This window comes from Chaetodon auriga, chromosome 9, assembly GCF_051107435.1.
Source record: "Chaetodon auriga isolate fChaAug3 chromosome 9, fChaAug3.hap1, whole genome shotgun sequence".
NCBI classification, from domain to species: Eukaryota; Metazoa; Chordata; class Actinopteri; order Chaetodontiformes; family Chaetodontidae; genus Chaetodon; species Chaetodon auriga.
The window spans coordinates 6,814,525-6,865,598 of NC_135082.1; the positions used below are offsets into that span (position 1 = coordinate 6,814,525).

The window sequence follows — 51,074 nt, forward strand, 5'->3', positions numbered from 1 at the left end:
CACTGACGTTAGACTTTAAACTTAATGGACATTAATGCAACACTTAACTCAACTGGACTTTGGACCCCTGGAACACTCACATCACACAGTATATGATAACAGTGACTGCGCCTCCAGGAGGCGCAGAGAGTAGAGCTGATGGCAAACTTCATTCATAAAGCTAAAGATGTTTCGTTTTCTGAAAAGCGGAGCCAATCCGTGTAGGGTCCCTGGAGGCGTTCTTTTTTCAACCTTAATAGCGGGTTTAAAAGCTGTAGGACAAAATCATGAAGAAAATGTCTAACGTTTTTCAGTCATTTATGTTTTTGCGGTAAGACGACACCAAAAAAACAGTACCATGTCTTTGAATGGAGCTCTGTCGGTACTTTTTGTATGACTTTCTTGCGCTACCTTTGTTTTTTGTCTAGCATGCGGTATGACGACGACTACACAAAATATTAATTGGTTTAAAATGAGTAAATTAACAACTAACTTGATAGACTTTTTCCCACCTGTTCGGTGCAGATCTCCCCGGCTTCTCGTTTGTGACCACGCGCACCAATCGTGAAATTAAAAAAAAAAGTACAACTTCCGGATGAAGGTTTCAAAATAAAGTCCGATATGTTTACAGAACTTTCATAGGAATAAAAGATGCTGGAGCTAAATAGTAAAATAAGAGTAAACGCATAAGATATTTCACTGGGAAGTAAACTAAAATACAATCATACTCTTTACAGGTTGTCTTTTGGCGGTGAACGATTTTAGGATATTTTTTAATACTTATTTTGAAAGGAGAATTCCTACAATCCGGTCGGAACAAAGCACAGCCCAGAGAACGAAGGCGGTGATAGGTTGGTGCTGTGAATCGAACGTTGATTGCCTCATTATGGACAACATTTGACTATCAAAACTTTACACCATCACTTTACGTGTTACTGCGCGACAGAAAGCAACTTGCAGCATTAATCTGGAGTGTGCAGGCGTGTGTGCACTCCTGTATACAAGAACATGAATGCTTGTCGGACATATAGCTTCAAATTTACATTATAAAGTGACTTGTACTTAGTAATGAAGTAATAATTTGCATTAACTGAACTTATTTTTACAAGCATTTATGTTTCTTCAATGTCAAGCTCTACAGCTACATGCTGCTGTAACTCTGGATTTATCTAAATGGCATATTAATGCGACATTGAACTCCTCAAATGGTTGAAAACAATCACATAAATACTATTAAAAATATAATTTTGACATGATAAATGAATAATTCACATGCAGATAAACCACTACTCACTGTGTAAGGATGTATTCATTTCCATTATATCTACATTTTAATGAGGTCTTGCAACAGTACAATGGATTAAGACTGATAAAAATCTAAAAATGTAGTTGAAAATAAAATTTCAATCTTTATTGCAGTAGTTATTTCAACTCTTAAACACATAAGAGTTGTGCAGGTTGGTGTGTTTATCTCCCTCTGTTGGTCACACAGACAGACCAGTGTTTATTTTCTCAAACATTTTAGTGTGTGTCCAGTTCAAATGTTCTTAACTACATCACAATCAATACAAATGTTACAAAATTATGCATAAATTAAAAAAGAAAAACAAACAATTAATAAATAACACATTTGTGGCAACTTTTCACAGACCAGCCCTTTTGGAAGACTGCAGACCAAATGATTGAAAAATTAAAAGATGCAGTTGTAAAAAAAAAAAAAAAAAAAAAAGTAATAAATTCAGAATGCTTCTGTATGAGCACAAGAATACTCTAAAACCACAGACAGAACTAAAACGTCATAGTAAAGCTGGTATGCTGTTTATCTACAGTGGAATGATCAGATGTGCAGGTAAATATTGCAGTACGTCACAGTGTTTCTACACATTTTAAAATACAAAAATGAAACCATGAAGAAATATGTTTCCATATGTTTCAACTATTTCAAGCCTGCATCTAAAATGTTTATATTGCTCTGCAACTTTAAATACAGATCCATTTGTTCCTATCATGAACTATCATGACAGCAAGAAGACAATATTCTGAGCATCTAGAGAAATACATGTCTGCAATGCTGGTATGGATTCAAATTATTCAAAGTTATTATTATCCATATGAGAACTTTTCGTTGAGTGCATCGACAAAGAAACTATGGGACAGATGAATGGAAACGCTGCTTTAAAGCAGAAGATGATCTTTACAATACAACCACTGAAAGACTTGTAAAACCCAGGAGGTACTAATAACGCTATAGTTACTTTGTTGTTAGTAGTTCTGTGTCTTCTGCCCTTCAACACGCACTTTGTGACAAATGTTACACAAACTCTTGATGACGAGATTTCTCTCACCTACTATTCTCACATGTTTGTGAGTCCTTTGGTCTGGATTTATATGCTTGCATACAAAAACAAAAGGAGTTCTTCATAGTCTAATATCTCAGGGTCAGCAGGGGCAGAAGGAATTGTGAATCCCCCCCGTCAGGTCAGTGATGGCTCCCTCTCTGACCAGGCTTTGCAGGAGTTCAGTCTCGCTGCCCACATTGTGCGTGGTCTGCTGCAGCATGGCGCTCATGGGCAGGTGGTCATAGTAGTGCAGTGTCGCCCCCTGCTGGAAGAGGTTGTAGCCAAAGCCTGCCAGGCTGACCTCGTCGCACAGCAGACTGGCTAAGTTCAGTGCCGAGACACCAATGGTTGGCACATTCTGCAGAAGACACAGACAAACAAAGCTGTTAAAATGATTATGGAGAAAAACACTGATGTCATCATTTTTATATTGCGTCTGAAATCCTATGTCTAGTTTCTTGTGTTTTACATTGCTGTATTTGAAAAGTGAGCAAGTAAACTAATTTTGTACTTATAATTAAAAACAACCCAAATAACACACTTTTATATTCCAGTTTTACATTTTTCTATACCTAAATAGACAATTTACCATACATCACTGAAACACATGTCTTGTATATAGCCATTGTACTGTATGTTGGTCATTGTTGGTCTATTTAGAAAACATATTAGAAAATAGCGATGATAACAATGTTCAATGGCTGGGGTTGCTGGTTTATACCAAACCCAAAGAGACAATAATTCAGTATAAGAGACACAAGAATGATCTAAATGTCATTAGTCTTGTTTTTAATGGCTGCCCTGAGCTTTGCCATTACGTCTTCAATTGGATTACAGATGATGTCACGCAGGGAAGAGACCATTACTGGCATGAGTTTAGAATTATCATGGGGACAACAAATGGTTACACTGGTTTGATGACTGTGAGTACTGTATTACCTCCAGTCACCCACAAGGGGGAGCCTCTCCCACACAACACACTGTGGGCACAGCCACATGGGAAGGGAGACTCGTCAGAGGGAAGGCTGAGTGAAGTTTTGAGTGCAATGCGCTCCCTGAGAGAGATGATCTGCTCTAAACTGTGTTTAACTTTGGTTTGTAATGTGGATCGAATAGGTTCGTCGTTTAGTAGTCATGATGTCTCTGAGACGATTTCATTTGATTCATGTAATTTTGGTAACAAATTTTACTTAAAAAATTAAGTTTAAATTATGACTTTTTAAAATATCCAACTCTAAACAAGTTGTAAATAGACATAAAACAAGGTGATCCTGTCAAAGATGTGACATTTTCCATTAAGAAGGCAAGTTTATGGGTCCATTCATTCATCCAGAAAAACATGGAGGTGAAAAGAGCAGTACCAGGGCCACTGTGAAGGTCTAAGAAAGTTCTATAGAAGTGTCCATAAAACAGAATTACCTGCACTACTAGTATTAGTCTGCTGTGGCTATAAGAAGAGACAGTAAGTACTGGAGGTGTCTACTACCTGGTCTCTGCCCCACAGGCGTCTTCTTGGTGAAGGGTATTTCAGCAGGTCCAATGCAGTCTCTCTAATGACATGCGGGTTTAACAGTCTGTATCTGTGAGGTTCAAGAGGGAGCTGATCCGGAACCCTCTGCCAGAAGAAAAGCCAGTCCCACAGGGGCTGCAACACAAAGCACACGAGTCCCAACTCTGATCTCAAACAGTACCTGGTTCTTTTTTTTTTTTTTTAATATGAACATAGTAATTCATTCTCAGGACTATAGATCAGCTTTGGAATCTTGGTCACACAAAGACTATATTAAGATTAAAAACAACAGGAGAAACATATAACATATTCCTGTAGCTACACAGCATGGCAGTGAGACAAGTCTAACCCTTGTAACCACATCCACTTACAGCTTTGTTTTCACAGTTTCTCTGTCAAGATACACTTTGCTGATATGCAAACGGCAAAAAGTTCCCAGGAGATGAAACATATCTGGCATCGTTTTATTACATATGCCTATCTAGCTCATGGGCGCGCCGCCTTTGTTTCATTGGCTGCTGCCTTTATTGAAACTTCAGACAATAAACTGTAAAATCTGTAAAATAAACCGTTGAATCTCGCATTTGGGACGACCTTTAGCAAATCAGTGCAACACAGACACAGACACACACACACACACACCCACACCCCTACTCACCACAGTGAGCTTGCTGATCATAGCAGAGGTCCAGCTGATGTCCACACCTTTATACACCACAGCCACAAACAGAGCGTGTGGGTCTGTGTCGACCCAGTGGAGCGGTGTGCCCTCTGGGTAACTCATCCTGATGCTGGTTCGATTTCCAACGTCAGCGCTGAACTCTCCCAGAGGACCGCTGTTCAGCCTGAAGGAGGGAGACGCAGAGGGTCAGCCATTCATTGATTTCTAACGGCAGTCACATGTCTGTGTGATTTATACACAATGGGAAGCGATTGTGGAGATAATTATTACCAGAAAATGTGGAGTCAAACTGAAACTCAAATATGGATTCTGAGCAAACACTTTTAGGTCAAGTAGATTTTTGAGTCATCGACACTGATCTGGTCTCTATTCTGCTCCACTACTGCTCACGACCATCGTGTGAAAACTGGATTAATGCATTCATGTCATCACATGACTGTTTCTAACCTGATAATGGTGTCAAAGCGGTCGATCAGTGGGCCCAGCTCGAGGCCTCTGAGAATGCCGCCATTTCCAATGACCACACAGCGTCGACATTTATCTGACGTGTTTCCTGGCTGGTGCGTGGAGTCAGAGTCTGGCAGCTTTAAAGGAAGATTTACACCAAGAATCATTAGGATTTTGTTCCCACAGAGCAAAGCAGATTCACAATCTCTGTTTCACTGGGCTTTCAGTTCCCTTAACGATACTATCTTAAACTACAGGCACCTGCTCCCTCAAACGTTCACAACTGCTTTGCCTAAACTTGTCAAGCTGTGAAACATGCAGACCAGGACAACCAGGATGAAGGCAGCAGACTGAATTTTTGGTTTGTGCATAAATTCCCTCACCGTTCCATCAAGACCTTCTTCAAAAATACGAGCAGGGATGTATAAGGGTCACATGCACAGGGTTGAAATGTTTCAGCTGGCTGCACTGCGTGATGGTGAGGTCAGAGCATGGACTTGGCCTTCAGGTGTGCAGTGTTATCAATTATTATTCAAAGTTTGCACGGTTAACAAGGTCTATGTTGCATGTCACGCAATAATGGGGAGGATATTCTAAAAAGAGGTGAAGCCACTTGACTGTTCACATGAGTGTTCATATACATTATGCGTACATTATGACTGCACCAGCCTTGAGTGATTGTAGTAAAAACAGGGCAGTTACAGTTAAGTCTCACTAATGTGGCCATGTGAGTAGAGAGGTACCAGGTCTCTCACACTCTGACTATCACTGACTACTCTTACAGCTTCATCTCATTATCTATCTGCCCACTAACAGTTTGAATCACGACAACGGAAATCAGCAGCCCTCTGTGGTGAGCCACTTCTTCAGCTGCTGCCTTATGATTGTTCACAACAGACTACTATCAGACCTTTAACAGTGAGAAACTGAAGCTACCTTTAATCGACTCGTCAAAACTACATTGAAAATATCTTTCATTTGAGGTTAAGATTAGCCAGTCTATAGATGAATAGTGAACTGTGCCTTTCCTGGGGTCCATCTTCAAATAAAATACACATAAGTCAACATTGTACTTTCACTTCAGAGTAAAAATTAGGTAGAAATAAGTGAATGAAAAAGAGAAAAAAAAAGCTCATTATTATTCACCTTCTTCAGCAGGTCCTCTATTTTGCCCTGAAGCCCTTGGAGCCCAAACGGCGGTGGATACTGGAAGAGGTCACTGGTGAGCGGAACGTCTTTCCACAGGAAGGGCTGGGTCACATAACTGGAACCAGGAAGTCGAGCTAACAAGCTCTTCCTGGTTCTGCCAGGCCGACACTGACCCTCCAGGACTCTGTGCACATGTTTGTGCACTTGCTAAACAGATATTATGAAAGCAAACACAGAATAATCAACAATTTCTGAATAATCATCTTATTTGTTGGGTGGCAGTAAAGGACCCGGACAATGGATTCTATTGATACTTCAATTCTCTATTATTTCACTTTCTCTATTCTGTTCTGCTTCTGTGAATAAAGGCTTATCTTATCTTTACATTAATGTCACCCAGAACAATGCTCAGCACAGGTGAACAGGCCACGGCAACACTCTGTGGGAGGACTGTGACAGAGTTCAGAACCAGGGTGGGAATGGGGAACGTTTTAAGGTTGGTACTGGTTATTGCATATCGTATCGCGAAGAAGTAGGTTAGCAGTCACAAAATAGAGAAGTTCAAAGCAGCTCGAAAAGTCATGTCTTGGGGACCGTCAGTTTCTTCATGTCTGTGACACAGAAGCTTATCACAGAAAAGGAAAAGTGTGTTAGGAGTGTGTTATTCTTTTTCTTCTCGACATCAGTCTGCAGTGTTTTTCTGACCTGTTTCTCATATTACTGTTCCACTGAGGTAACAATCAGTCATATGCCAACAGGTAATTGCTTTTCTTTGTAAATTCATCAGACTACACATGAACACATGGAAGCCACTGTGTTTATTTTAGCAACTTCCCAGCAAGACTACCCACAGGCCACATTAACCAGCTCTGATTGGGCGATCCTGAGGCGTTCCCAGGCCAGTGTGGAGATATAACCTCTCCACCTAGTCCTGGGTGATCTCCATGGTCTCCTCCCAGCTGGACGTGCCTGGATCACCTCCCTGGGGAGGCGCCCCGGGGGCAACCTTACCAGGTGCCCGAACCACCTCAACTGGCTCCTTTCAACACAAAGGAGCAGCGGCTCTACTCCGAGTCCCTCACGGATGACTAAGCTTCTCACCCTGTCTCTAAGGATAGATGCCAGCCACCCTCCCGAGGAAACCCATTTTGGCCGCCTGTACCTGCGGTCTAGTTCTTTCGGTCATGATTTCTTCTTAAATTTAGTTCGTTAAAACTTTTTAAATTAGTTAATTAGTTTTTATGTTTCAATGCAAACAGCTGAACAAGACTTCTGACAAAAACATAGTAAAAACGTAAGTATCTAGATTAAGAAAATGAAGTAAACCTGACAGGTTCTGGCAAACATTATTCATTCACTTGAATTAATAAATAATTGACTTCCTCTTGCTAGATTACAATTCATATGCTCAGGTCATTTCATTTGCTTCCTAAAATCAATAACACGTATCCTGCTGACAGCCGACCGTGTGACCGTCTGGACCTCTAAAGACCAGCAGCATCAGATTGAAGCTGACTTGAGGAAACTGGATTACACTGACAGTCGTCACAGCTGTAACAACAACAATCTGTTACTCAGTCCAGCTGAAATCTGCTCGGAAGCCTCTTCCTCCTCCTCCTCCTCTCCTCCTGTCCCTCTGTGTCATGTTACTCTCTCCTTGTGTCCGTCCTTAAATATGTGTATGTGTGTGTGGACTGGGCGGTTCCTCTGCAATCATGGCTCAATCCTCTAATCACCAGCCACAGGAGAAAAACCTGGATCTCCTCACCAGTTGATAGTCTGGATTGTCTCCTCATGTTTCAACCTGCTGAGTCTGCCCAGCTCCAGTCCAGCACCTGACGACCTGCTGACCATGTCGCCTTAACTACCCTCATGGACGTCTGCTTCATTGCTCATCAACTGCACCTCAGTCAAAGGCAAACAGCAAGACAAAGAGTCTCCAGCCAGCTGCGACGTGAGGCTTCACGGAGGCACAGCGCTGCTTTCAGCTAAGTGCTAGCATCAACATGTTTAGGGTTAATGGTAAGGTGTAATGTTTAATGATTAATGTGAGTGTTCACATAGGCTTGGGCGGTATCCAGATTTTGATACCGTCAAACTTCCTCCACATTTTACTGTGGTATACAGTATTACCGTGTCTAATTAAAAATTACGACGTAAGCCTCAGGTGGCATTACCAAACTGTTGGCTTGTGCTAGAGTTGGGCGGTATCCAAATTTTGATACCGTCAAACCTTCCCCACATTTTCCCAGGGTATACGGTATAACTGTGACGAATTAGAAACCACTTTGCAGGGCAGCATGACATGCGCGCAGTTCAGACAGTCAATGCTCACACCTAACTTGTAGCATACAAGAATGACGGGGAGAAACTCAGCTAAAAGCCTCTACCAAGCATTGCCACCCAAACGAAACATAATTCATACCCCGAGAAATTATACAGGCATGTAACAAAAACACGAAAATATCGCACGTCAAAGGTACTGCCTCTGCTGAATTCACCACTCCACGCAAACCACACAAGCCTGGTACTATATGAAAGCAGAGAGTCTGCTGGTCACGAAGATGTCTGCCTCCTCACTATGCGATGAAAAGTCGGCGAGCTAGCAGCCAAAGAGTAGCAGAAAAAACTTTGCTAAATCATAAAGTATGTCTTACCTTTGCTGTTTTGTGGTCAAAAGTTATATTCCACCTCAAAAAAACGCTGCTAATGTCTCCTCCTATGACTCTGTGTTAGTTTGACACCAATCACGAAGGTCCTGGTTGTTTACATAAAGAAGAGGGGGTTTCTGGAGTGGAGGGAGCGCTCTTCACGCGATAACCTATCTCTGGGGTTACTTCCTTCTGGATCGTCATTGGTGTTTCTATGGTGAATTTGGGTGGGTCGCTGAGCTATTGACCGGTGTAACCACGCAGTTAGTTTCACCGCTCCGTCTCATGAATAGGCAGAGCGCTCACAGAGGACTCTGCTGAGCAGCCCGAAGTGGTATTTCACTGTTTTATTTGCATTGTCGTCCTTTTATGAGAACTAAGAACAATCGCAAGCAGAAAAAAGGCTGCAAAAGTGTTTTCAACAGAGGAGTTTTGACGTATGCTTGAACGAGATAATGGTACTCTGCCCAGATGTGCCTAAATGAGCGCCTGGGCATACCTGTGTTAAAACATCTGCCAAAACTGCTCAGGTTCATTTTTTTAGCATGTACTTTTGCACAGTCACCTTTTTCTCAAGTAAAAATTCAACCAGATACATTGAACGGAGTGGACTTCATTTTTGTTATGACGATGCTACAATTACGTTAGTCCTCTATAGACCTATAGCATGTTTTTTAATGACGGTAATAAAACTGATACCGTTGCTATTTTTAGATACCGCGGGATACCTTATTATCGGATTACCGCCCAACCCTATGTTCACATACTAAGACCTGGCCATAAACCAGTACTGGACAAATTAAAATGGGTGTGCTTTTCATGCATCCTGAGGACACCATGGATGTCTGGGCCAAACCACCTCGTGCTTCACTTCTGAGTGCTGATACCTCTCACTGCACGGCCTGCTCCACCTTCCTCTCACCTTTTTATGTGCTGCGTCGACGTGCCAGTTCAGAGGTTTTGTTGTCTTTGTGTCAGTCAGCAGTGGAGAGATGATGACCAAAGCCAGAAAACCTAAAAACATACACAGCAACAACACACACCTGGACACACACACACACACGCAGAGAGAGCAGGAGGGAGGGATGAAGATTTCTGTTAGAGGATGAAAACACTGTGTTTGGATGACAAAAACTCCATCAGCATGTTGACTGAGATGGAGGAGACAAGCTGATAAAAACAAGTGAATGATGACTTCGCCGTGGTGTGTGTCAGTTTGGATGCTTTGCACAGGATTCAGAAAGCAGCATGATGTCAGTCACATGGGAAAATCAACCTGTCCAAACATGACCAATTAAAGCTTTAGATCTGTGAATTACAAGATGACGCGTTTTGGTAAAATGGGAGTCAACTTCACGAGTAATCCCATGACTGTCATTTCTATTCTCTGCTGTCTGCTCTGGTGTCTGGTTCCTGGTTGGTTGCAGCCACCTGAGCAGTGCACCACGTGTATGGACTGTGGGCTGATCTAGTAAAGTGCAGCCACCAAAATCCAAATGCCAACAATGGAGTCTAAGAAATCTGGGAAAAGGATGACCAGAACAGATCAAAACCACTGCACTGCCAATGCCAGTTTCATTGATCCCTGAGACAACACTGACCTGGCATGAAGCTGGTTCAATGTCAAAAAAAAAGCAGTGTCGCTGTGGTGAACTATTCTTGCCGTGTTGCTGTAGCTGAGCTTGCTGCGTTTCACTGAGGCTAGCCTAGGTTACTCCTTCCAAAGCTCATGCAGGCATTCTCTCTTAAGATATGTTCCCTTGCATTGTTAATAGAGTAAAAAGAGGTAGAATCATGTTTTGAGTGGAGTATCTCCTTTATTTTTGTGATACTGTGATATACTACCGTCACTGTAAAAATACAAAAAACAGTGTGATATAAGTTTTAGGTCCTATCGCCCACCCCTGCATGTAATACTCTGTTAATATGCTTCGCTGATTTTTGCATCATATTTACTAGGGATAAGCAAGTACACCACTATCTGTATCTGTATCTGTTCAACCATCTAAGTTATCTGTACGGGGCCTAAACCGGAAGTTGCCGTGATAGGAAATCGGAAATGGGTGGGGCTTAAATCGGTACATTATTTAAAGTCTGAAATTGATATACAATAAAAATATTAATATAGGCTACTTTGTGTGTTCAGCTATATGTGTGTAAGTGTGTAAGTGGTCTGTAAGACTGTTTATTTTTTAATGATCTGTGTGAACTTGGTGATTCATGCAAACATCCAGTGATGGCAAACAGGGAAATAATATGTCAGCCTTGTTCACTGTATTCTTCTCAAAAGCACCGCGTTCAGTACGAGCAAAGTTTTCCAACTGACTTTATACCACCAGCCAAACTAAGAGCAAGCAGACGGTAAAAAAAAAAAAAACGACCGGAGTGAAGGCAGTGACCAACGCGACACGAGCCGTTTTCAGCTCTGTCTTGTCAAATGCACCGCGTACGTTATGAAACAAGTCGTGAGAACAGAGCAAAGCGTGAAGACAGCCAATGAGGATTTTCCTTCAGCACGAGCACAGATATTGACGAGTTTTACTCGTATCATGCTCGTACTCGTCAAAAATGCTTTATCCGTACCGGATACTCATCTGAAACGAGTGTCCGGCTCAACCCTAATATTGACATACATCATATTTTATCAACATTTCAAAAGGTGTTTTTTTTTTTTTTTTTTTTTTTTTTAAATCATTTTTCTGACTGATCTTATGATCTCAGACTCCAGTGCCAATAGTTCAGTGGTTCAGATTAATTATAAAGAAATGGCTCAAGCCACACATGACATCTATAGATGATTGGTATGATAGGATTTAGGAAAGAATCACTTTCTCCATGAGGCTTCAGAAATGGAACTTTGAGGAAATTGAAGTCAAGTGGAAAATGCGTATTTCCCCCAAACACTTCGTTGTATTGTTTTGTGTGTGTGTGTGTGTGTGTGTGTGTGTGTATGTGTTCTAAGACGACACTAAAAAATGAAAAGCCGGATCACTTTGTTAAGGTACTTCACTTAAGATGACAGCGTGAATAGCAGCTGTGAGGTAAGACTAATAAAGACATAAAAGAAAAAGATTAACTTTTATCGACTTTATTTTAATATATTATATTTACAATGCCACAATAAAGTTGTATTTATCAAAGGTCAGAGTGGCCTTTAAATGACTCAGTTCCAAATTGCGGTGCATTAACTGCTGAATATGTTAAAACTTGTCTGAGAGGTCATTCAACTAAAAAATGCAGTCAGTCAGACAAACTGAGGGACTATAACATGAGTCCGATAGAACAACTATCATACTCGAGCCTACTTCACAGCAATGTTCTGTAAATACACAACAATTAGTTATTAAAAAAAAAAAAAGATACCGCACGCTGGAGGAAGTTTGCTTGAATGAAAGAGAGCAGGCAAGTCCTGGTTCCACAAAGATAAGACGTCGAATATGATAACAACGTCAACCTACCCGTCTATCTACTCCAGTGGACACCACGTGCTTTCTAGACGAAAACTAAAAGTTACAACGACCGGTTGTTGGGAAAAATATGGCGATAAGTAAAGCTTTCTAGAGCACACAGCATCATGACCCTCCAGAAACACAGCTCTTAATCTTCAAATAGCTTAGGATCAGGCTGGTTATTCAGCTCTCCACATCACCATTCACATACACATTATTTATTCATCCGCACTCGTCTTTCTCCAACCACAAATACTCTCACAAAAGCCTGGAGAGATGCGGCCTAAGTTCTAACTAAGCCGCCATACAGGCAATTACTGATTCTTCCATGCACCAACACGACATAGCAACATTTTAGGAAGTGACAGAGAAAGCCCTGTTCACAGCACACTCAATAGACAGATACAGGATAATGTTAAAGCCTGGGGGTCTGTGCTAATAGTCCTGGTTGCCTGTCCTCATTCTTTCCATTGTTGAGTGGGCACAGTCAGCACAGCATGAGGGCTACTCCATTCAGAATCAGCCGTTACCTGATATTCATTCTTGTGAAGTTTGACAAACAGGTTCCACAGAGCAAGATAGCTCGTCAGCATGGCCACAGGAAGAAACGGCAGCTTTTGCCAGTCAATAATCCTTCAGTTGTGATCTTTTTCGACAAATGTTAAAATTGCCTTTAAAAGACAAATGCACATAAATGCAAGTAAATGTAACTGACAACACCTGCTCTGACAACAACAAACAAAGTGGCTGGGGCTATAAATGATACGGGTGTTCTGCTTTAAGACCTTAATGACAGTGGAGAGCGAGTCAGTGGCGTCTATCTAACCGCCGCGGCTCAGAGAGAACAGTGCGAGTCTTTGTGCTGCGTTATGTGAACATCACCTGTTCGCTCTGCAGAGTTTAGGAAACCTCATGTTGTTCTCATTCACGCTGGAATCTGGGAACTCCTCCGGTTTCTCTGCTGATGCCTGAGGCCCTCTGGCTCTCAGGGGCCATGTCCTGGACACCATACAGTCTATTAGCCACATTAGTTCACAATGCAAGCTGGGAAAATAATACAACTATAACAGTGTCACTTATACAGCACCTTTCAAAGAGATCGCATTGTAAAACACTGTACTGTATTTGAAATGTAGCTTTGTTATAGCTAATAGCTGAACATTATCATAAGGGTATATGGGCAACTGAGAAAAAAGTATTTCAAACGATCACTTCAATAAATGTGGCAATATATTATTTGTATTCAAGTTAAAGTCCTGCATAAAAAAAATATACTTATGAAATAATATACACGTGTTGAAATTGTAAAATCTACTTACAAGTATCAAAAGTACTACTATTACTACTATTCCAATTATTATTACTAGTATTATTATTTTTATGGATGCATTACCATGCAAGCAGCCTTTTACTGTTCAGCTGGTCGAGCTGGAGCTCATTGTAGGTACTTTATCTGTGCTGGACAGTCTAATCTACAGCATTACTACTACATCAGTATGTAGAAGTGCTTCATTTGCGTTGTACGTTCAAATCTTAATGTAACAAAAAAAAAAAAAAACTACAGCTACAGTGGAGGAAAAAAAAAACTCTAAAATGTAGCTAGAGGGCTAAAAGTAAAAAGTAGCGTAAAAGCAAAATATTCAGCTGTAACAGTTAAGTGAGTAAATGTACCACGGCCTGGGGGTCAACAACGTCAGCTTTCGATAATATTTACGCCAATAACGTAATTATTTAGTAAATATAACTTACTCCCAGGACATCCGCCATCCAATGTCTTTTTATTCAAAAATATGTGTTTTGTTACCGAGTTAGTTATAAGACCAGATGCTATTACAGAACACTTTAGCGGATTCGCCACAAAAGTGCTCCATTAAAATAATGATCGATTTATTGATTACTGATGTCTCCAGACGGTTCCGTCCAGCGTACGGAGGTTTACAGGCGTTACAGGCGACGCATTGTATGATATGAAAAAGTCACATTGATTTAACTCGTGTCTGGTGCCTGCCGAATAAAACACTGCGTTTCTGGTGCGTTTGGACTTCGGTCGATTAGCAAGGAGTCATTTTTGTGCCATATTTTGAATATAACGGCCTGTGAACGCCACAGACCTGAACTGAGAGAACATTACCGAACCAGACCGCCCCGAAGACGGCCAAACGGCGGCCTTTGTAGCTGCGAAGACACTTAACGATGAAATGCAGCTCGGGTACTTTTGCCATCATGCCACTTAACAAGCGGGACCGTTAGCCGTTCCTTTGCTTTACACCGAACGGTAACGTTATGCTATGTTAAACACAAAGCGCGTTTACGCGGTTTAGCGCTAAAATCTATCCTTCAAACCACAATGTCTTCATGATGTCATGATTTCTTCACTTACCCCTTCGTTGATTCCGTGGCTTCGCCATAACTTATCACACCGACAGTATAACTAACCAGCGCTTTATAGTGTTACCGCAGATCTTCACCCAAGCCTTACGTCTTCAGCCTCCTCAGGTGGCCAGCCAATCAGTGACCGCAGCACCAGCCATCACTTCCGCTCTGAGCTGCACATTCTCGACTGCCATCGCCCTCGTGAGCGGATCGTGACACCAGTGGGGTCACTGAAGGTTTCAGTGAAGGGACGATAAAAGAAAAGACATAACACCGTTTGAAAGAAACAATACAGGTCTAACACCGCTAAAAATAAATAAATAAAAAATAACAAAAAAAATAAGACGCTTTTTTTTTTTTTTTTTTACACAATGTTTACTTGATTTCTGTTATTAAATATAAAGAGAAAAATAGCTGTATAGATCAGCGTGTGTAGATAGCGTGCTCAGTTTTTTGTGCTGTAAACTCCCATGATGCATCTTTTCATAGTATGATACAGTGACCTCAGTCATGTCAATGGACAACTTCACTAGTTTCACAATGGCTGGGTTTCAAATCATGCAATTCAGCAACATGTCACATCCATCAAATCAAACAGAAATTGCGATAAAAGAAGTCATTTTGATGGCTTTGTGTGTCATAGGACTGAAAGTGAATCCACTCGTGCTCTGTGACCTTATCAGGTCACTTGAGGACACTTCATATGTCACATCCAACCAATCCAGCTCCTGCCCGTCGTATCTCCTCTCCCTCTAAAGAGGCTGTTTCAGTTCAAACAGTCCTGTTCCACCTTTGACAACCTTCCCCACCACCAGACAGGCGGAGGGTGACGCCAGCTGGTCATGTGACCCTGAAAGAGGAAGACAAACAGCGGTGAACAAAAACACAAAGATAAGGGCGGTGGTGGCTTGAAGATGGGAGGAGATGACTTGTGACAGGAAATCCAACATCCCTGAAGCACCGTCACAGACCTTCAATGAAAAGCTAATTGTTAAAGGAAACCGGAGTTGCCATATCCTTGAATTATTTCTTTCTCATTCCTTCCCAAAGAGGGCAGATTCAACAAAAGCATAACATACGACAATGTCAGTGTCAGATGTCTCTCGTTCCATCAGCCACATGCCAAAATCCATTCCCGCAGAGTTCGCTTTGCATATTGTTTTTCTCTGTGTTCTTATTGTCAAATGGTCCTCACCCAGCATAGTAGCCTGTTTGAGAAATTTGTAGCTGGTCTCAAAGGTCATCTGCTGCAGAGGGGAGGAGTTGGACCTGATGGCGTGCCGGTTTAAAGGCTTATATACGCCTTCAAAACACATGTAGTCTGCTACCAGGGACAGATGTCTGGGGTCCACCTCGATACCTAGAGACAGACAGAAAAATTGAGATGAGTGTTCCTGAAAGCCTGTTATCTGTTAGTGGAGGTTTAATCTGTGGGTTTGTACCATAGACAGCAAAGACATCTTTGATCTCCTTCTCTATGACTTTCAGAGCCACTTCGATCCCGTAGGTGTTAGCCATGGCATGGACCTCATTGGAGTACAATCTGTTGATGTCCAAGATCTGGAGACAAAAAATAAAAAAAGAAATGCTGGGATCACCACCAAACTATGACAAAAATGTAAGCAATCTCATAATATACAACATTTTATTTTACCTTAAACCTTAAACTCTTTTAGTGTAAAGTACAATATTTTTTTCAGTGTTCAAACAGGGTTGTGATCTAAATATGCAATAGTCTCTGCTTTGAATCCACCACAAAGATCAGCATGAGATTTGAACAGGCACAGGTCTAAGCCTGATACGTGGAGGTCTGTGACATCCTGTGATCATAGATACTGTGAAAGGTCACGTGACTACTACAGATATATTTGGCACGATCTTGAATCCTCTTTGGTTGATGATTTCAAAGCACTGCAATGTAAATAACGCAGTGTATTTAAAATAATTTAGATTTACAAATAGTGAATCAAAGCTTTTAATGTTAAGACACTTCCCAAAAGTCTCTTTAATATCTGCTACCATCTATAATGTCTTCCAGATATCCAAAAAGATCATTAAATCATCACTATAGAAGACATAAATTAGTATCTGCACTTCACATTTTAGATTTCTAAAATGGAATCTGGAAGTCCAAATTGGGATCAATAAAGAAGCAGTCTAAAGTCAGTTACGCTTATGGGTTTTGCTGAGCTGCACTATTTTCCACGTAAACCTGGTGAACTACTTTGTGCTGCTTTGGACCCTAACCCTCAAAACCACAGTGTGGTGTCCTGATTAAAATAAATGGAAACAAAAACAAAAATGTCTTGCAGTCTAACCGACACTGACTACATACATCAGTGTGCTTGAACATTTCTTGCATGTTGATGCCTTCCGTGTTGAGGACAGTCTCCTTCTCGCCAGTCTTCGTTGTGGTTTCGCTCAGCAAGCAGCGCGTCAAGCCTTTGGTCTCCACAATGACGGCGTTCTGGGCCAGTGTTGACAGGACTGAGGTCAGGTCGAAGTGCACCTTGCTCACCGGCAAGACCAGATCAACCTAGACAACGGGATGAAGGGAACACCGTTCAAACAATAACCTAATGAGCAATATTAGACTTTAAAGACATCTGAAAGCTGCAGTTTGTGTATTCGCATCTATTGACAAAGAGGACATTATATGAGATCAATTCTGATTGGCTGGTTTGCGGCCATTCATATAATGTTCAATGTCTGGTATAGGTGTACATTTATTTGTGTTTAAACAATGAAGCAGTATTAAGCTAAGATAACTATGATCATGGACTGGTGGAACCAATTCAAACTAGACGAACCACGTTATCCTCCTGACTACCAGTAGTTCAAATTTGTCCTCTGTGGAGGACATTTGTAAACCTGAATATCTCCCACCCACTGCATACTACTGAATTGACTCATTTTGCTATCTACAGAGGACATTTAGGGCTTTTCAATGGTACCAAATGTGAAGGGGTGGGGCTTTGGTACCTTTCTCTTTCTCATTAAGGAAAATGGCGTCCATCAGCGCAAGCACATTTTATGGGAAGAGGAAAAGTTAAGTGCGTAATACTTTTTATTGAGCACATTTTGGCTTGTCCTAAAAAAAACAAAACAAACTTTAACAAAAATAAAAGGTTTTCAGTATTCTAATTACCTTATAAAGATTGGGCAATTTAATTAAAAAAATTATGATTGGACAATATTTTTTTCCTGGTAGTCAGGAGGTTAGAAGAACCACACACACATTTCACTTCTAACGTTTAGGCAGAAGTGCTGATAAGATCATGTTGTCTCATTGTGGTCACGATTAGAGTGCAAGCAAATTCCCCTCTGGGTGTCTTTATGCAATCATACTTGCAAACTGGTAAAGATTTTCGTTTCTTGCCTTGCGATGTGTTCCACTCCCAATGATTAGCTGTTTGAGGTTTAGTCCCATGGGAACACTTGGAGCTAGGTGCAAGTTAAAAGAACTGCAGCACATTTAAAACAGACTTATTTACTGTACGGCCCGTTGCTCATGTTCAGCTCAGTACAGCAACATTTCTGGAGCAGAGATCAGTGACAGGACTAAATACACACAACAACATTCTTGGCTATACAAAAGGACTTTTGTAATCAGGTTGACTGGTAACAGGTGATAGTATCATGATTGGGTATGAAAGGGGCATCCTGGAAAGGCTCAGTCGTTCTTTTGTTGCAAATAATGAAAAGATGAAATATAGCCTGACTTTTTCTTTCAGTCTAATCGAAAATCTAAACATGAAAGTTCAAGAGAAGCCCCCTAAAACCTTGTCAATCTGCTTGTTGAACACTCACCTCACACCAAAGTTCATGCTGGTGATCGTAGCAATATCTCTCTATCGCCGAGTTGGAGTCCAGAACAGAGTTCACTCTCATCGGATTCAAGGTCTTTTCTTCTTCTCCTCCATCTCTTTTTGTCCGTCTCTTCTTCTGCTTTCTCACTCCTGTAGATTCTAGCTGGCACTCCTCCGGAGTGTCCTCCACGTTCGCCTCCACCTCCTCCTCTTCCTCCTCCTGATCTGCTCTGTCCTCGCCATCATCACCTCCCTCCTCTGCCTCACTCTCATAGTCCACCTGCAGAGGAGAGCAGAGATGGAATTAGCGGTTTTCTATTGGCTTGAGGGAGGCACACACCTGTCTACCTTATGTAGACAGGTGTGTGCCTTTCCAAATCATGTCCAATCGATTGAATTGACTACAGGTGGACTCCAGTCAAGTTGTAGAAACATCTCAAAGATGATCAGTGGAAACAGGATGCACCTGAGCTAAATTCTGAGTGTCATGGCAAAGGGTGTGAATACTTATGTACATGCAATATTTCAGTTTTTTATTTTAAAGAAATTTGCAAAAATTTCTAAAAAACCTTTTTCAGTTTGTCATTATGGGATATTGTGTGTCGATGAGATGAGACAAAAAAAGGAACTGAATTCATTTTGGAAAAAGGCTGCGAGATAACAAAATGTGGGGAAAGTGAAGGGGTGTGAATACTTTCAGAATGCACTGTAACCCAGAAGATCATAAATGCATCTCTGCAAACAGACTTCGTCCCTGATGTGTTTAAAACAGCTGCTTTCCATCCATTCTTTATGTCCATTCTGTCTTTTCTATTTGAAGCACTTGGTGCAGGTGAGTTCTTTGTTGAAAGGTGTTATACAAACAAAGTTTGAAACTTTTCCTCTATATACAAATATTCAACATCTATTGAATGTATTGGCACACAATGTTTCATAGGCATTCTAAGTTTTCAGACAATGTATTCTCATGAATTTAGTGACAGCCTGAGTTTTCCTCTAGATCCACCATGAGGTTGACATGTGAGGCTCTGGGTGAAATATCTCTATAGCTATTGGATGTACTGCAATATCTGGTATACACATTCATGTTCCCCACAGGATAAATGGCAACAGCTTTTCGTGATCTCTTAACTAACCGGTAGGCTCTTAGTCTTGTTAAATATCCACAATAAATCCCCGAGTATACAAATTGGAGGAATCACTACCTGCACTGCAGGAAAAGAGGTAAAACGAAGGTAAATAAAGAAAGAAATACTGTAACTGTATATTTGTAGATATCATACTTGCAGAAATAATCAACACAGGACAAATTTGGATACAGTTATTGCCAAAGAGGAGCAGCTACATTTCTAGTCCAAACTAGTCAGTTATTAGTCAGTAATGCTTTACTAAGCACTTCTAATGAGGATCAGATGAACATGTTCAGACCAACGAAGCCTACCCACGAAGTACAGGAAATACACGCTGTCCATTTCTAGGAAAATCAAGGGATTCACCTTAAACACACCTAACTGTATACAAAGCATTTCATCCATCTTCATACCTCCTCTTCCTGTTTGTCTTTTCGCTTGGCGTCTGAGGCATCAGCGTCTCCTTCGTTCCCCTGGTCATCAACAATCTCCCGCTCCTCCTCTCCCTCCCCATCATCTAACTGATTTTGGTATTCAAGGAAAGGAAAGATAAGATAAAAACATTCAAAGATGAGTGACAACACGAATCCTAAACATCCTATCGGGAATACTGAGATGAAGACAAGCCAATTAAAAACAGACCCCTGCGGTGTCAGCTCCTCCATCACCATCATCGTCCCTATCTTTGAGGGTGGCCTTCCTTGCTTCCACGGCAATGGAGGCCAGCTTGGCACTGCGCTTCTTAATGGCTTCGAGAAGGAGACGGAAAAACCTGGGAGGACAAAAAAAACAAACAAAGTGTCAAACAGCGAAGGTGAGAGGTTAAAATCAAGTTATTTCTGAATGGATTCTGGTAGAGAACAGCCCTCACACACACACACACACACACACACGTAGACACAGATACACACACACCTGGTTTCCATGAAGTGGAGGATCTGTTGCGGTGACAACAGCTTATCATCCTCATAACGGTCAGGAGGCAGGAAGTGGAAGGTGACTCTGAACTTGCGCAGCTTTTGATTTTCAATCTGTAATGTCTCCACCACATCCACCTTGTGCAGCACCTGCTCTCACACACACACACACACACACACAGATGTACATTTACAAACACAGTAACACAACTATAGATATGCAAAGACAAAGTGTGAAATGAAAGAGGAAATGAAATAAGTCAGAAAAGAGGAAAGGCAAAACAAGCCACACAGACAAAATTAAAGTAAAGCAAAAAGAGACAATAAAAAGAGCAGAAGAAGACATTTTTAGCAGAAACACATGACAGATGCTGATCCTCACCTCAGACAGACAGACTCTGGTGAGTTTCTTACGGAGCGTCTTGGCTCTCTTCAAGGCTCTCTTGTTGTTTAGCACAGGAACGCTCATCATGGGAGTTTTAATGTTGGAGCTGGCCACCATCAGGATCTCCCTCAGTCTGTGGGACAGACAGACGTGTAGAGAGAGTGAGACACGGTGGGAGGCTTGGATGGATGAAGCAGGGAGGAGTAGGAAGACAGTAAGAAGTGTCGATGTAGGAAAGGCATGTGGTAAAAGTAACACTAGAACAGTCGTCGTATAAAAAGTGACAGTCAAACCTAAACAGTTATACACTGATTTGTACTCACACTTGCTCAGACAGCAACTTCTGCTTCTCACCTTTTAAATGATCTCTTCTTTCAGCTCAGTGTGTATCAGCCCTTTATACTTTGAATAAACTGATTTCAGTGATGTCTGTCGCTTTAATCTCATGGAAGTGACATTTAAATTTGCTGTGCGGTGTAAAAGGAAGTTAAGCTTTATTTATGTAGCACTTTTAAAAACACTAAAAAGACAAAAAAGCAATCATGGAAGGAGGATTATTCATTCAGGTTACTGGGTTCAGCAGAGAAACAGATGTCTGTATCATCTGCATAACAGCGATATGATTGGTCCATGGACTGACCCCTGAGGGACACCACACAGGAGGGGAGCTGAGGAGCACAGATGACAAAAAAAAGAGGAACACAGGACAGGCCACTGCATCCTTTCATTAGTTTCCTCAACCCTTCTTTCACACCTCTTATACTGTCGACACACATCTGGTTCATTTTCCACCAAACTTTTGACAAGCCTGTGCCCACGTGCATCACGCCAGCTCTGCACTTTGTTGTGGTTTCACTTTGTGGGAAACCTTTCAGCTGCCCTGCTTTCGGTTGCTTTTTGTGTGTGAGTATTTTAATACTTCTGTAACACAACTGTCGTAAGTCTGGTCAGAATTTTACACTTATTTCCACCTATTTCCTTTCTTTTCATAACCCTCTACCGCAAATGAGTCAGAAAGAAATGACGATGTGGGAGCACTTGTACTGTATCATACAGTTCATATTGTACATCGCACTGAAGTTTATCCAAAGGCTGTAAAATAGAAACTACTTTCTAAGGCTGTCCAGAACAAATGTATGTCCTGGATAATGTGTTCACATCCACATAAAAGGTGAATAATGAGGTATGTGTGGAGCTGACATTACCGAGGTATTCCCAAAGTGACGTTCATCTCTCCTCTGCCAGCAAAGTGGAAGGTGTTGAGGGTCATCTGGGTGGAGGGCTCGCCGATGGACTGAGCTGCCAGCAGACCCACTGCTTCACCTGGGTCACACAGTGAACGCTGCCACTTATAGTGCAACAGCTGGCGCAGGCTGAAGACACACAGAGAGAGATGAGGCTTTAAAATGGGTTTAGGTTTATCTCATAATTAATGATCATGATTTTAACATGCTCAACAATGTGTGGCCTGGATACTGCATTATACTGAGAGGTGTGTGTAACATTTAGCCGGTCCTCATTGAAAAGGGGACAAAATATTAGAAATGCCTCTGAGTATAATACATACAATTCAACATCTCTCTAATACAGTTCACCAACAACTGAACACTGTAACATGAAGGCAGGACTGCTGTATTAGGCTGCGCTGCCGGGAGCTATGTGTACCCAATAAACTACCAATAAAGTATATCAATTTGATTTGATTCTGTGTAATGAAATCTTTTTGGAAACAATGCACTTCTGAAAATTACTGACAAAACAAAACAAGGAAGCTCATATATGCCATGTAGGTTATGATAATTTAAGAGGATTCTGCAGGTGTTGTGTAATGACTGAACTATATTACACGTGTAATTTGTTTCTGGTTTTACTGAACAAACACAGAGTAGCAGTATCACAGCCTCTGCCGAAATGCCCTTCACTTTATATTCCTTTATATACCTGAATGGTGTATGGATAAATTGTGAAGATTCATTCATTCAGTACCTGTGGTTGTCGAGGCTGTCTTCCCTCAGCCCGTCTCTGCTCTGCAGGTATTTGTCTGTGATGCTGTGAAAGTTTTCAGATACAGACCCGAAGCAGACGTCTGGCCTAAACAAGCCCAGAGAGGGCTCAGGGCAGCGAGAGGACTTCCTGCTGTATTTTGCCCTGCTGGACTCATCCAGAGAGTACCACTGCTGTATGAGCTGAGGAGGGAGCAGAATTCAAATGACAGTTTGGTCAGCCTAGGTTAGAGGTCAGCGGTTCACTACTCTATGTCCTGAGGCATGTGCATTTTCAATTTTTGTGTATAAATACCTGCTGTACAGCAGCATTTCTTCCATGTACGTCTGGTTCTGTTTTTTGTTCAGTCTGTTTCAGTTTGGCTAGCTTCTTCTGGGAAAACAGCAAGAATGCTCCTGACACAGATTAAAACACACACATTACATGACAGACATTCACACAGGCAGTGCACACTTCACTGTCCATTCCCTGAATTCTCCTGATCACATCAATGATCTGCTACTGATCTAGAAAAGCTCAAACTGGGACTCCTGACCTTTCAACTCAAACTCTTGTTCTGAGAAACACAGATAGTAAGTGTGACATGCAGTATAACTCTAAACTAGATTTAAATGACCAGCCAAACTTTGTTATCTACCTCTCCGTGGACATGCCAACTCTCTCTTTGCTCTCCATCGCTGGATGGCCGCAAAGTGTTGACTGGCAGTCTGAGGGTCCAAACGTGCCAAAACCTTGTCCAGACCCTGGGACCTCTTGATAACCTGACAGGAATGTGGAAACACAGGTTGAGGTTACTTTTCTAACAGATGGGTGGGTAGATGTGTCATAATCCCTATGTTACTGAAATACTGGAGACATCGGTGTTGTTCAAGTAGAAAGAGCCTCAATATAATCCTCATGTCTGTGCATCAAGTACAGCGCTACAGGCAGGAGACTATTAGCCTAGCTTCACATATCGCGACTTGAAGAAGGGGAGAACAGCTAGTGTGGTATCCAAGGTTAAAAAATACATCAGATTAAACTTCTAATGTAGACACCTCATCTGGTTTATTACACAAAACAAAACTTAAAATGTCAATTTGTAGTTTTTAGGGGGACTTACTTGCGGTAGCTATTTCACGATACATTGTGATAAATTAGTGAGCTTTAGACGTGCTGGTAGTATGGCTGTCACGATCATGAGTGTTTGTGTTCATTTAGTGGCACCATCATATAAGCCTAGAACAGTTTTTTTCTCAAATAAAAGCCAGGTCTCTAATAGTAGCTGGGGGATTGATGGAAAATAAAGAACCCCATGCAAATACCAAATGTAAAGTATTTAGACCCTTCACCGCTGCAGAGTAAAACTACTGTTAACTAGTTCAGCTCATCCCACTTAATGTTTGTGTGTAGTACATATTTATCCCCATTGGCCACATTAGAGCACCATGGGGCCCATGAACTACACCTTCACTGTGGCAGCCATTTTGGCCAGTGGCATCCACTGGGGAGGAAGCACTGAATTTGACAAGGCTGCAATCTTTTTCTGTTTTAAGATCATTTTTTTTGCCATTTCTGCTTTTTGAGACAGGAGAGGCAGGAGAGAGAGACTTAGGATGACAAAGTAGAAGCAGCCTCAGACTACTACAGTTTAAAAATCTGTTATCTAGGACAGAAATCCCATGTTCTGTATCCACTGTATTGCTAGACAGCTGTGGTTAACACTGCACCTGTGGTTTAACCTACACTCAGTTCCTGTGCTGTGTAAAAATCACCTAAAATCCACTGATGAGCACTGTATCAGTCACAACCAGGGTTCTAAATTAACTTTTTTGATCACCAGCCAATGTGGCTGGTGACCTTCTAAAGTTACCAGCCAATCAGAATTTCCACTAGCCAAATTTTTTCCCGATGAAAATAAGAGAGATTATGAGTGCCACTGAATGCATTTGATCATTTTTGAAAAATGCACAGAAAGTACAACACATGAAACAAAATATACACAGAAAGTGCAAACATTTAATTTATACAAATAAAAAATGCTGTCAGATTTATTATTTTATAAAAGACATTTTTCCAGTAAGTATTTAGTATCATTACATTCCTAATAAAATGTACTTTTCCTTTCAACTTAAAGTGTTTTTGCTTTCCTTCTTTAATAAGAAATATATATAAGTAACAGCCATGACTTAAACACTTGCAAAAAAATTGCATTGGTAATAAATTGAATTATGTATGTACAACTAGAAAACACAAATAGTGCAGCAGTCAGTACTGCAGACTCCTTCGGCTCTCCTGATGACTTCGGGCACTCTCATGGTCCTTTACTGCCTCGACTTTAAAATTATTAGTCCCCACCACAAAATTATACGTCTTGTTTTTTTCTTTCGTGTACATGCGGCAATCCTTACAAAACATGACGGCATTTTCGTGATCAAACACAAGTCATTCACGACCTGTCAGCCATTTAGCGTTAAACTTTCTTTTCTTCGTTTCGCACGCTTTGTCGACATTCTCATCCCCTGCCTCCTTCCTCTTCTCGCCCCCAGACGTCTGTCCCAACCACGCATTTAGTTTAACTTTACTTTTTACTTTTAGCTAGCTCAGTCTCCTTTTTTATAGTTTATACGCCGCCGTTCATTCTTCTTCTTCTTCTTTGTGTTTCCGTGGTTTCTCGCGCCGGTTGCACTACAAACTATAGTGTGCCTGCGCACAGCCAATAGGCGTCTTGTACGTCATCACGTAGCATTACGACCGTGTTCATGGGAAATGTAGGACGGACTGTCCGGGAGACAAATGACCAAGAACTGTAGAGCGGCTCTGACTGACATGATTGCCTAATGCATTACCGGCCAAATTGGCTAGTAAGTTTTTATTTACACCCGCCAATATGAATTTTAACCCGCATTTGGCGGGTTGGCAGGTGTTAATTTAGAACCCTGGTCACAACATGCAACATACGTTTCTACAGCTCCGGTCATTTTCATTCATTTGTAGCAATTCAAATATTTTACAATGTATCATAAAAAACAGACGCGACCATCCGATATTAAGAAAAATGCAAAAATCCATCAGTATTTTCCATGTAATTATTTATAACGTGTTCATAACACCGTGCTCGTGTTCTGCTGTTTTACCTCATAGTTATCCTCTATGAAGGGGAACTGTCTCGGCTGCAGGAACTGAGTCTTGGGGATATCCAACCCATCTTCACCGTACAGGAACTGGACCACAGATCCATCGCTGTCCCTAACCGTCAGATCATACTGCACGACCAAACCCTCCAGATGTTTTATGACACATCTGCAGAGGAGAGGTAGTAGTGAGGGAGGGTGGAAGAAAATGGGAATAAGATAAGCAAAAGGAGAGGACGATGCATTGTGCAACACACAACAACTGATAGACACGTAAGTGAAACGTTTTATCTGTAAGCAACGCATGCCTGTGAACTGAGCCTGAGCAGACATGCAGGGAAATCAAGCTGTGAGAGGCTGAAAACATGAATCAAACCAGCTGCAAATATAATGCCTCTGCACACTCGTGACTGCATTTTAATGATATCTGCAGCCTTTTCTGAACTATTCATCAGTCAGGTTCACGTTACCTCTGCAGGTATCCTGATCGAGATGTTTTCACGGCTGTGTCGACCAGCCCCTCTCTGCCAGCCATACAGTGGAAGAAAAACTCCTGAACGCAACAAAATTACAGACAGAAAAGGACAGAAATGTATCAGGAGAACGATCTTCATACATGTCATAGCAGGCGCGCTCAGAAAAAGGACTTATACACACACACATACGCAGACAGACAGAGCTCTCCTCATGTACCTGCGGTTTGATGCCTGTGAGGAACCTTCCAGAAACAAAGCCGCCGGCACCAGGTGAGGGGTCATATGGCTGGAAGCATGGCAAGGATTTCCCAGAAGGCATCAGTGGAGGCCTACGACCCTCCAACTCAATCTGACCGAGCAGACATGAAATCTGAAACCCAAACAGGACAGGACAGTTGTAGGTTAAAAGCTTAAAGTTCAGGACATTTTACTTGAGCAAAATCAGTGCAGAACAGTACGACGTGAGGGAAACGCTGCGGTGTGTGTACCTGCATGGTGTTTACAGTGGAGCCCTTGGCTCCTGACTGGACCATCAGCTGGAGGTTGTTGTCTGGGAAAGAGGTGTGGAGTCCAACTGGCATGCACACCTGCAAACATACACAACATTTCATCACCATCATCAATGACATTAACAACTGTGCAGGCTGGCAACAGGCACTTCTTTCTGAAAAATGTAGATTTCTGGAGCATTTTGTTCATTTGTTAGATACACTACAGGGCAAACAGGAAGTGAGGGGAAATCACATGTAACAAAACTGTCAGACTAAAATAGGAACCAAACAATCCAAGTGTTCCTACTCCTGTTCACCATACTGATGGTGTGTGTGCCACTAGGAGTAATCAAGGCAGTGTACAAGTCATTGCTCACTGTCCTGAATGTCAGCAGTAGCAGCGGCGGGTCACCTTGTTAATGTCATTGTTCACTTGGTTGGCCACTTCTTTGAACTTGTGGTCAGCCATGCTGAAGTCTCTCTGGTCTGGGTTGAGGTGAGCATCCTGCCAGCGGCTCCGAGCCTCAGCTTGATCCACAGAGGAGGGCAGGTTGAAAGCTGCCTGGAGAGCCTTAGAGACGGAAAGGAAAACATTTTTTTTTTTCCATTAAGTAACAACACTACCCATGATTACAGGTTTTATTTAAAGCCACAATAAGTATAGTTAGACAAATTCATACTCTGGCCCTGCATAAAGACACTGTGGCAGACAGCAATGGATGATGCCACCTCAACCTCTGAGACGTGGAGCTTAAAGCAACAAACAGACTGTACTGCTTTTCGTTGAATGAGACTCTGTGATGAAAGCACTGGATGAGGCTGTCACCAATAAAAGTTCAACATTATTTGTGTCAGCTGCAGAGTAATAGCACTCTTCACTAAATTTTTGTGCTTGTGTGTAGTACATATTTATCCCCAGTGGCCACGTTGGAGCACCATGGGGCCCATGAACTACACCTTCACTGTGGCAGCCATTTTGGCCAATGGCATCCACTGAGGAGGAAGCACTGAATTTGACAAGGCTGCGATCTTCCTAAACACTTATTTACTGTGAAGTAAATAAGAGTCTACAGCAGTAGTTAAAATACTATCAGACAGTTTGTTTCCCAGAACAAGCCTCTGCTTTAACTCACTTTGGTGCCAATCGTTAGTGATTCTTGAATGATTTTTTGCCTCCTCCTGTTGGCGCCTGGTTTCACCAGAATGTCTTCCACACCTGGACACAAAAGCAAAGAAAAGGTTTGAGATAATACTCCTCTTCTATCTTCACTAATTATCCACAAAACCTGACACACAAAAACCAGTATTAAGCCAGGAAGGCCACAATGGCTTGCCATGTGTTTCATTTACTGTATCTGGCCTCTTACCCAGAGTAAAGCCTCTGTGTAGCTGCAGGTAAGCAGTGAAGAGGCGAGCCAGACAACTGAGCAGTTTGCCACTCGTCTCCCCTCCGTACAGCTCATAGCAGCAGTGGACCAGACCGTAGGCCGACGAGCCGTAGTGTGCTTTGTCCAGAACCCCCATCAACAGCTCCCCCTCACGAATCACCACCTGGGGATTAAAGTGAAAGGAGAGGAAGAGGAGTTAACACAAAAAAAAAAAGCCAAAATATTTAAGTGTCAAATATTGCACCAGTCATTTCTAAATTCTTCTGGAGACAAGTTTCAATATGCCAAAGGCAAAATAACACAGCACTTGCGTCATTGTTGACATTGATTTGGATTAGAGAGTGAAATCTCTCCATCTTGTGTGTGTGTGTGTCTGTGTGTACACACCTGTGAGTCACACATGCTGTCGGGTCTGTAGCCAGGTGAAGCTCGTGGTGGGACTTGGATCCATGATTTGCTGGGGATTTTCGATTTGCCGAGCAGGTTGAGTGGCACAGCATTCTGAGGGATTACATTCAGCAGGAGCGTAGACACCACCTACAGGAAACACCACATTCACCACACATTGGTACAACTGAGCACGCAGAGGCTGTCAATTACATCATGTTCAGGGTATCAGCTTGAGTATCACAAGTTCATTTACCTGCTTTCCTGTCCAGAGCTGCTGCGGCTTGCGAATGGCTGGCGGCAGCAGTTTAACTCTGCCTGGTTTGTCAGTCAGTCCCCTGTACACCAACTCAAAGTACTGGACTCTGGTGAAGAAACAGTCTCGTATCGTCATCCTCGTACCCGATACCATGTGATCCTGGATCAGGCCTGCTAAAGGTTTACCGTCCTGAAGACAGAAAGAGAAGAAAACCTGAGTACCAGCACTTTTGCCAATGTATGTTTGTCAGATAGTTTACCAATTCAACAAGGACAATGATAAGTGGCATAACTAGCATGAAACATTGGCGAGTTGCACGCAAAAAAAAACCAGAACAGCCCAAGTTCCACATGTTCCTCAGCACAGTTGGTCTGATGAAGTTATCAGTTCAAACAGCACAGACAGAAACTGTGTCTTCAGTTTTGTTGAGAGTCAAACTGTCTGAAACTTCATCAAGTGTTTGCAGTTGTTACTGCCTGAAAGTTTAGGACTGTGCTGCGCTGCACTCTATTAATCTTCAATGTACAGTGTGTGTACCCACCTTGGGAACGAGGTACTGCTGGTCAGTGCTGACTAACGTGTAGGCCTCTGCTCTGGCCAGCTCGCTTTGAGGGAAGTGCGCGTTCATTTCGTCCCCGTCAAAATCAGCATTGTACGCCTTGCAGTTAGCATAGTGGAGCCTTAGAACCTGAAACATCCAATTAAGATCAAGGACCATTTGTTATGCATCCCTGCTTCCATAATCAGTCAAAATAACACATTAGCCTCAGCGAATCATATCGTGCCTTCTCTCCTGGTAAGATCCGTGCACAGTGGGCTTGAATGGAGGGTCTGTGCAGAGTTGGCTGTCTGTTCAGTAACAAAATGTCTCCGTTCTTTATGTGACGATTCACCTGGACAGACAGAAAGAGTAGAGTGACAATTCAAGCTTAACTTGCACTGCAGGGTGTGCAAGGGTTTCAGTCTGGGAATGACTTTTCTGACTTACTATCTTCATGGGCATCTTATGTGGTTCGGGACAGGGCGTCAGAAGTTGCTTGGCAACAGCTTCTCTCTGTGCAAGGTTGGTAGCTGATAGGATGGTTCTCCTGCCATCCTCGTTTATCACCATGGAAGCACCGGGGTGGACGCTGGGCCCATTAAGAACGGCCTGACGGAGCTCCTTCACATTCCATGGAGTGACGGGCTGGGGGTAGGTCAGCTTGGTGGCAAACACCTGCACGAGCATAGAAGAAACAGTGATGTTACCCACATTTCCCCTTCCTTGAGAAAGCCTGGTACTCACTTTGAGGGAAAAATGAATCAGAAATGCAGTCAGATGTACCATAGGTATGCCTATCTCGTTGGTCCCAATGTACATGTCAGGGCAGATGACAGACCGCGCGGCGTAGTCTACTCGTTTTCCCATCATATGTTTCCGGAACAATCCGTCCTTTTTCTCCAATATCTGACAGGAGAGAGGAGACAATCCGGTGATACAAAAGTCGTTATCGGCTGAACAAATGGAAAAAGGGAGGTCTGTTATACCTGTCTGATTCCAGGGTATTTCTCAGTCATCATTTTGTCCATGTCACTGTCAAAGACGATGTTAACGTGGGTCTGCAGTCGGATCCAGATGTTGTAGAGTTTATCTGTTAGTGTGAGGCCGGGGATCCCCGCCAGAAACGTCTGGTCTGTCTGTTCAGGAGCCTGAGAAGGACGAGAGAGGACAGGTTGACATGTCCTGTACCACAAACATAAAGATGTTTTACCTGGAATCAGTGGAGCTACACCTTATCATGCATGAAAAGTAATTTTAAAAAAGGTATGAGAACAGACAAACACTTGTTTCAGCTTGCCTCCTGCTCCTCAGCAGTCTTCTCCCCCGCTATGAGAGCCAGAAGTTTCCTTATGAAGTCACAGTCCTTCATGACGGCCTGCATGTTGACTGTCTGACCGTTTGTAAACATTTGGTCACCCAGGCGGTTGATTGGACGATACCTGGCAGAGAGAGAGGAGGAGGGGTTTGATAAAGCGCTATGGTCACACAACCTCAGCACAGCCTGCGAGTGCGTTTGTTCACACTGTACCTGCACGGTGGGACGACGAGTAGATCCAAGAAGAAGAGGTCTGGACAGAAACCTTTCACTCCATCCTTTGACACCATGCCCTCCTCCATCCCAGAGAAGAGGCACTTCAAGAAGAAAGCTGGAAGAAAGTGAGGTGAGAATCATACTGTGGGATTTGCACTTTTAGTGGAAATGATAAAAACTGCAACAATAATACTGAATAGCTTCAGATGTAATGATTGAAACTTGTATGCATGTTTGAATCCATGGTTGAATTTAGTATTTAGTATATTTACAGTCCAGTTTTGTCCACAAGGTGGAGGTATATTTTTTTTGTTTGTTGTTTTTAGCCTACCTTCTTTCTCCCACAGGCTGTTGGTGTGCTCTCTAGCTGTACTAGCAGTCAGGTAGACTCTCTTTCCAGTCATCAGATCCTCTACAGGAAGACAAGAACAAAAGCTACTTTATGAACATATGTGCATGCAGGGTTTGCCAAAAATGTAGGTCAGAAACCACTTCCACAAAAACAAAGAGCTCTTCCCCACAGTCACTCCATCACTCAGACAGTCTGCACAACAATGAGCAGCACGTACAAAACATAATGTATTTTCTTTCAATTCTTACTTACCATCCGTGTTGCCACTTATCTGTGCTCCAGACGGCATTGTGACAATCAGCTTACTGTTGTGTTCACGACGCACAGTAAACCTGCCACTCCTACACACACATAAACCATACATACAGCACAAAATACACCATTAGGAAGTGATAAACACCTAAGCAAAGAAGATCTACACCATTATTAATTGGGTGAAAAATCTATTGCATCAGCAAGGTTCATTCCATTAACATCATAATATAACTCAAACAGAGCAGACAACTGCAGACAATGATATGTGTATCAATGAATTGATATATAAAGTATTTTAGACCAACATTAAATGAAACTTAAGTTCCTGGCATCATTTTAATTAAGTTACCTGCAGTAAGGGCACTTTCTAGTTTTCATGTGGATCCTCCAGAAGTCATTTATCAGGCTGCTCTTCTTTTCAACAAGGTGTTTAATCTGAAGAAGCACACACAAGCAGAGAATGAGGCCAGTGTGCCTCCATTAGGCCGTATGGTATGGTTGAAATGGATGTATATGACAGTTTGGTTTCCATGTTTTAAATCACATTAAAGAGCCCTGCAGCAATGTTCAGTGTGTGTATGATCGCACTGGAGCGCCATTTGTGTCTGCATGTGTGTCAGTGTGTCCTCACCGGTCTGATGTTCTCTGAACCTTCAGCGTTCACTCCGACTATCATGTCTGTAAACTCCTTAAGCACCTGCTGAATCTCATCTCCAGTGGCTTTGGGATTTTCCTCCAGGTGCTAACACAAATACACAAATTAATACATTAAGCAGAAACTGAGAACTGTTGATATATGATGATAACAAAATTACATTACATTAGTTAATACAGCAGCTCAGCATCAGAGGAAAGACAATTACTTACACGTTCACAGTTAAAAAAACATCCACCACATCATTCACGGCTCTCCACAAGGATTTGAAGTCGACATGGAAAAGTGGGAAAAAGAAGGCAGCTAGAAGGGTCCAGGGGCAACTTTAAACCCACCTGGTTGAGAACTTGTTCTATCTGGTAGACCTCTTGCATGGCTCCATGGTCCACTAACTTCAGCTGGTTCAGCAGCAGGTGGATGGCAGCTCGGGAACACGTTAACATGTGACATCCCAGGCAGGAACCACGGATCAACAGGAACAGTTTCTGATGACGGAGAACAGCAGGAGGGGATGAGAGAACAGGGTAAGAAAATACTGGCAAACATTCATAAAGCAGGTACACTGGAACAAGTTCTAGAAAGTGGTTTAAAAGTCAGTCCTGATTTACTGGATCTTAACCCCTAAGGCTGGTCCATCAGTATCAGTATCACACCAAGTGATAGTGTGTTATAAAGAAGAGTGTACAGCATGTATATGTACACTTTTGCGGTGCATTTGTGAACATGCTTACATCAAATAACAGTGGGTTGTATACAGGTAGAGGCAGGTCTACATGTCCCAGGTGTCCTGGACAGTTGTTGAAGTCCTGACAGCACGTTGAGCACACCTGGTAAAAACCATAGAAGAACTCGCTGATACTTGATTCTCACAATTTTAACCTTTACACACAAAGACTGATTAAGTACATGAGTACAAAAACAAATCAGGAGCAAGCAGGCTGATTTATGGCATGTTACAGATGTGTTATGGCTGTACATCACACAGAGTATATGTATTTTGATTTCAGTACCTCTTTGCTGTCTGCTGGTCCCAGGGCCAGATCGTACAGGCTGTTCGGGGCCACATTTCCAACAGCATCGAGGAACCTGGAGTTAGTGATCGTCTTCACACTCAACTTCCTAGACAGGAGATGAGAAGAATGCGTTATTATACCAACTGCTGGCAGTTACACAGGACTCTGAGCACGTCTTTGTCATTTCACTACTGCAGTGAATAACCGAGTCAGGTTTGGTGCACTAGAAAATGTTGTATGTTGTGTTTATAATGAACATTAACACAGCAACGCCTAGCTAAAGCATGTGTGTAATATAAACGTTAAAGCATGCTACCATTAGCAGGTATGCTGTTTTGAAGACATTTAGCATTTAAGCCAAGAGCGAGCAAAATATCTCTCACCGTATCTCTTCGGCTGAGTACATGCCAAACGACATGCCCTCCAAACGCCGCCAGGGCGTTTCTTTTCCAAACAACATTTTGGAGAGTTATCCAGACTTTAGGGTGCTTACTAATATAAATTCATGTCGGACAGTTCAACCACATGCGAGGCAAAGTTGTTCCTGTATCACACGTGGGACCGTCAGACTAAATTTAAGATTAGAGGGGAGACACAGATACAGATAATATATTTTTCTACAAACCTAGTGGATGTTTTACTTTTAAAATAACTAATTCAACACCCAAATTGGACTGTCTCGATATTACATGTGGATGAATTGTAGTACTTATTCAAAATACAAACTGGTATTATTTTTCTCTCCCCTTTAATGAGCACATGTGGTTTCTCCCTCCCAGAAGCCTTCAGTGTGTAACAATATGGCGGCACCCAGTTGGCACGTAGGGCGTTACATCCAGAGAAACAGCCGATTTTTGCTAAATAACTTCGAGCAGATATGGGGTCACAGGTAAGAAAAGGTTTACAGCTGTGTTTGAAACCAGTGTGTTGTTCAGTCGACTTTATTTTCATTTTATTTTGGTTGCTACATGAGTCTGACAGCTGCAGCTAGCATAATTTAACAGGAGGTCATGTCTTCATGAGTCTAATTTAACGTAAACTAAATGTTAGGAAACTGTTTTATATTGAAGCAGTATTCAAGTTACTGCTACGTATGTAAACGCTATATTAGCTCAAGGATTTCATACGGTTTAACTTTAACAGTTTAAAGAACGTGGGTCTTTTACGAAAGGGCAAATCCTGTCAGCCATCCTCTCTGAATATGCTGCCTTCCGATTGATATTGACCTCATTCACTGTTGATATTGTTTGCAGCTATGTTTGTCACGATGTTGTCGACATCTTTCAAGTGGTTTGATGTTTTTAGATAATAAATACTGTGTGTACAACAAGGGGATTTATGAATTGATATAGTCTACCAGAGGACTGAAGATGTCTTGTGCAAAACTGTACGTCTTTTTAGTGAATCCGTGTCTTTTTTTTTTTTTTTCCAGGAGTTTTGCTTGGACACCGGCTTTGCGACAACAAGCTGCACAAGCCAGTAAAGGTAATTTGGAATACGATTTTTAGTCATGACAGAAATGCTGTTGTCAGTACAGACGAGATCAGTGTGAGAAAATCTCACTTCCTCAGAATATAAGATAAGATCAAGTGCAGTCAGCCTTGTGTCTGAATAAATCCGGCAGGAAATGATCAGGATTACCATATACTGTCAAGCAAATCCAAAAATGACTTGATGGAAAATGACTAGATTTAGGAGAAATGCTGTCCATCCTGTTAGATTTGACCAAATCACATTCTATCAATTAGATCACAGGCAGGTGTTTTTTTAGAATTGAGATTAATCAATAACATTAAAATTATACCTTTTCTCATTGCTCAGAATCTACAGAGACGATTGTCATCCCCAGGAAGAAAACATGGTATGTATCCACTGTATCACTGTTACATTAAGTGTTGAAGTTTCATACACTGTAGTGCCTTATAGTCAGAGAAACTTCATTTGAATAAATCTTATTGAAATGGACTCAGTTTTAAATCAAGTCAGCCAAGTGTTATTAGCTTGCTTTAAGAATAGTGTGAATTTCTGTCACTTCTTATTGAACAGGAGCAAGGAGGCAGTGCTGGAGGCTCTGGCTTCCACTGTCGGCAGGGTGAGAGCTCCTTCACATCTCTCTGATGCGACTGTGCATGTGGATCTTTCATAGTGGATGTTTATGTGTTTATCTGTCCATCTGTGTGTTTCTTTTCTCCCTCCAGGATTATACAGCATATCCCTACCTGTTCCAGGATGATCCTTACCTCTCACCCAAGAACTCTTCTGAGTTTGTACGTTTAAAACATGCTGAATTTTACGCTGATATTGTGTTACTCTGCTCTTATGTTTGTTTTCTGTCATCTGTCATGTTTAGGGGCCTCTTGGTTGTTGTAGTTAAACTACAGTATGAATTTATGTCCCTTCTTCTTACTGAACAGAGCATTCACACTGTTGTCATTAAACTACAGCAACCATTTTGAGATTATACTGATCATTTGAAAGGTTTTGTTTGGTTTTTGTTTTGGCAATTATTTTTGATGAGGTATTACGTGAGTATGGTGCAGGTATTTTGTCTCAGAAATAATTTTTGAAAATATGTTGTAAGAAAAGTGCAGGTATAATCAGTAATGTTAATTGTGGCTGAGTTTAATTCACATTGTTGCTATTATTAGGTTATTAGGTGCACCTGTGGCTCTCCACCTGTGCTGTGAGAAGGGTCTGGTATTTATATTACTATGTTTTTATGATAATCCCCCCGTTGAGAACATGCCAAGATGTAGTCAAACACAACTTTAACAATAACATAAAGCAGTACTGATGTAGACATGATGAACAGTGTGGATTACAGTTGTATCCATAATCAAAGTAAAATCATCTCTGCTGTAGATGCTGTCACATATGTATGGTTGATACACGATTTTGCATGTTTTGAAACTGATGTATTGTTGCTCCTCTCCCTCTTCAGAAGCTGTACTCTCTCTCCCATGAGTCCGGCAGATCTGCAGCCAAGTACTTTGTTGACAGCAATCCCAAGTTCTTCACCCAAGACTTTGCTGAACCACATATACCAGTAAGAACCATGCAGGCACACACACATGCACGCACATACACACCGATCAGTCACAATATTAAAACCACCTGTCTAATGTTGGGTGGGTCCACCTGATCCCGCCAAGGCTGCTCTGACCCGTCAATGTACGGACACAGGGCCTCTGAGGCTGTCCTGTGTGTGTGTGTGTTTATTTGTGTGTGTGTGTTTATGTGTTTGTTTGTGTACGCAGTGTCTGATGCCAGAGACTGTGTCACTGCTTCTCGAGGAGGTGAGTGAAGAGGCTCTGAAAGAACGAATCAGCTTGAGGAAAGTTACAGCTGCTGTTGACATGTACGATCAGCTAAAGCAGGCTGGTGAGAGCACGCACACACACACACACACACACACACACACACACACCGTATATTTTCTGTTGCTTGTTGTTTGAAAGTTGCTTTGATCCGTCGACATCAGCTGTGTCTCTTCAATGAAATTCTTGCAGGCACATCAGTCTCTATGGAAACGAGCCATGACCTGCTCGACCTGATCTGTTATTACTGTGACAGAGATCCTGTGCAGGATGTAGGATCAGAAGCGGAGGACACAGTGAGTCATCGCTGATCCAAACCTCAGGCTGATTTCAGAGATGAGAGTGGCACAATTACAGCTGCAGCTAACAATTATTCTAAGTGACACCAAAAATGTTCAGGTTACAATTGTAGACCAGCAAATAATCACATTGGAGAAGCTGGAATCAGAGAATTTTGTGGTGTTTTTTTCTTAACTAATCAAGCAATTGACTAATCATTGCAGACACAATAGTCTCAAAGTTGTGCTGTTACAAGTAAAATAATACACTGACTGCAGTCAGACATCATACTAATCACACAGTGAATATGTGCAAGTTTCAGGAGAGATCTGAGTCAGAAGAGGGGGTGAAGAGAAGGAAAAGGAGATTGCGCCACATGTCAGAACTCATCAAATCCACCTGGAAAGAAAACAACAACGCTGAGAGAATCTTTAACCTGCTGCCGGAGAGAGACACACGGTGTTACTCTGCTCTGATCCGAGGCATGGTGATGGTAGGAGAACGTCGTGACCATTCATGGTGGTGCTTGTTATGGAAGGGCCTCTTCACTTCAGTTCATCCAGATTAAGTGGATTTGTTTGTTTGTGTCTCCCAGCATGGAGCCCCTGCAAAGGCCTTCAGCTTGTACACCGACATGCTCAACAACAGACTGACGGGTGAGTTTCGAGACACAATGGCTCATTAGTTGCAGGTGGATGATGTCTATGAAGCATTAATGTTAATGTTTCCTCATTGCTTTAAAATCTGGTTATAGTTGCTAAAACTATCAAAAAATCTACTTTTACAAAATTTAGTGTTGAAAGTGATATTTCTTTGAGAATGGCATGTCATGAAGTGTAATAAGACAGTGCTGTCCCAGCTGGACATCATGTGCTTTCACTGCTGGTCTTGACGTTGTGTACTGCTGTCAGTCATCGAGTTATTCTTGATTATACCATTAGATGGCGCCAAAAAATGACATTTTCAAATCCCACACATAGATCCTTTAAATTTGGCGCTCTAAAACCTGCAGGTAACACATCTATCTGAACTGTAGTTGGTTTGTTAGCGTTCTTTTCATCTCCTGTCGAAAGATGACTCATAATTGAACCCTCTGTGTCCCAGCTGACGTCCACATCTTCAACGCGTTGATCTCAGCGGCTCCAGGTGTCAGAGAAACATACAACGAGAGATGGGACGTCATCACTGTAAGATCATCCTTCAGTGTTTTACTGTTTATACAGATCTGAAGAGCATGTCGCTGGGTTCTTCTCACCGCTCTAAAATGCATGTGCTTTACACTGTTTATTTAAAATGTCACCTTCTAACATCAGTTAGTTACATTTTCTCAGATATGTAAAGTGTAAGTTATTGGAGCCCCAAAACTGTTCAATATTAAATACGCAAAAAAGATATTATGAGATAAATTGTAAAGTAGGTAAATAAAGTAAGTGTGATATCATTTAAGAATTCTTTCTCAAGGGCATGTTGAAATAAAATCACAAGTGAAAAGAAGCACAAATCCTCAATTTCTGTATGATTATGTCATGTAATAATATGATATCTATATATAGTTATATATTATATTGTATGTAAATTGTATTCATTCTATATTATATTGAAAGCATTTTGGAAAGATAGTCTGAAGGTAAATGCTTCTAATGACATAATTTCTCTCTTAGAATAAAAACAAGCTATGTGCATTTAGAGATTGTGTGAAATTTGTGATTCTTTCACCCATTTGTGCCATTAAAAGTCATTCATGTGGCATTTTCCTCAGTCCAGCTGTTTCTCTCTCTCTGCAGGAGCTTTTGATGCAGATGAGTCAACAGAAAGTTCAGCCCAACCTGATGACCTTCAACAGTGTCCTCCAAGCTCTGAAACGCTGTGGCCTTCTGGCCAGAACACAAGCTGGACACACTCTGAGCGAGATGATAGCTTTGGGAATAGGTGACAACACACACGCACACACGCACTCACAGGGCTTCAGTGGTATGATCAGTTTGATGCAATGGATGATAATCGTCTTTTGTTAAAAGCCTACTTTGTGTGTGTGTGTGTGTGTGTGTGTGTGTGTGTGTGTGTGTGTGTGTGTGTGTGTTTAGCTCCCAGCCTCGCCTCCTACAACCACATCCTCGCAATCTTTTCCAAAGCAGGTAAACAGAGTTTGCTGTCACATTAGATTGAACCATGTCGTTGCAGTGTCTCCGTGCTGAGTTGTTTTACGTGTTCGCCTCCTCTCCAGCCTCCTCTGGCCAGCCCAGCCCTGATATTTTACAGGATGTGATGTCAGAGCTGCAAGGAACCAGCTTCACCTGCCGGGACCCTGATGATGGTATGTTGTGCTGTATTTGTGTAAGGAGATGATAGTACAAATAAAGGGGAATAAATCTTTTTTTTTTTTTAAATGGACATAAAAGACAATTAACTAATCACTATAAGAAGCAGAGGGAGTTCTCTATTAGGGTGTGGCTTTTAATACTGACTTTGTACCCTCTCCCTTTTTCTTTCCAGTTCAATTCTTCGCAAGTGCCATGAGAATCGTAAGTCTTTTTTATTACTGGCTTTGTATAAATATTTATCACAGATCTGTTCCTGCAGAGTGGAAGTCCTTTTTTTTTAGAGCTATGACAAAGTCTTCTCTTAAGAGTTTGTTCTTCTAGAGCTCTTTTTTTTTTTTTAGTAAACACTTGTGTTTCTCTGCCTTCTTTTAGGTGTATACAGGTGTCACTGTTCAAATACGAATCGCACCAAATGCAGATGCCTCGATCAGGTCACATCTGTTTGTCCATCTAACCTGTTTCTTCTCTCTGCCTGTTTGTGTTCTAACAGTGTCTGGATAATAAAGACCTGGAGCTGGCTTATCAGGTCCAGAGTCTAGTAGAATTCGGGGAGAACTGGAGGCTTCTGGGAGATTCCTACCAACAGAGTGTTTACTAGTACGTAAAAACCCTCCACCAACCTGAAACGTCTCCCCTGTACCTCCTACATCCAGGCCTCATTCATTATGAGCCTCAACTTAGCCTGAAACCTGAAATCTAGAGATTAGACTCAGCCATGTAGATGAATGTCCACATTCATGGCCTGTGGAAGTGAAACTCTCCTCTCTCTCTGCAGTGGTCGCTTCTTCAACCTGCTGTGTATGATGGGGCACATTGACGAGGTGCTGGAGTGGTACAGACAGTTCGTTCCCTCGGTCAGTACATTGCTGCATCTCCCTCCCTCCTTGCTCAGCTGTGCTACTCTACACAATATAATGTGCTTTATTGTATGACGAATCAATTCAACCATAGACGATATCATGAGCTGCATCACCAACCCCCCCCATCACCACTGATGCACACACTTTTCTGCAGTCTAACAGTATTTTAAGAGGTTTTCTTTTAAATATCACACTGTGAAAATACTGCACCACATATAGAAATCCTGCATTCAAAACCCTCACTGAAGTCAAAGTAAAAGTATTATCAGCAAAACTAAAAGGAAAATGGTCCCTGTCAGTGTTTCAGGTTGAGCTCATCTGAACTACATTATATACTGTTGTGTAGTAGAATCGACAGCAGTGCATCATATTTTGTAAGCTCATTATATGTTTGTCGCGTCGCTGTCCTGCGAGAACCATGTATCTCTTTTCATGAACCCAGAGATTTTCTCAAAGCATAAAGGAACTCAGTCTGTCATGTACCAACACATTTGGAGATACGCGGTTTTCACTCGACAGGAAGGGTTCGAAAAATTGTAATTTGACAAATCTAATCCGAATACTCAAGTAAAGTACAAGTACCTCAAATCTGTACTGAAATTCAGTACTTGAGTAAATGTTCTAGTTATATTCCGCCACTGGATTTATCCTGTAAAAGCCATAACTCGTATGTATGGGTTAAAGTAAGATTAATCTAATAGAGTTTTTGTGCACAGTTTCAGGTCATTAATCTGACTCTTAGACTTGTCATGTATAAGTAAGACTAAACTTGATTGTGAACATACTTGAATGAGAGGAGGAAGTGACCTGGATACTCGCTTGCAGTACTTGTGATTATGATGTGTGTTTCCAGTTGTTCTACCCGAGTCCTCAGGGAATGAAGGACCTGATGCAGGCTCTGGACACAGACAATCGCCTGGACCTGCTGCCCACTATATGGAAAGGTGAGTTTTAAGATGATATTGTAAATACAGTTGTCTAATATCACTCAGTAGATGTCTTGAGTGGTTGATGACTGATGAAATCTGACCCCCAGGTAATGACATACAGCATGTTCATACAGTTAGAAACCCTGCACCCTGGCATTTCTCTCCAAAGACAGTTTTACACAGAGACGCTAATATAAAGTGGATATAATGTCTGTTGTGCTCCACCTGTTTTCCAGATATGCGCTCTCAGGGTCATGATAATAAGAAGGATCTGATGGAGGAGCTGCTCACCCTGATGGCCAGAGACCGACACAGTCCTGAGGTCAGTAAGGCCTGGACATGGCAGCGGCTGCTGTCACAGTTTGTCCTCTGAGAGACAGTGATGTTGATCAGCTTTCTACCATTTGCAGACAGTAAAGCACCAGCGGTAATTCTGTATCCTGGCTGTGTTTCTAAAAGTGTGTGTATGTGTGTGTGTGTGCAGGTTCAGGAGTCTTTTGCAGCATGTGCTCTAGATGTAAAGAGTGCGTACGATGGAGACAATGGGAGGCCCAGCCTGGAGTGGGATATCTCCTCCCTCTCACACATCACCACCCTGCTGCTGCGAGCCAACAAGACCCAACAGGCCTGGTAAGTTGTTTATCTGTCTGTCCATCTGTCCGTCTGTCCCTTTACAGGAGAGCTTTCACTGCAGTCTGACTCCACTAATGCTCACTGCCTAATGATGTTACAGTGAAATGCATCTGACTTCTCCTCTCTGCTCTCCTCTGCAGGGACATGCTGCAGCTCTTCAAATCCCAGAACAGAGTTCCTCCGTGAGTCTCTCCCCAAACTGCAGACTGTAACAATTCATTTTGTCAGTGAAAGCTTTTACACAGCTCCAGTTTATGACATGTTTACCATTTCACATGAGTGCTGCTAGTGCCACTTAAAGAAGGTGCCATCAGGGGAAAAGTGTTCATGGCATCCTCTAATTGGTGATTACAAGTACTGAAATTAGAATTGTTTTTCCTTCGAGGTTTCAACACAAACGGTAAACATGTCACTAGCACGAGGTAATAAAAGTGGACTCAGTCATACTCATACAAACAGTTTAGCCTTACATTCATTAATGCAGGTGACTCTGGGTCCAGCAGATTCAGCAGTACATGTGGCACGAACGCTCGTGCTCATTGAGCTTTTTGTGATCGTCTGTTTCCTGCTGCCTTCATTCTCCAGTCAGCAGCTGTTGCAGGACTTCCTGTCGGTGTGTCGCAGCGATGGCTCTGCCCAAAGAGCAGTGGAGCTGGTTCAGCTGTCTGCAGCCTTCTGTCTGTCTGTAACGCCAGCACTGGCCAAGCAAACACTGGCTGAGTTTAATGTGACTGAGAAGCAAAGGTGAGGAGGAGGGAATTACAGTGTGACCGCAGGAGAAGCTGTGTAGCTCCTCTTGTCTTAAGTGGGACCACTTCATCACTGAGTGGAACAACACAAAAAACTGCTAAATCTCAGCCTAGGACATTCTTTTGCTCTGGTTTGCCATTTGGTGCCATTATTCAACATGGCTCTTAGTTCAGGGTCAGCTTGGAAGCACTGAAATTAAGTCTGCCTTTTTTTTTTTATGAAACTTTCTAACTTGCACCAGACTAAAAGCAGAATTACGAGTGGCCTAACACTAAAGATCAGTCTAAAATATCTTTGTGAAGCTGGCTGCAGAAATTCTGTCCTACATATCATCTGCTTCATCAGCACCCCATCTGTGGATATGGCAAGTGTGATGGGTGGATAAAAATGAACAGGAACCAATCCATAGTGTTTGAGCCTTCATGGACTAAAGTGAATTAGTTTTTCTGTTAGAACTGGAAGGAAGTTTTGATCCCCAGCAGCTCCACAGAGTATCCTAGAGTCGTGGTGAAGCATCTTAGTTTAGGGAATTAGATGTGTAGTTTTGCTGGGAACTCCAGAGGAGAATGTTTTAGTAGCATTTGATCTGAATATGATGCTTGACCTTTCTGAAACATGTTGTGTTTCTGTCCCATCCAGAGCTGTGTTATCTGAGCTGGAGTCTGCAGGAGAGCCCTGTGACTGAAAGACACAATAGTGGGTGAACCGCTGTGATGCCGATCCATTGACCCAAAAATCTGATGAATCCATAGAGAGCGTGCTTGTTCTGTTATCTGTGTAATAAAACTGTATGTCACATAAATAAAATCTAAACCTTTCCCAAAGCTTTCTTCTGTGCATCAGCTGGAGGCCAGTGTTTCTCCTTGTTAAGGGATTTTTTTAGTGGCTTACTTCACAGGATTTTACCACAATGTGTCATATTTTATGAGATGATTCTGATTTTAAGCATTTTAAGCCCATCATAGCCTGATTCTGAAAACATGAATGTGAAACTGACCATCATGACTACAGGTGGGGATTAGCAGGTTCTGCACCATCCATAACCATGAAGTATGTGGTGTAGAGGAAAAGATGCAGATGCAAATTCCTCCTGCTGATAGCTGATCAGCTTCCTCAAATCCCTGATTAGCTACTTCCTCAAACGCCCAACACGTGGAACATTTAAAGGGTCTCAAATGCTGGTTTAGATATGTTAGTGTCTCTTTTTTGAGCTTCTAGACCCCCAGCAGGGTCAGAAGAGGCATACAGACAGTAATGTTTTTGCAGATACAGGTGTGCACTGTGTGTGTTTTTGCAGACTGAAGATTTTATAGACTGCGTGTCTGGACAAGATGAGCAGCTGAGGTGAGGAATTTTTAAATGAAACGCATGGTGATGTATAGTAATTGTGTTCATTTAATGGCACTTTAATACCAATCACCCTCAATGCAGAAAACGTGTCATATCTATACCTGTGTGTGCACAGTATAGGTGTGTGTTTGCACATTAAGATGCAGAGAGCAAGCCTTGGTGGGTGGGTGTGCAAGCCTGTACAGGTGTGTGTGTCTCAATCAAAAAGTTATTTTTTTTTTTCAACCAATCATCAGTCGAGCTGCCAGCACAACCAAATATGGACAAGTAGGCTAGAGCGAGTCGGGGAGAGGGAGTCACTTTAAGATGGGTGTGGTCTTGGACAGAGTGTATTGTTCTCCAGAGAACCTGCCTAACACACACACACACACACACACACACACAAACAAATACACTCTCTGATACGCACTGATAAACATGATTGTTGAACTCAAACTTGACATGCTGCCATTGCCAGTACAATGGGAAAACACACACTCACACTTTCCCTCATACATAAATAAACTCTCTTATACACACACTAGTTTAAAGAATTGTCTGACTCTGCAAAAACAGTGTAAAGGTTTTTACCGCCCGCATGGGGGAAAATATTATTCTACCATTCATATCTATTTTTAGTTGGGAACCAAACTTGCATGATACAGTTAGCTCTTCAATGAGAGGTACTCTAGCTGTAGTTAAGGGTTAGAAACACCCTGACAGGACAGCCTTGAATAATGGGAGACGTGTAAAGTTACCAACAACAATGGGGAGTTTGATTCGCCTGGATGAAAGGCAAACGCGTCACAAAATACTTTGTGCTCCGCAAGCTTGCAAAAAACAACACTGGAAGTGGCCGGTCACAAGCATTCCTCTCTCCCACTCCTTTATGCAGCATGAATGTACTGTACTGGAGCGAAGGTCAGAGATCAAACCTGTTCACAAACACAGGATGTGATGGAACGTCCTCTAAAGCTTTTAATACCTCTCCCACATGCTGCTTTGTAACATCTCTTCCTTGATGTGAGGTTAAAATAAACTCCATTTTGCTGGGCTTTTAGGGTAAGAAAGTGGTTGTTTTCTTCACCTAAAAGTTACTTCCTGAAAGAAGAAGAAGAGGGAGGGATGAGGAAAGAGGACAAACAAGAGCCAGTAGTGAGAGGAATGTGCAGAAAGAGACGGTGATGTAAGAGGAGGAAAGAGGACATTAATGAAACTCTAAACTCCAGCAGTGGAACTGTAGAACTCTGGTGAACCTCAGTTATTTTAGACAAAGTCTGCTGAGAAGAAAAGCAGTTGATAACTCAAGTCACACTGCAAAGAGTAGAACAATCTACCATAAGATTTCATGGTGAATGTCAGCTATGACACACACTTTAATTTATATTGAATCAGTCCCACATACAGCACCCTGCTGTGCCAAATACTCCTAAAATACTGCTAAAAAATAGCCCCCAGTTCCATTGCTTACTCCTGTTTGAGTAATATCTGCCAAAAAACTACAGTGTCCAATTGTTTTAGGAAATTAAAGTATATAAATGTGACTCATTCCTTAAATATCTTCAGTGGGATCCAATGGGCTTAGATCAGACTGCCACAAACAGGGAAGGGAAGTCTTTCCAAATTATTGGACTAACAGTGTTGGTTGTTTTGGTGTTGTGTGATTCGTTGATAATATCAAAAGATATAGAATTTCACCATAGAATATCTATCCGTTAAATTTAGCAAGACATATAGATAGAAATTTCAGTAAAATTCCATCTAAAACTTTACACTTTTAACCAGTCTTTTACTTTATTCCACCACTTCTGCAGATGCTTCTGAGCTCGAGCTGATTGTGTAGTCTCCTTTGAGGTTCAATGCAGCCTAAACTGTCCGATCACACCACAGAGTGTGATAATTGTATATTGTGCATGCAGTGTTGTCTCAGTGATCCACAGTTGAGTCCTGAAGCTTAATAGTTAACTAATGTTTACCTGGGTAAACACATGCCACAAACAAATGTGTGTTTATGCGGTTGGAGATAATATTAAAATGGATGAGAGTCACACAGTATCAGCCTCTGCTCTGCTCTGTGTGTGTGTGTGTGTGTGTGTGTGTGTGTGTGTGTGTGTGTGTGGTTTGAGTCATAGAAGCATGTGTTAAAAGCATTCACTGCATCCTGCCAAAACTGCACAATGATCAGTTTTTCAGTCCGTCTGTCTAACCCTGTCTGTCTGTAGCTCTGTCTCCCTCCATTTCTTCCTATCCATGAGTTTCTCACACACATCGCTGAGGGGCAGAGGACCAGCCAACAATAGTGAATTGGCCAACAGTTTATTTGGCTTGTTGACATACCATCAGTGTTATCACATGAGCCAGTTGTCAGCTTCCAGCCCTGGTTAGGCACCAGCAGACAGAATCCAAGGTCCCTCTGTTGCTGTATTCACATGGGAGCACAAATCATCAACCGTGGTGTTTGTTTCACTGTAACATTTAACTACATTCCATCAGCCATTGAATTATATGTGTGGGTTGTTTTAAAAATTCTACTCGAAGCAATTTCATATGAATTATTACCTTATAACAGTATTATTACATGATATGTGTATAACAAAAAACAGCAACAACAAAGTAATTCAACATCTACACATATTGGAAAAGTATGTACAAAGACAGTCTGACATCTCAAAGCATTGAGAAGAACAAATATTGGTCTTATTCCTGGACTTATTTACTTCCTATTAGTGTATTTTTGATTGCATTATTTATACTTACTATTTATTACTGTTGCAGCCCACACAAACAGTCCGCCCACATGTGCTGACTGCCATGGTTTACTTTGCTACTCTGGTGTTCAGGGCCTTTTTGACTAAGGTACCTGATAGGAACTCTACAAACATATCAACAGCTGATAAGAATAAATAGTGAATACATTATGATAGATGAATCACTTCATTATAAAATGACAAATATTTGCTGGTTTTATCTTCCACATTGTGAGGGTTTCCTGCTTTTAGCTGATTTATATCACTGTTTGGGTTCTGGACTGCTGGTAGGACAAAGCAAAACATCTGAAGACGTCAACTTGGGCTCTCAGAACATGTAATATGCAGTTTTCCTCATTTTTTTTGATCTCTCAAAGATCCAGTGATTAATCAATTAAATGATTTTGGCCTTTTCTTGGGGATATAAATGGACACTTCTATGAGCACTTCTGTTTCCCCCCCCCTTTAATTGGCATTTTTTAATCTTTACTGGATGATTAATAGTGTAGAAAAAGGCAGGAAACAAGGAGAGACATTAACACTGAGCTATCATGGTGCCTCTGGCTTTGCCTTAAATACAATTTTCCTTGGACTTAAAATGCAGACCAGAGACAAGATAAGGAATGAAAATAATTTATTTAACAATAAATGTCAACAAAAGGCGCACTCATAAAGAGTGAAAAATGAACAACAAAAAATGCACTCTTAAAGATTGGAGAAGACAAACACAAAGCGCACTCACTAAGAGCAGAAATAACGAAAGAAAACCACCAAATGGGTTGAGGCAGAACAAACGCTGGACGTGGTTGGTAGGCACTGAAACAAAAGAGACGGCTCATCACGAATAGCTAGGTTGTCCTTTACTTGTTCGTTGAGGCCCTGGATGAACACACCGCGCAATGCAGTGTCATTCCAACCCGTGTCAGCTGCCAGAGTCTGGAATTCCACAAGTAATCTGCTGCGGGCAGGATTCCTCCCTGAGGCTCAGGAGTTAGCTGGACGCATTGCCAGAATGGCCAAAAACCTGTCTGAGTTGTTTCTCAAAGTTCTCAAACGAAAGTGTGCTTATGCTTATGTTAGAATTAAATGCCTCAGCCCACGTCAGCGCTTTGCCTCTCAACAAACCCAAAACAAAATGAACCTTTACTTGATCAGAAAGAAAAGAGTCCGGACATTGCCTAAGGACTAAATTGCACTGTGGTAGGAAACCCCGACATCAGGGGTCCCGTCAAATGGTTCCAGGTCACTGATATAAGCCTCTTTCACAAACTGGGATTCAGAGTGTCTTACCTGAGGCTGAAGGTGGGGATGCAGCGTACCAGCCAGGTGAGACATGTGTCAAGAGAGCTCAGAAACCTGAGCTGCCATGTGCCGACTTGATTTGCTTAGAGGAGCTGCTCATGCTGACCAAGTAGAACACCCTGACTATTAACGGCTTCTTTCACCGGGTCTGCTGAGTTCATGATGGCCGAATTATTCTGTTTGGCTTTGCCTTAAATACAATTTTTCCTTGGACTCAAAATGCAGACCAGAGACAAGATAAAGAATGAAAATAATTTATTTAACAATAAATGTCAACAAAAGGCAGACTCATAAGGAGTGGAAAACGAACAACAAAAAATGCACTCTTAAAGAGTGGAGAAAACAAACACACAGCACACTCACTAAGGGTGGAAATAAAAGAAAACCACCAGATGGGTTGAAGCAGACCAAACGCTGGATATGGCTGGTAGGCACTGAAACAGAAGAGCACATGTGAGTGGCAGTTGAAAAGAAAAAAACTTAAGTACCCCCATGCCTACTGATGAGCCCGATCTTTTGGTCGAACCGGACACCCAGAGTGTAAATGACCCATTTTGCAGAGCCGTTCAGTGGGTGACAAGTGATCTCTCCCCAGTAACCTGCTGCGGGCAGGATTCCCCCCTGAGGCTCAGGAGTTAGCTGGATGCATTGCCAGAATGGTCGAAAACCAGTCTGAGTTGTTTCTCAAAGTTCTCAAACGAAAGTGTGCTTATGCTTGTGTTAGAATTAAATGCCTCAGTCCACGTCAGCGCTTTGCCTTGCAACAAACCCAAAACAAAATGAACCTTTGCTTGATTGGAAAGAAAAGAATCGGGACGTTGTCTAAGGACTAAACTGCACTGTGGTAGGAAACCCTGACATTTATCACAGGTCCCGTCAAATGGTTCCTGGTCACTGACATAACCCCACCTCCATGAGAATCCTGCAGTTAAGAGCGTATACCTTAATAGGCTTCTTCAGCATCTCCAACCTGCAGCCAGCCTGTCTTGCCACTCATTCGTCCAGCAGGTTATCTTCTCCTCCAGAATCTATTAGAGCAAGTGGCACGGTGGCACGGTGGCAACACTGTCGCCTCACAGCAAGAAGGTCCCGGGTTCGATTCTTGCTGCGGGCACCGGGATGTGTGCCTTTAGTGCCTGCGGCTCGAGGAAAAAAAAAGGGCCTTTCTGTGTGGAGTTTGCATGTTCTCCCCGTGTTCACCTGGGGTATCCTCCGTAAAATATACCCCCACTAAAAACATGCAAGAAGATCACCACCTGACCAACGGTGACAAAAAGGAATTGGGTCCCCGGGCGCCGCTTGGATGGCACCACTGCTCCTGGTCTACCGTGGAGGAAGGACGACCAGGATGGGAGAAATGCGGAAGACAAATTTCACCTTCATGTGCAGTGTCCTGCATGTGCATGATGTGTGACAATAAAGGGGAATGTCTCCCCCTGATTCTTCTTCTAAAGAAAGAACTTCCCCTCCCACAGTTAATGAAGCTGGTACTTAGAATTTGCGTTGTTTAATTGAATGAGGAATTGGTAAGTTAGGGCTCGTCAGTACCCCCATGCCTACTGACGAGCCTGGTCTTGTGGTCAAACAGGACACCCAGAGATTAAATGACCCGTTTGGCCACAGTAAGCGCACTCACCTACCTGGATCCTGTGGAGGCGCTCAGCGGGTGACGGAAGCTAAAGGATGACTAGAGTATGGAGTGAACTGATTGAGAGCGCAGGAAGACCTCTCCAACCGTATTTCTCTGAGGCGGTTGTCGATATTGATGGTTAGATTTACCAGAGCATGGAGGTCAGAGGGCTCATCATGAGTAGCAAGGTTGTCCTTTAATTGTTCTTTGAGACCCTGGATTAACACACCATGAAATGCAGTCATTCCAACCTGTGTCAGCTGCCCGTGGATGTGGCTGGTCACTGCTGGTAAGGTGGAGCCGGCTGAGTGCAAGGACACACCCAACTTCAACAGACAGGGGAACAGACAGACAAATAACACTAGGGGAAAAGGGGAAAAGAAAACACTAGGACAAGTCAACAGCTCCACACTGCTGTTGTTCATTTTGTTTTACTTTTGTCTGTTTCTTCATTATCAATGGTGGTGGAAAAGATCTTTGGCCCGCTGCTTGTCTGTCAACAGTGGCTCCATTCCATTCAATGACATCATTGTCTTGTCTCATGTTAATATTTAAGGGCAAACCCACAGGGGAAAGATTTTCATTTGTTTAAAGGAACACTTGATGTACTCAGGGTAGGTGAACACTCACATTTACGATCCAGCTCATAGCGTTTTACTCTTTGAATTATGCAGTTCAGAGTAAAACCACGGGAAAAACACACTTGAACCTCAAACCTGTGGCTAAATAGACAAGCCTTGATTTAAATTGTCATTATACTGGGAGGACACTTTTCAGACAAAAGTCGAAATCATGTAAGACATGGCTTCCCAATCTAGTTAAAGTAGCAACTGCATCCTTGCTCTTTCTGGGACCAAATATCTGAATTCATTACAGTAAGTATTATCAACTTTATTTAAATAAATTTGATAAATTAAGAAGTGTTGAGGACGAATCCATCCTCAATATAATCTGTATCATATTTATTTACTGTGTGATAATACTCAACCAATTTACTGGTACATCAATGCAGATACAGTAAGTTTGTGCAGGACACAAACTGCACAACGCTGACTCCAAACTCAACACTGTGTTTTCTCAGAAGAATGAGTGTCAAACAGATAAGTCAAGGTCTTCTGGGAAGATCTTCCTGGGTTTCTGCCACAGAAGAAGAATTCAGTCTGACAAGATTCAGCACATCACCGCAGACACAGAGATATGAGAAGAGAGGGAGGAAGGAAAGGTATGAGAAGAGTGGGAATGAGAGGAGGAGGAGGGAGAAAGGAGGAATTCCTGCGTGTACAGACTGGCAGCAGCAGCGGAGCTCTGACACTTCACCACTAAGTTACAGTCACTGATAAAGCCTGTTTGTTAAAGGAATAATCAGCGATCTGCAGCTGATTACGATTTGAACACAACCCAACCTTGCCTGATGGTGATACATTTTTTAATCTTAGAGTGATGTGATGTGTTCAATTGCTCGCTGTAAAGAAGGACTTGTGTAAAATGTACAGGTAATACATTATTATTGCATCTAAACTGGTCATATAGAGAACTGAGTCAGCACATTGGCATGTATGACTACACAGTATGTCAGCAGATGTGTTCCAGATTCGAGCTGGACATCCTCAGGCTTATCTGCAGATGTGAGTCAAAGAGTATTTACCAATAAGGTTCATGCTGATGGGCGAGGCACCCTGAGGGACAATGAAA

The 51,074-nt window shown here is 42.1% G+C and overlaps 3 protein-coding genes and 2 non-coding genes across 6 annotated transcripts; 1 reads left to right on the forward strand and 4 right to left on the reverse strand.

Annotated features, from left to right (window-relative positions):
- Positions 1-1,368: 1,368 nt before the first annotated feature.
- Positions 1,369-14,799, reverse strand: st3gal5 (ST3 beta-galactoside alpha-2,3-sialyltransferase 5). The gene is made up of 8 exons (XM_076738940.1): positions 14,587-14,799; positions 13,089-13,205; positions 9,680-9,800; positions 6,104-6,313; positions 4,958-5,094; positions 4,487-4,673; positions 3,805-3,963; positions 1,369-2,676 (listed from the first exon to the last, which is right to left on the reverse strand). Exons 2-8 carry the CDS (start codon positions 13,118-13,120, stop codon positions 2,419-2,421), a joined length of 1,104 nt encoding a protein of 367 aa, XP_076595055.1. The 5' UTR covers positions 13,121-13,205; positions 14,587-14,799; the 3' UTR covers positions 1,369-2,418.
- A 146-nt stretch (positions 14,800-14,945) lies between these two features.
- Positions 14,946-33,840, reverse strand: polr1a (RNA polymerase I subunit A). Its single transcript, XM_076739808.1, has 37 exons — positions 33,669-33,840; positions 33,283-33,391; positions 33,004-33,099; positions 32,608-32,757; positions 32,249-32,359; positions 31,967-32,052; positions 31,615-31,703; positions 31,342-31,422; positions 31,008-31,125; positions 30,777-30,918; positions 30,466-30,627; positions 30,263-30,385; positions 29,927-30,154; positions 29,724-29,831; positions 29,480-29,626; positions 28,936-29,127; positions 28,680-28,829; positions 28,272-28,455; positions 28,038-28,120; positions 27,317-27,475; positions 26,902-27,000; positions 26,631-26,783; positions 26,408-26,490; positions 25,941-26,106; positions 23,462-23,585; positions 23,119-23,219; positions 22,807-23,006; positions 22,026-22,193; positions 20,818-20,953; positions 20,434-20,585; positions 20,161-20,290; positions 19,932-20,039; positions 18,390-18,668; positions 16,915-17,115; positions 16,022-16,139; positions 15,775-15,939; positions 14,946-15,429 (listed from the first exon to the last, which is right to left on the reverse strand). The coding sequence occupies exons 1-37, from the start codon at positions 33,743-33,745 to the stop codon at positions 15,332-15,334; spliced, it is 5,076 nt and encodes a 1,691-aa protein (XP_076595923.1). The 5' UTR covers positions 33,746-33,840; the 3' UTR covers positions 14,946-15,331.
- Positions 24,205-24,341, reverse strand: LOC143326351 (small nucleolar RNA SNORA5). Its single transcript, XR_013077626.1, has one exon. It is a non-coding gene; the product is annotated as a small nucleolar RNA SNORA5 (small nucleolar RNA).
- On the reverse strand, positions 27,795-27,931 carry LOC143326352 (small nucleolar RNA SNORA5). The gene has a single exon (XR_013077627.1). It is a non-coding gene; the product is annotated as a small nucleolar RNA SNORA5 (small nucleolar RNA).
- A 209-nt stretch (positions 33,841-34,049) lies between the features above and the next one.
- Positions 34,050-43,192, forward strand: ptcd3 (pentatricopeptide repeat domain 3). Of its 2 annotated transcripts, none has more exons than XM_076739886.1 (23): positions 34,050-34,174; positions 34,718-34,770; positions 35,107-35,146; positions 35,332-35,377; positions 35,484-35,552; positions 36,227-36,331; positions 36,543-36,666; positions 36,795-36,898; positions 37,204-37,374; positions 37,477-37,537; positions 37,986-38,068; positions 38,666-38,810; positions 38,966-39,016; positions 39,106-39,195; positions 39,375-39,403; positions 39,693-39,799; positions 39,978-40,056; positions 40,916-41,006; positions 41,228-41,313; positions 41,476-41,621; positions 41,765-41,806; positions 42,210-42,368; positions 43,014-43,192. In XM_076739886.1, the coding sequence occupies exons 1-23, from the start codon at positions 34,086-34,088 to the stop codon at positions 43,057-43,059; spliced, it is 2,016 nt and encodes a 671-aa protein (XP_076596001.1). In that variant the 5' UTR covers positions 34,050-34,085; the 3' UTR covers positions 43,060-43,192. The 2 variants fall into 2 exon arrangements, with proteins under 2 accessions (XP_076596001.1, XP_076596000.1); XM_076739885.1 differs by having other exon boundaries at positions 34,079-34,174; positions 37,198-37,374.
- Positions 43,193-51,074: the final 7,882 nt, after the last annotated feature.

What these genes read in the sequence shown, in the direction of transcription:
- ptcd3 (XM_076739885.1), top strand. Translation starts at nt 34,086, where the DNA reads ATGGCGGCACCCAGTTGGCACGTAGGGCGTTACATCCAGAGAAACAGC. An exon ending in TACCAACAGAGTGTTTACTA is followed by an intron (nt 39,800 to 39,977) that starts GTACGTAAAAAC and finishes CTCTCTCTGCAG; the next exon opens with TGGTCGCTTCTTCAACCTGC. An exon ending in TCCCAGAACAGAGTTCCTCC is followed by an intron (nt 41,807 to 42,209) that starts GTGAGTCTCTCC and finishes TTCATTCTCCAG; the next exon opens with TCAGCAGCTGTTGCAGGACT.
- polr1a (XM_076739808.1), bottom strand. Translation starts at nt 33,745, where the DNA reads ATGTTGTTTGGAAAAGAAACGCCCTGGCGGCGTTTGGAGGGCATGTCG. An exon ending in TCACAGGCATCAAACCGCAG is followed by an intron (nt 26,491 to 26,630) that starts GTACATGAGGAG and finishes TGTTGCGTTCAG; the next exon opens with GAGTTTTTCTTCCACTGTAT. An exon ending in CGATCAGGATACCTGCAGAG is followed by an intron (nt 26,107 to 26,407) that starts GTAACGTGAACC and finishes TCTCCTCTGCAG; the next exon opens with ATGTGTCATAAAACATCTGG.
- st3gal5 (XM_076738940.1), bottom strand. Translation starts at nt 13,120, where the DNA reads ATGAGGTTTCCTAAACTCTGCAGAGCGAACAG. An exon ending in AAACTCTGCAGAGCGAACAG is followed by an intron (nt 9,801 to 13,088) that starts GTGATGTTCACA and finishes GTGTGTGTCCAG; the next exon opens with GTGTGTGTTGTTGCTGTGTA. An exon ending in GCCTGTGGGGCAGAGACCAG is followed by an intron (nt 2,677 to 3,804) that starts GTAGTAGACACC and finishes TGTCTTCTGCAG; the next exon opens with AATGTGCCAACCATTGGTGT.